The sequence below is a fragment of the Phaseolus vulgaris genome, chromosome 6 (genome assembly GCF_000499845.2).
Source record: "Phaseolus vulgaris cultivar G19833 chromosome 6, P. vulgaris v2.0, whole genome shotgun sequence".
NCBI classification, from domain to species: Eukaryota; Viridiplantae; Streptophyta; class Magnoliopsida; order Fabales; family Fabaceae; genus Phaseolus; species Phaseolus vulgaris.
The window spans coordinates 14,009,288-14,080,979 of record NC_023754.2 but is presented as its reverse complement, the minus strand read 5'-3'; the positions used below and the strand labels follow the sequence as shown (position 1 = coordinate 14,080,979).

The 71,692-nt window shown below is 32.8% G+C and overlaps 6 protein-coding genes and 1 long non-coding RNA gene across 8 annotated transcripts; 5 read left to right on the top strand and 2 right to left on the bottom strand.

Moving 5' to 3' along the window:
- Nucleotides 1-11,031: 11,031 nt before the first annotated feature.
- LOC137833426 (uncharacterized) lies at nucleotides 11,032-11,754 on the bottom strand. Its single transcript, XM_068641778.1, has one exon. The coding sequence runs from the start codon at nucleotides 11,752-11,754 to the stop codon at nucleotides 11,032-11,034; it is 723 nt and encodes a 240-aa protein (XP_068497879.1).
- A 5,227-nt stretch (nucleotides 11,755-16,981) lies between these two features.
- On the top strand, nucleotides 16,982-23,256 carry LOC137831200 (FHA domain-containing protein DDL). Its single transcript, XM_068638777.1, has 10 exons — nucleotides 16,982-17,743; nucleotides 18,984-19,012; nucleotides 19,704-19,770; nucleotides 20,573-20,630; nucleotides 20,706-20,798; nucleotides 21,487-21,601; nucleotides 21,708-21,755; nucleotides 21,849-21,894; nucleotides 22,019-22,089; nucleotides 22,940-23,256. The coding sequence occupies exons 1-10, from the start codon at nucleotides 17,231-17,233 to the stop codon at nucleotides 22,977-22,979; spliced, it is 1,080 nt and encodes a 359-aa protein (XP_068494878.1). The 5' UTR covers nucleotides 16,982-17,230; the 3' UTR covers nucleotides 22,980-23,256.
- An 11,914-nt stretch (nucleotides 23,257-35,170) lies between these two features.
- LOC137831197 (tryptophan synthase beta chain 1) lies at nucleotides 35,171-39,658 on the top strand. The gene is made up of 5 exons (XM_068638773.1): nucleotides 35,171-35,702; nucleotides 36,653-37,009; nucleotides 37,920-38,362; nucleotides 38,473-38,567; nucleotides 39,310-39,658. Exons 1-5 carry the CDS (start codon nucleotides 35,352-35,354, stop codon nucleotides 39,483-39,485), a joined length of 1,422 nt encoding a protein of 473 aa, XP_068494874.1. The 5' UTR covers nucleotides 35,171-35,351; the 3' UTR covers nucleotides 39,486-39,658.
- A 3,344-nt stretch (nucleotides 39,659-43,002) lies between these two features.
- Nucleotides 43,003-51,040, top strand: LOC137831194 (uncharacterized). The gene is made up of 17 exons (XM_068638769.1): nucleotides 43,003-43,225; nucleotides 43,337-43,426; nucleotides 43,533-43,644; nucleotides 44,487-44,514; nucleotides 45,228-45,326; nucleotides 45,424-45,493; nucleotides 45,597-45,631; nucleotides 45,732-45,806; nucleotides 45,908-46,003; nucleotides 48,457-48,520; nucleotides 48,767-48,820; nucleotides 48,957-49,042; nucleotides 49,126-49,186; nucleotides 49,275-49,339; nucleotides 49,784-49,889; nucleotides 50,417-50,505; nucleotides 50,636-51,040. Exons 1-17 carry the CDS (start codon nucleotides 43,160-43,162, stop codon nucleotides 50,796-50,798), a joined length of 1,359 nt encoding a protein of 452 aa, XP_068494870.1. The 5' UTR covers nucleotides 43,003-43,159; the 3' UTR covers nucleotides 50,799-51,040.
- Nucleotides 51,041-52,334: 1,294 nt separating this feature from the next.
- On the top strand, nucleotides 52,335-55,587 carry LOC137831196 (uncharacterized). The gene is made up of 4 exons (XR_011084361.1): nucleotides 52,335-52,478; nucleotides 53,711-53,837; nucleotides 54,102-54,277; nucleotides 54,404-55,587. It is a non-coding gene; the product is annotated as an uncharacterized lncRNA (long non-coding RNA).
- LOC137831195 (glucose-6-phosphate/phosphate translocator 1, chloroplastic-like) lies at nucleotides 53,909-58,463 on the bottom strand. Of its 2 annotated transcripts, XM_068638772.1 has the most exons (7): nucleotides 58,381-58,463; nucleotides 58,187-58,217; nucleotides 57,383-58,071; nucleotides 56,689-56,914; nucleotides 56,093-56,315; nucleotides 54,938-55,151; nucleotides 53,909-54,249 (listed from the first exon to the last, which is right to left on the bottom strand). In XM_068638772.1, exons 3-7 carry the CDS (start codon nucleotides 57,887-57,889, stop codon nucleotides 54,238-54,240), a joined length of 1,182 nt encoding a protein of 393 aa, XP_068494873.1. In that variant the 5' UTR covers nucleotides 57,890-58,071; nucleotides 58,187-58,217; nucleotides 58,381-58,463; the 3' UTR covers nucleotides 53,909-54,237. The 2 variants fall into 2 exon arrangements, with proteins under 2 accessions (XP_068494873.1, XP_068494871.1); XM_068638770.1 differs by lacking the exon at nucleotides 58,381-58,463 and having other exon boundaries at nucleotides 58,187-58,378.
- A 7,134-nt stretch (nucleotides 58,464-65,597) lies between these two features.
- LOC137833425 (cytochrome b561 and DOMON domain-containing protein At5g47530-like) lies at nucleotides 65,598-67,344 on the top strand. Its single transcript, XM_068641776.1, has 3 exons — nucleotides 65,598-65,686; nucleotides 66,203-66,683; nucleotides 66,799-67,344. Exons 1-3 carry the CDS (start codon nucleotides 65,598-65,600, stop codon nucleotides 67,342-67,344), a joined length of 1,116 nt encoding a protein of 371 aa, XP_068497877.1.
- The last annotated feature ends 4,348 nt before the right edge of the window (nucleotides 67,345-71,692 follow it).

Sequence of the window (71,692 nt, the reverse complement as noted above, 5' to 3'; positions counted from 1 at the left end):
TCTTCATGCCATATCACCGATAAGACTTCTTGAGATGTTGATACATCTTGATAAGAGAGAAGGAAGAGAATAGAACTTGAGAAAGACTGAGAGAGAAAGAAATTGGTAGAAGAACCAAGGAGGGTTCTCTGTTTTTTTTTTTTTTTTTTACGCATAGTGAGAGTGCATGTGTTTTTACTAAAATATAATGTGAATATTTAAAGATAGTTATTGATTATACATTTTAAATTCAAAAGAGTTGAACACATTTAAATATGAACTATACTTTAAACTCATACTTGATAAATAGTGATTTTAGTTTATTTGTTATCTATATATAGGATCTGGTTTATCTTTTGAATGTGAATCTTTGGGATTTATGTATCCTATGTTGATGTATAACACTTGCTTAATAACCACCATCTGCAGCTTCTATTTCTCCCTAACTGTTGCAATAAGTTTGGGCCCATTTTCATGCATTAGGTACACCATTTGGTGCTAATATTGAATAGGAGTTTGAATTGATGAATGGAAATTTGTTTTCCCACAGATTTGGCCCATGAAATAACATGAGTTACAAAAAAATGGGGTTCACGTGTGGGGCCCGTGACTTTTAAAATTATCCTTTATTTTGAATTTGAAAATCCAAAATTCAAAAAATATAATTTAAAAATTAAAATTTTACTATGGAAAAGAAAATCTGAAAAGCAAAAAATATATTTTGAAAAAAAATCGAAATACGAAGTTTTGAAAATACATTTTGAAAAAGAATTTTCAGTGTTTAAAAATGTATTCTGAAATTCAAAATCCAAAAATTATTTAAAAAAATAAAATCCAAAACAATATATGAAAATATATTTTGAAAGAGAATTTACAAAATTCAAAAATATATTTTAAAAATTCAAATAAAAAAATTTATTTTCAAAAATTAAAAAATATTTTTTAACCAACATCCTCCTTTTATTCCTTTTATTGTAAGTTATTTTCATCATTTCATACAAATATTTTTGTTATACTATTTGTTCTCATCGGTTGACTCGAACGACAGTCTTTGGTCTGCCTGTCTCTGCTTGAGAATCAAACTTCCATCGGTTGAAGAACCTCTCACCTGCAAAGACAAAGGGCGCCTTGGCAGCCGTTTGCACTCCGACGCTCAAGTCAGTACTGGGCAAAGAAACAGTAAGTGTATAAAGTAGTTGCAGTCTTAGAAACGGTGTACCTTGCTAGGGTTCTTAGCACCCTTTATATAGGTTGTAACTAGGGTTTACTTATGTTCCGTTACCCATGTTTAGGGTTCCTTGGAGAATGTCTTTGCGTCGCTATTACACAATCTTACCGTAATCTGGCACATAGGACTTTCCTTTACTGGAGTGCAATGACTAACAGAATGACCGTCAAGGTACCAACTCATGCACCAACCCTGCGGGGCCATCTGTTCTATGGGTGCCCTAAGTATTCACGTGCCATGCATGCAGTCTTCCCTTGGAAACCCTAACCCTAACGAGCTTTAGCGCCTCCAAGGGTTGTTTACTTGTGTCGTGCCCGAATGCGCTACACACCTTGCGTGCATGGATCCCTCGTGACTTAGCCTTTTTCTTAGTATTTGGGAGTTAATCTCATGTTAACTCATATTGCTTGTGAGACCCAGCTTATGTGGCCCATCTTTACTATCTGACACTGATGTCTGATGTCTGAGGTCTTCTCTGGAGTCGATGACCGAGGACTAGTCGATACACAAGCCCCCAATCTCGAATAGTAACTTGTTTCAGCGAAGAGACTAAGTGATCGCCCTCGGCGACCTACATGGCGCTGGGTGATAGGACGTGAACAGTGCACCGAGGTGACATCTCACCATACTTTTTTTATCAGCGTACATGTGGCAGGATCAACGACTAGGCCTCCTTGTCGCATGCGCTTCTTTTTGTACGTTTAAACCCTTAAACCTTTACGCTCCCTTCACTGTTTCATTAATTCACTTAAGCATTTCTCGAACCTTTCTCATTCTCGAAAACGCTCTCTCTTCCTCTTCGACAACTTATACCTTCGAACCTTATCTGATCAAAGGTGTGATTTTTACTCTCTGATTGCCTCTATTTTATGATTTCGATGCTCATAACATGCCATAACTGTTCTGGGACTGTTTATGTTTTCTGCATTTTTCGTTTCTCTGTTCTTCATCTTTGAGTCTTCTGTTTTCTGGGTTCCCTAAGTCACACCTATTTTCTTCTTCTAAGGTCTCGTTTTTCTTCTTCCTTTCTTTTCTCCCTCTTTAGCTTTCTTATCGAGATGGCCCGAACCAAAGTTACACTGAACCCTCTTCCTCCTGTCAACTACAAAGCCCTTTATCATTGGGCTCCTACTGAACTCCTGGCTAAAATTGTTAGAATGTATGGCTTTAAACTAGAGGGGGGTGAATGGTTTAAAGAAGGATTTCGAAAAATTTTAAGCCTTGAATGAAATTGCTTCGAGAATATCTTGATAAAGAAATCAGTTTTTCAAAACACAAAGCAAAAAGCACAGCACCAAAAAAACAATATGTTGTTTCGCAGAAACAATCAGTTGTTTATACCAGTTTACAAATATAAAAACTGAATTTAAAGAGTTAAGGGATAGAGAAAATGCACACAGAGATTTATATTGGTTCACTCTAAACCCAGAGCTACATCCAGTCTTCTCAGAAACCACTGAGGAATTCCACTAAGCAATCAAACCTAGATCACTTACATCACAACCAAATAAGTGACCTTGATCCCCTCAAGACACACACTTCTCTTGATCAACACACCAACGCTAAGAATGTTGATCTTGATCCCCTCAAGAACACACAACACTTTTCAACAAACACACAAAGGTTTCTTTCAACAGATACAAGGAAAAAATCTGAAATCAATACAAGAGAAAATCCTAGCTCACACTCTTTGATTAATCTTAATCTCTAAGCAATCTTAACTTTTCAAAAACACAAAATCTATGTAAAACTCAAATATGTTTTTCTGTATATATCAAAGTTATTGTTTGTTATCAAATCTTAACAAACTATTAATTTCCTTTAATGATTGGTCAAAGCATTAAAAACTAGAGCGTAAACAGTTAGAAAATCATTTAATGCTCAGTCAAAGCACAAACCATTTTTTTGTTATGGTACCAAAACAAACAATCGGTTATTTCCACGAATCAATCGGTTGTTTTGGTTTTGACAACTCAACCATTTGAAAAACAGTTTTCAACCTTTTCTAAAAATACCTAAGTATAAAACAATCGGTTGTTTCGAAAAAACAATCGGTTGTTTTTCACTTAGTTTGAAAAACACTTTTCTTTTAAAATGATTGAGAATGTCTATGCTTTGGATTCAATCAAGAGTGGATTACAATACTCAATCTACCCCAGATCCTATCTAAGACAACTCAGCAACAACAAGCACAGCCTAACCTTCAACATCCTTCAAAGGGTTTTGGATTCTTCAAAGCTTGAACACCACTTAGTTCAACAATTTCCCCCTATTTGATGAAGACAAATCCCTGGTGCTTGTGTTTGATCTGATTGAATCTAAAGCAGTACCTGCAAAAAAAAATAGCATATATACCATCTAATGCTTCTTACAGCAGCATGTTAGATTTTCACACATTTAAAGCATAAAACCTGATAAACAATCGGTTGTTTCTATCAGCAGCAGCAGAAAACAGTTTTATATCAGAGATTAAACAGTTTCAGATAAGGATACACATGACCAATTAATTCTCCCCCTATTTGTCTTCACAAATAGACTTTAACATGTAATTAAAATAGATTTAAGAGAGATTATTAAGATCAAGGATACCTAACTCATTTCTTAGAAAGAAGAACCTCTCTTTTGGTAGTGGTTTCGTGAAGATGTCAGCTAACTGCAGTTTGGTCTCCATAAACTTCACTTCACAGTTCCCATTGTTTACATGATCCCTGATGAAATGATGCCTTATCTCAATATGTTTGGTCCTAGAGTGCTGAATCTGATTTTTGGTAAGATTGATAACACTTGTGTTATCACACATCAAAGGGACTTTGCTGATCTTCAATCCAAAGTCTGCAAGTTGTTGTTTGAGCCACAGAATTTGTGCACAACAGCTTCCAGCAGCAATATACTCAGCCTCAGCAGTAGAGAGAGCAACACAAGCTTGCTTCTTGCTATGCCATGAGATTAGGCTTGAGCCAAGAAGGTGGCAAGTGTCACTTGTGCTCTTTCTATCTAGCTTGCAACCTGCAAAGTCAGAATCTGAATAACCAATTAAATGAATTGGAGAGTGAGAAGGATACCATAACCCAACAGATGATGTTCCTTTGAGATATTTCAGAATTCTTTTTGCAACTTTGAAGTGTAACTCTTTAGGATTTGCTTGATATCTAGCACATACACACACCGAAAACATGATGTCCAGCCTACTAGCTGTTAGATATAGCAAAGAGCCAATCAATCCTCTGTATTTGGTTTGATCTACACTCTTTCCAGCAGTATCAGCATCCATGTAGCAGCCTGATGGCATTGGAGTGCTTGCTTCTTTGCAGCTCTCCATTTCAAATTTCTTGAGAATCTCCTTGCAATACTTTGATTGACATAGAAAGATCTCATCCTTTGTTTGCTTAACCTGTAATCCAAGAAAGAAAGACAATTCTCCCATCATAGACATTTCAAACTCACCTTTCATTGCAGCCACAAATTCTTCACACAAACTATCTTGTGTAACACCAAAGATGATGTCATCAACATAGATTTGCACAAGAATTATTTCTGAATTTGACTTTTTGATGAAGAGAGTCTTGTCTACCATTCCTCTTTCATAACCATGAGATAGCAGAAAGTTGCTAAGTCTCTCATACCACTACCTTGGAGCTTGCTTCAGTCCATACAAAGTCTTCTTCAACTTGAAGATATGGTTGGGATGTTGATGATCTTCAAAGCCTGGTGGTTGATCCACATACACTTCCTCATTGATGTAGCCATTCAAGAAGGCACTCTTGACATCCATTTGGAAGAGTTTGAACTCATGCAGGCAAAAGCCAGCAGTAGCCTCACAGCTTCCAACCTTGCAACAGGGGCAAAGGTTTCACCATAATCTATGCCCTCCTCTTGATTGTAGCCTTTGGCAACTAACCTTGCTTTGTTCCTTGTGATCACGCCATCTTCATCCAACTTGTTCCTGAATACCCACTTTGAACCTATTATGTTCATCTCATTTGTTCTAGGGACAAGAAACCATACCTCATTCCTTGCAAACTGATTCAACTCTTCATGCATAGCTTCAACCCATTTCTCATCTTTGAGAGCTTCATCAATTGACTTTGGTTCAATTTGTGAGACGAAAGTTGTGGGCCTGCAGAAGTTTGAGATGGAGCTACGTGTGGAGACACCTTCCTTTATCTGCCCTATGATGTTTTCCACTGACAGATCTCTAGGAATCCTCCACTCTTTGGGCAGCTCACTCTGTAGCAGAATTTCAATTGGTTGTTTCTGCGAATCAACCGGTTGTTTTTCTACACAGATTTCCAGCTTCTCCAAACTGATGCTCTGTTCATCCTCTTCAGCATTGGTCTTTGGGATTTGGATTTTTCTGCGATCTACCTCATCAAAGACAACGTGAACTGACTCTTCTACAGTCATCAACCTCTTGTTGTAGATTCTGTATGCATGACTTGTGAGAGAATACCCTATGAAGATGCCAAGATCCGTTTTCTCATCAAACTTCCCCAAGTTTTCCTTTCCATTGTTGAGAACGAAACAACTGCAGCCAAAAACTCTGAGATGATTGATGTTAGGCTTCCTTCCATTGAAGAGTTCATATGGAGTCTTTTTCAGAATAGGCCTAATAAGCACTCTATTCATCACATAACAAGAAGTGTTCACTGCATCCGCCCAAAAGTACTTAGGAAGAGATGATTCACTAAGCATTGTCCTTGCTAGCTCTTCAAGAGACCTGTTATTCCTCTCTACCACACCATTCTGTTGTGGAGTTCTTGGTGCAGAGAAATTGTGCAGAATCCCCATCTTTTCACAGAACTTGCTAAACTTCTCATTTTGGAATTCTCCTCCATGATCACTTCTAATAGAGCCTATGTTGTTGTTCTTTGTATTTTTCAACCTTCTTGCTAGCTTCTTGAATGAAGAAAAGGCATCACTCTTTGATTCCAAGAAAAGAGTCCAAGTGAACCTTTTTTGTGTTGGGTAGACAGATTTCACATGTGTTTGACTTCAACATCACTTGATATCCCTTGTCACATAGTCGGCTAATGCTCAGCAGATTGTGCTTTATACCTTCTACATAGAGCACATCATGGATGACCAAGATGTCTTTGTCTCCTATGGATCCTCTCCCAAGAATCCTTCCCTTGTTGTTGTCCCTTGCCTAAAGGAGGTACTCAGGAAATTTGATTTGTCCCCTGTCATGTGCTTGGAACATCCACTGTCCAAGTACCATTGTTGCTTGCTCTCCTCCAAGATTTCCTACAAAGAAGATTTTCAAGTACAAAGATTTGGTCCCCTTATGAATGTAAGTCCATTTGGTTTACATTCATCAATTGAATCTTTATTGCACTTAGGAATCCACTTCATAAAGCCCCTAGGAACAGCATATTTTCTGATTTTACAGAACCTCACAGAATGACCTCTTTTCATGCAATAGAAGCATGTAACAATCGGTTGTTTCGATGGTCCAATCGGTTGTTTTTCTGGCATTTTCGAAAATGATTTTGAAAATCTATCTTGCTTGTTTTGTGGGTTAAAACCCAATCCAGCTTTTCCAAAAACACAGTTTTGAGATGCCAAGACATTCTCAAAGTTGGATTGACCTTTAGAAAGCTTATCCACAGTTTTAACAAGATAGTAGACCTTCTTTTCAAGATTTTCGCAATTTTCACAAACAAGAGTATCACACTTGCAAGAGCAGTTTTTGTAAACAATTTCAAGGTTTTCAAAATCTGTTTTTGAATTTTCTAATTCCTCTTCCAGTGTTTTGACTCTGTTTTCAAGCCAGCTATTCTTTTCCTTTAACCGATTGTTCAAGAGGGCCAATCTGTTGGCTTCTTCATGCGTTTCTTGAAAGGCTTGAAGCAATTGACCATAATTTTCAGAGTTAGATGAACATACACTACTTGAGTCATCTTCATTTCTGGCCATGAAGTAGGGGTTGAGGCTTTTCTTGTTTTGCCTTCTTTTCCTTCTTGCTTGACTATTTGACCTTACCTCCTTTGGTTCATTGTTTCCATAAGCAGCCTTGAGTGTGTCCCACATCTCTTTAGCAGTTTTGTAAGGATCATTCTCAATTGAATCCCAAATTCCTTGATCAATAGATACCACAAAGATTTTCATTCTGGCTTCCCAATACTTGTAATTCAATCCACAGAATAAAGGTGGTTTGTAGATTGAAGCACCTTCCTCAAAATATTGTTTTCCAGCCATAGAAAAAAGATTTATGGATCAACTTGAATAACTTTCAAGAACCAAGCTCTTGATGCCAATTGTTAAAATGTTTGGCTTTAAACTAGAGAGGGGGTGAATGGTTTAAAGAAGGATTTCGAAAACTTTTAAGCCTTGAATGAAATTGCTTCGAGAATATCTTGATAAAGAAATCAGTTTTTCAAAACACAAAGCAAAAAGCACAGCACCAGAAAAACAATCGGTTGTTTCGCATAAACAATCGGTTGTTTATACCAGTTTACAAATATAAAAACTGAATTTAAAGAGTTAAGGGATAGAGAAAATGCACACAGAGATTTATACTGGTTCACTCTAAACCCAGAGCTACATCCAGTCTTCTCAGAAACCACTGAGGAATTCCACTAAGCAATCAAACCTAGATCACTTACACCACAACCAAAGAAGTGACCTTGATCCCCTCAAGACACACACTTCTCTTGGTCAACACACCAACACTAAGAATGCTGATCTTGATCCCCTCAAGAACACAACACTTCTCAGCAAACACACAAAGGTTTCTTTCAACAGATACAAGGATTACACTTGTTTACAAAACAAATCTGAAATCAATACAAGAGAAAATCCTAGCTCACACTCTTTGACAATCTCAATCTCTAAGCAATCTCAACTTTTCAAAAACTCAAAATCTATATAAAACTCAAATCTGTTTTTCTGTATATATCAAAGTTGTTGTTTGTTATCAAATCTTAACAAACTATTAATTGCCTTTAAAGATTGGTCAAAGCATTAAAAACTGGAGCGTAAACAGTTAGAAAATCATTTAATACTCAGTCAAAGCACAAACCATTTTTTTGTTATGGTACCAAAACAAACAATGGGTTGTTTCCACGAATCAATCGGTTGTTTTGGTTTTGACAGCTCAACCATTTGAAAAACAATTTTCAACCTTTTCTAAAAACACCTAAGTATAAAACAATCGGTTGTTTCGACAAAACAATCGGTTGTTTTTCACTTAGTTTGAAAAACACTTTTCTTTTAAAAAGATTGAGAATGCCTATGCTTTGGATTCAATCAAGAGTGGATTACAATACTCAATCTACCCCAGATCCTATATAAGACAACTCAGCAACAGCAAGCACAACCTAGCCTTCAACATCCTTCAAAGAGTTTTGGATTCTTCAAAGCTTGAACACCACTTGGTTCAATAGAAACTTCCAAAATAACCTCCAACAAAGATGTAAAAAGACCTATAAGGAAAGCGAGTCCGATGAGAAGCTTTCTAACTCTCTTCTAGCAATCCTACAAGGGCTTCAGGAAGAAGTTCTTTAAGGTATGTTGTAGCGTGCACGACCCTACCTTTTTGGATGGGTTTCCCCTCTACTGGGTGGAGAAACCCGGGCTCAAGAAGCCAAGGAGTCTGGAAGACTAGAGCCCGCCCGATCGTGAGGTGCGTGGCTTTCTCACCCCGCTGACTTAATAAAAAATGAGTTCCATCCTAAATTTCTGAAAGCCCATATTGGTACTTGTCTCTACCTTTGCTTGTATACTTGTTATTAGTTGCATTCTGTGTGGATTTTAGCTTCTTATGCTTTGTTGCCTTCTTGTGCAGATATGGTGCTTGACGCAGAGAAAAGGAGGAAGTTGGGTGAGTTGGTCGCTCGTTGCAAGGTTGCTCTTGCTGACGCTGGTATCTCTACTCCTGCGGGCACTCCTCCTTCTGCTACCTCCACCCCAATCTCTCCTAAACCAGCCCCCATCGACCAAAGGCAAAAAGCGGTGGTGGAGGCCACTGCCTCCGAAGACGAGGATACCTGCATAGGCCTCGTCTTCAAGAGGAAAAGGGCGGCTGATGTGGTGGTTCCATCACTCTCAGCTTCAGATTGGCCACGTCCCCTCCTTCAGGGAGAATCCTCTCAGTGCCTCCTCCCCCCACGACCTCATGGTGCTTGAAGGCAGGGGGAAGATCACCCCTATGAGTGATCACGGCACACCCCCTATTGTTGATCTACCAGCCTTCCTCCAGCAGGCCCTCAAGTGCTTCCAAAATCGGGAGGTGGTAGAGAGCTTGAGTGAGGACCCCCTACAAGGTCGTGCAGCTCAAGGCCTTGGGGAGTTCCTCATCGCGTCCAGCCTCTCCATGACTAAGGTGCAAGACTTGCAGGCTAAGGTGTCGAAGTTGAGGGAGGAATCAGCCCTCGAGGCCAATACGTCCTCCCAACGCGAAGCTGCCTTGCATCAGGAGTTGGCAGATCTTTGCCAAATCGAGAAGGAGACCAAGAAGCTCCTCTTTGACAAATCTCAGAAGGCTCTTCTCGCTCATTCAAAGATTTTGCCCCTTCGGAATGAGGTTATCGAGCTAAAGGAAAAAGCTAAAGTGACACAGGCCAAGATGGCCAAATTGGAGGAAAGGGCCACTCAACAGGAGGTCCAACTTGGCCGACTAGAGGGGGAGTTAGCCCACAAGGTCGAGCTCTTCAAGCAGACTGAGGAAGAGCTCACCAACGATGTCGCTGATGCTTATGGTGTTGGGTTCGAAGATGCCATAGCCCAGGTTGCATGCGTGCATCCTGAGATGGATCTCTCCCCATTTGAGGTGACAAAACCGGTCGTTGATGGGCAACTAGTTGCCAAGGAGTAACCTTTTCTTTGTTGTAGTTTACTCGCTTGATGAACAATTTGTTAAGTTGTACATATTTATCTATGAAATCTTCTTTTCTCCAATCTGCTTTCTTGCCTTGATTGTTAACTGTCGCGTCTTGCACTAACTTTGCTAGCAATGCCTTTGACGCATATTCACACCTTAAGTAGCAACTTTTTCCCACTTGCTTTACCTTATTACGACCTTCATTGTCTTAAGGTATCGATGATGTGCGCACGACTCTTAGATGGCCTCACCTTCATTGTATGAAGATAAGAAAAACCCTCACTTGTTATTTTTGGCCTTTGTCTTGCAAGATAAAGGAAAGCTCTTCCTGCCGATTTCATCCTTGCCTCTGAGGACAAGGGAGATGTCTTACTGGTGATACTGGTGAACCATGTTTTTCTCGACCTTTACTTACAAACAAGGGAGAAGTTCATCTTTTTGACCTCGACCTTGCTCCATGAGGGCAAGAGAGGATTTAACTGTTGAACCATGTGGACTAGGGAGTACTGTGGTAAGCCCACACAATTCTAGGAACCTCCTCTTCCCAGGTCCCTTTGTCCTTCTCCAACCTTCTCTTCAGTCCTCTGAGCAGAACTCGGTTAGCGGACTCAACCTGCCCGTTTGTCTGCAGGTGTTCGACTGATGCGAACACCTGCTTTATTCCCAACTCCATACATAGTTTGTCCAATTGTTGGCTTGCAAACTAGGTATCATTGTCTGATACCAAACGCTTTGGGATTCCAAAGCGGCATACTATGTTCTTCCACACAAAATGTTGGATCTTGTGGGTTGTGATCTGTGCCACTAACTCAGCCTCTATCCACTTTGTGAAGTATTCTATGGCTACCACTAGGTACTTCATCTGCCGCACCGCTAAAGGGAAAAGCCCCAGAATGTCGATCCCCCAAGTATGAAATTGCCATGGGTTATATATCGATCTGAGTTCTTCTGGAGGGGTCTTGTGCCAGTCAGCATGTTGTTGGCACTGCTTCCACCGTTGTGCTTACCCTGTGCAATCTTCCCTCATGGTTGGACAATAATATCTTGCACGAATGGCCTTTGATGAGAGAGCTCGACCACCGATGTGGCTCCCGCATATCCCTTCATGAAGTTCTATCATAATGCGCGTACATTGCTCACCGCTTACACATACCAGGATAGGGTAAGTGAACCAATGTCTGAACAATTTTCCATCGATCAAGGTGTACTTGCTCAAATTTTTCTTGATTTTTCTAGCCTCCGTAGGCTCTAGCGGGAGTACCCCATCAGCCAAGTAGCGTTGGTAGGGTGTCATCCAGGTTTCTCCTACTTCAACTAGGCAAACCTGCAACGACTTCTCCCCAACAACTAGGTACGAGCTTATTCTGGGCGTTTTTAACGTCTCCTGAGTCAACGACCGATGACTCCTCTTCCCCTCTTCCAAAGTGTTGATTTGGTGGTCTCCTGTTGTACTATCAGTGGCAGTTCGAGGTGTCCTCAGGGTCTCTTGAATGACGATCCTCTGTCTGCCCCCCTTTTCCGAATTGGCGAGCTTTGCTAGCAAGTCAGCTCGGGCATTCTGTTCTTTGGGGACGTGTACTTGCTCGAACACCTCAAACGTCTCCCTCAAAATCTGAACGTACTCTAGGTATGCAGCCATATGTGGATATTTGGCCTGGTATTCTCCTATGACCTGACCTGTGACCAACAAGGAGTCACTCTTTGCCAGCAAACCCTTCGTACCCATCTCCTTAGCCAACAACATTCCAACGATCAGGGTCTCATACTCTGCCTAGTTGTTACTAGCCTTGAAAGCGAACCGCAGGGTCTGCTCAATCAGTAGCCCATTTGACCCTACCCTGTTGGTTGGAGGAACCGTCTACAGAGAGTGCCCATCTGAAACCTGCTCCTTCTTGGTGCGTGGCCACCGATGAGAGCTCTACCACGAAGTCAGCATAAACCTGGCCTTTAAAAGGGCCTTTGGGCTCATGCTGCATGTCAAACTCTGATAGCTCTACTGCCCAACGCACCATCCTTCCTGCAACATCCGACTTCTATAAGACCTTGTGAATGGGAAGGTTTGTCATCACTATCACTGTAAAGCTCTGGAAGTAGTGGCGAAGTCTTCGTGTTGAGAACACTATTGCCAGTCTTGCTTTCTCTATGGCTTAGTATCTCACTTTAGGCCCCTGCAATACTTTGCTAACAAAGTAGATTGACTTATGCACCTGGTTCTACTCTTGCACCAGGACCGAACTGATCGTCCGCTCTGTAACTACGAAGTACAAACGAAGTGGAGTACCCAGTTGTGGCTTACATAACACCAGTGGACTGGCCAGGTATTCCTTTAGCTTAAGGAACACCTTTTCGCACTCCCTGGTCCATACGAACCTGTTATTCCTCTTCAAACACTGGAAATAGGGATGCCCTTATCTCCCCCTTCTGACACGAACCTGGACAGAGCGGCCATGCGCCTTGTCAATTTTTGCACCTCCTTTACTGAGATCGGGCTCCTCATTGCTATGATCGCAACGCACTTCTCAGGATTCGCCTCTATCCCACGTTCGGTGAGTAGGAACCCTAAGAACTTGTTTGCTTCTACCCCGAATACACACTTCTCAGGGTTCAGCTTCAACTTGTACTTAACTATTGTGGTGAATAGCTCCTCTAAATCTGCTACATGTTGTTCCTCTGCTGGAAGGTGACCACCATGTCATATACATACGCTTGGACATTTTTCCCTATCATAGGCGCTAGTACCCTGTCCTTCAGTCTCTGGTAGGTCACGCCTGCATTCTTAAGCCCAAAAAGCATCACCTTATAACAATAACAAGACAGTCTGTCATGAACGTTGTCTTGCACTCGTCCCTGGGGTGCATCCTGATCTGATGTAACTAGAAAATGCGTCCAGGAATCTAAGTAGTCTGCAACCAGATGTGTTGTCTACCAAAGCATCGATACCGCGCAATGGGTAGGAATCCTTCGGACAAGTCTTGTTGAGGTCTGTGAAGTCGACGCACATTCTCCACTTCCCGCTAGCCTTCTTCACCAACACCACGTTCGCCAGCCACTCAGGGTATTGAATCTCTCTGACGTGACCAGCGCTGAGCAGCTTCCGTGTCTCTTCTCTGACGACTTGACGCCTCTCGTCATTGAACTTGCGTCTTCTCTGGCGAACAGGTCAGACCTGGGGTCCATGGTGAGACAATGACACAGGAAGTCAGGATCTATGTCAGGCATGTCTAAATCAGACCATGCAAAAGCATCCAGGTGTCGAGCTATGACTTCGGCAATCTGGTCCTGTGTCTTTTGGCCTAGTGATTTGCCAAGCTTGAACTTCTTCCCGCCGATCTCCCTCTCTAACACGTCTTCGGCAGGTTCAGGTCGTCTCTTCCGGGTGATCTCTGCGCGGGTGACCCCTTCTTCCCTCAGAGGTTGAGTGGTAACAGCGAACACTCCTCTCTTCATCTTGAGGCTATTCTCGTAGCACTTCTTAGCCTCCTTCTGATCAGACTTGATAGCGATCATCGTACCCTCGAGGGAAGGCAGCTTCATCTTCATGTGCCTCATAGAGGCCACTGCTCCAATCCTGTTCAAAGCAGGTCTACACAAAAGTATATTGTAGGCTAATGGAGCATTAACAACGAGGTACCTCATGTTTGCAGTGCGTGAAGTTGTGCCATCTGTGAAGGTCGTCCTCAGTTCTATTTTTCCACGCACCTCCACCTGGTCTCTAGTAAAACCATACAAGCAACCAGTATAAGGTCTCAATTGGTCTAGAGACAACTACAACTTGTTGAAGGTCGACCAAAACATCACATCGGTCGAACTTCCCTGATCTACGAGGACGCGATGCACCCTTCTTCCTGTTGTCACTACCAAAATCACCACCAGATCATTGTCATGTGGAAAGATGTTCTAGCGGTCGGGCTTGGTAAAGATGAGGTCGACATCGAGAGTTTGATCTGCCTCCTGTACCTCTACTGTCATCACCTCTCGTGTATACTTCTTCTGCTGGGAGGCGGTGCATCCTCCTCCTGAGAACCCTCCAGAGATGGTGTTGATCTCACCATGAATGGGCAACTCGTGCCCCTGATCTCCTCTCGTGGCAGAACGTCTTCGGGCAATATCTAAGCAGCGAGTCACTGAAGGGCCCTCGTAGCATTCCTTTGGTGAAGGCATGCACCGTCATGGCTTCATCCTTGGTGTTTAGCCTCACCACTTGGACCCCAAACCTGTTTAAGAACTCTCCCTGGTACTTTTTTATGTCAAAGACATCGTAAAAGATCGGAGGGGGATCCCTGTTGATAAGGTACTGCTCTCTTAACAACGTTGTGAATTGATCGAAGGTAGTAATGTGTGCGTCAGGGAGACTGACGAACCATTCCAACGCTGCGCTTGCCAATGTTCTCATAAACAGCTTGTAGTACACATCATCAGATCCTCCTGTAAGCATCATCTGGGTGTGGAATGTTGTGAGGTGAGCTTCTGGTTCCTCTAGATCTGTGAAGGTGACTTTCCGGCCCATGGATGTGGCTGGTAACACAACATCCATGATCGCCTGAGAGAACGACATGGGGCGTGCCCTAGGTGGTATGGGTGGGGCACGCTCATCCACTGCGTGCTCCCCTGCCTGTTGCAAACTCCTGCGCAGTTCCTCATTGGTTCTGCGTAGCTCTTCGTTGTTTGCCTGTGACACGGCTAGGTCAACTTGAAAATGCTCTTGGTCAACCCTAGATGCTGCTACCACCTCTTGGAGGGCGCGCATGGTCTCCATGATTTGTTGCTTGGTGACGTTGTCCCCTCCCGAGGGTGTAACATATCCTTGCCTCGTACTCCTCATATTGCTGGTAAGCTCTTAGCACGATTGTGAGTGGGACCTTGTTTTATCGGGCCCCACGGTGGGCGCCAATGTTCCCGCCTGTTGACTCGCTTGTCGGTTGACTTGAACGGCAGTCTTTGGCCCGCCTGTCTCCGCCTGAGAATCAAACTTCCCTCGGTTGAAGAACCTCTCACCTGCAAAGACAAAGGGCGCCTTGGCGGCCGTTTGCACTCCAACGCTCAAGTCAATACTGGGCAAAGAAAGAGTAAGTGTATAAAGTAGTTTCAATCTTAGAAACGGTGTACCTTGTTAGGGTTCTTAACACCCTTTATATAGGTTGTAACTAGGGTTTACTTTTGTTATGTTACCCATGTCTAGGGTTCCTTTGAGAATGTCCATGCACCGCTATTACACAATCTTAGTGTAATCTAGCACATAGGACTTTCCTTTACTAGAGTGCAACGACTAACAGAATGGTCGCCAAGGTACCAACTCATGCACCAACGCTGCGGGACCATCTATTCTATGGGTGTCCTAAGTATTCACGTGTCATGCATGCAGTCTTCCCTTGGAAACCCTAACCATAACGGGCCTTAGCCTCTAAGGGTTGTTTACTTGTGCCGCGCCCAAATGCGCTACACACCCTGCGTGCATGGATCCCTTGTGACTTAGGCTTTTTCTTAGTATCTGAGAGTTAATCTCATGTTAACTCATATTGCTTGTGGGACCCAACTTACGTGGCTCATCTTTACTATCTAACACTGATGTCCGATGTCTGAGGTCTTCTCTAGAGTCGATGACCGAGGACTGATCGGTACACTATTCGTCATATTTTCGTCATCACATTCGATCTGGGTTAAAATTGGCATAGTAGAGGTAGAATTTGACATTTTCTTCCTGCACCCCTACAATGTTGTGCAAAGACAAAGTCGTCCCTATATAAAAATTGTATATTTATTTTTTTCATTATGGATTACAAAATTCGGTAAATTTTTGGATTGACACTTCTGGTAAATTTTTTATTTGGCGGATCCGGTAACCTCTCGGATTGGTGCTTCCGGTAGTACATGAATGACAGTGTTAATCCAAAATAAAAAAAATACAAAACATCCATAATTAAAAAAACCATTCCTGATTTGCCAATCTATAATTCAAAATATGCATTCCGGATTCAAAAATCCATAATTGAAAAAAATCATTCTGGATCCACCAATCCGTAATAAAAATTAGACTTCTGGATTCAGCAATCTGAAAATCAATAATTTATGCAAACTTTATTTTCGGAACACCCCCTTATCAAAAAGTAACATGGTTGACTTTCGGATTGATGAATCTATAGCACACTCCCAAATCCCAATTTCAAATAAAAGGTGAATGTCAGATTCGGGATTTACAAAATTATAAAGGTGCACAAAGAAAAATGTAGGGATGCAGGAAGAAACTGCCTTACCCTTTCTTTCTTTCCAACATCAGTTTTTTTTTTCTCTTCTCTTTCCTTTTAAAAAATCTGGATCCATTTCGCTGGTCAACCTTTTTCTATTTATCACTCATTCTTTATATCCTCATCCCTACTTTAAAAAGAATACGAATATATCATGTATATCCACAATTTTAAAAATTATTATAAATTTATATTATAATATTATAATCTATATAAAAGCACAATGTAAAAAAATGGAACAATTAGAATTTAGTTACATCCATTTAATCAAATTAATATTATTTCATGAAAGCTAGATATTCATACATATAAAATCTCACCTCAGAAAAGTGATTGGAGTAGGATTTCTCATCTTAAAATTTAAGCCCTTAAGTTTTTCACCTCCTATCTTTACAACCTTTGTTATTACCAACAACTATGGGAACCCAAATTAGGGAGAAATAACCAACAAATAAGAAATATGGGCATAATTGGGTATTTATGTGATTTTATATTTGTATTTGTATTTATTAAATTGAAATATACTTTTATAATAAATATTTGAATAATAACATTGTTTAATCAATTTTCAATATTAAATATAACTATATATATAAATGATAAATTTCACTAACAATATATAATGAATTAAATTATAATTTATATTTTATATATTTACATGTATTTATCTATTATAAATTTTATTTATATAATAAATATTAATTCTATGTTAGTTTTCAGCAACAAAATGGCATTGTAGTGAGAATTGACAGAAGAAAATTTACAGAGAAAAGAAGAAATTGTTCTCTCACTGAAATGAAAATGATAAACCCTAAACCACCGAATTCTGAACTCACCACACAATAGAGAATCTGAATCACGATCACAGAACCTGTAAGCAATAACTAACGACAATGCTACAATTCTTAGCGCTGTTGTAGAACTTTGGATTTTGTGTCACTCAGGACCACAGTAGTAACCATGGGCCGTCACTCTTCTGGCAACCACTCTCCCTCCTCCCGCCGTCACCGGAGCCACCGCAGCATCTCTCCGCCGCCGAGAGAAAAGCATGAGCGTTCCGGCCGCGGCGTGGCTAAGCCGGTTCGGACCGATTCCGGTTCGCCGGATTCTCCGGCTCGCTCGCGCTCTCTGTCTCCGCGAACGAAGCGGTTGAAGAGAGCTCAGACGGAGCGCGAGACTCGTGAAGGTGAGAGGAGCCGTGGCAATAGCAGAGGAAGAGGTTCGGAGAGGGACGCAGTTGAGCGCAGGGAGAAGAGGAGAACGGAGAACGACGGAAGCGGCGGTGGTGGTGGAAAGAGTAGCAAATCGGAGAAGAGGACGGAGAACGAAGACTCTGGCGGAAGGAGTAACAAATCGTCGCGGTCGAAGCACGAGAGGTCGCCGGAGCGCGAGCGCAATGGAAGGGGCCGGCATAGGTCTCAGTCTCCGCCGCGTCATCACACCTCCTCCGGGAATGCAAAGCCTCGTGATGAGGTGTCCGGTGATATCCAACCCTAGTTCATACCAATTCTTCGAGTTCTACTCTTTTTTTTGTAATTTAAGTTGTTTTTGCTTATGTTTGGTATGTGTGTTGTTTTGCTGAATTGTAAAATCTGAAGTATTTTTTAATGCTGATGTTGGAATGAAAGGTTGGAGGATGTGGTTTGGGAGATGGTCTTATGGTTGGAATCCTGTTGAACGTTTGTTGTGACTTTTGCTAGATAGGGGTGGGTGGGAATTTAGGTGTTTCTGGATGTCCATTGAATTTGTGGAATGTAGAGTTTTGGATGTAATTTGAGAAAATTTGAAGCTTCTTTAGATGTATGAGGGGATCAGAGAGTTTGGCAAAATAAATGTTTGTGATTGGGAGATTTTAAGAATGAGGGTGAAAATTGAGTTAGGTGAGGTTGGAATTTTACTAAGGTGGGGTTTTGAGGATCTATCTGATGATTTTCTGAGGGTGGATTTAAGTTGAATACTAGTACTATGAAAATATGTGAAAAAAATGGACAAACATGCGATTGTTATTGTAATCAGGGTTTGTACTCAAGTTATGTGATTAAGGTAGTGACCGTAACTGTAGAAGTTGTGAGAGCTCTGATTCTGTTGTCTTGTGTGCTGACCACCTATTATAAGTTAATTTTTAGTTGAAGTGTAATTCTTCTATTTACAATTTACATCAAGAAAAAGGAAGCGTTAACAGAAATTATAATGGTACTTTGTATTTGAAATATATATTTCTTTAATTAGAGAAAATTGCCTCATCCAGTATTGGATTTTCTTTTTGAGTACCTGTTTATTTCATGTTGCTTACTAGTATTGTCTCGTAAGTTCTTTTAGACATTGTGGTATGGAAGATTAAACAAGGGAAAAGGTGAGGTCAGCTTGGAACTTATGGAGGTTTTTATAGAGTAAAACGTTGCCTTTCCTATGGGAGGCTTTTAGTTTTAGTTCTAATTAGCAGTTTCATTTGACAAGTCATAAGTGAGTGTGAGGATGAATATAAACATGATGCATGAGTAGTAATTTGTGGACTGGTAATGGTAATCTCTTGGTTTCAAAGTGCTGATTCATTTATAAAATTATTCTTTATTTTTGGCATTTATGTTTCATTTTCCCTTGTTTTCTCCCATCTTTGTGTTCTCTTTATTCCTGTTTTGAACTTCTTTCTATTTTAAGGTTTAACTATTTTCTAGAATTAATGCTTATCTGGATTGCTGTTTAACTTTTGAAGATGATAAACTCAAGCGGAGCTGAAGAAATGTAAGTTTCTGTTTGAACTCTGAAATTTATTTACCATAGTGTTTGATTGTTGGTTTTTGTTTGATTTAAGCCATATCTATTAATAGGAATGCTGCATTTTTTTTTTGTCTTAAACTGTTCAATCTTTAACATTCTTTGACTCTCTTCCCCCATCTTTGCTCATCTTGGTTGGATGAATAGTGGTGTGATCTCATTTATGTAATCTTACCAGGCCGTGGTGTGATCTCAATTGTGGTTAGATATGTGATCATCAAACTGATAAATTTTATTTTTGTAAAATAATGTTTTTAGGCAGCCTTGAGCTTGAACATATTATAGATTTTTTGTGCTGAACTGTAGGTTGAATATTAAAAATTTGAATATCATACAGTTCTACATATTACTTTCTATAAATTGAATGTAGTATGTTCCAAACAATTTTATGTCCATAGATTAAAAGAGATTATGTCTACTTTTTAAGAGGAAATTAACGGTCAAACCTCAGTTATGGAATATAAGGATCTCAGCATCCTCCTTTTAATAAAGTTGAATTGTCAAAATAGTGGTAATGAAACTGGATTATTAGCTCATTTGTTGTATTTTCTTCTCCTCTATCCTTAAAAGTGTGGAACTTTGGGTTCTACTTTTTGAATAATTTAGAATTAGTTGGTATTGCTTTTTGTTGATGACAGTCTGATTGCTGCTTTGGCAGGGATGTGGAGAATGATTCTATTAGGAAAATGAAGGCTGCTGCAGATGCTTTGGAAGAAAAACAGAAGGTAATAATGGGCTAATCTTGTGTCAGAATATTATGTAGTTCTCCATGTTCTTTTTATACTGGTTGGGTAGGAGTTGAGACCCCTTTCAGGTAAATTAGCTTGTTTACTCCTTATACTTTATTGCTAAGCTTCATGCTTTTGCATCTTGCTTTAATCTTTTGGAGGCTTCTATTGCTAATTGGTTGGGTTGGATACTGTACATGCGAAGACAATGTTTAATTGGCCACTTGTGTTGTTCAGTAGATGTTTGTGAAAGAGTCATATCTAACCTAGGTTATTGCTGCTCTATGGCATAGAGATTCTTCTTCTCAAAGAACATAAATAAAGATGTTGTATGAAGTACTTGCTAACTGCTTCTTTACTAGTTTCAATAGTATTCAATCAGGTGACCTTTTCTTTGTGGAGGCTATAATGAGGCATCCCCAAGCTCAAGATATTACTAAGTTATATGTTAGATAGACTTTACCATTCAAAAATGAAAAATTGAAAGACATTTGATTTAAGAATGAAGGGGCGGGGTGGCGGGGTCCGAGGGAAGGAGAGAATAAATATTTAAGCATTGTTAATATTGAAAACACTATGACAGCATTTATATTTATGTCAATTGAATTCGAAGTTAGTTGTGTGTCCAGAGTGCTTAATTTGTATCTATTAACTCAAGTTGAGTTGCAATCCAAGGAAAAATAGTGAAATAATATGGTTTAAAAATTAAAAGCTGATATTTCTATTTTGTATAAATAAGGATATTTCTTAGTGATTTACTCATTTTTTTTCTGAAATCATGTCATTTATACTTTTGCAGCAAAAACCTTCATTTGAGCTATCTGGGAATCTCGCAGCTGAAACAAATCGAGTCAGAGGTGACACTACTATTTTTTAGCATGTTTTTTTATCATTCACTATTAATTATATGCTGAGCAGTGTTTCTTTTTCAGGCATTACTTTGTTATTCAATGAACCACCAGAGGCTCGAAAACCAGATATTAAATGGAGGCTTTATGTTTTCAAGGGTGGTGAAGTGCTAAATGGTTAGTGTTTATGGCTTCTGCATATAAAATATGTTATAATAACAAACTGTCAAACTTGTATGTCCCATGTCAATATATTATGAAAGCTTTTCTCACACATGATAGACCTGTAGGTTTTTTTCCCTAGTTTCTGGTGTTGCAAAATAACAAACTGTTTTGTTTTGTCCTTTTCCATGCTTCATGTCTGTGAATTTTTCTGGTTTATATTGTTCACTTTTCCTTTTTGTTTCTTGTGTTATATCATTCCACTGAGCCCTGGACACTTCTACCTGTTGGGTACATAAGAAGTGTGCTTAACTGATAAGTGTAAGCTCTAGTTAATTGCTCAGTCCTCATCATTTGGTTTTTACTCTATTCACATGAATGCCGCCGATTTTTTTCCTTGCAATTTATTTGGTAAGTTTCCAACACCTTATGCATTTGGATGAGCCTCCCATAGTTAGATGAGCTTTATGTCTGAATTCCTTTTCTACTTCCACATTTGGTTATATGTTATCCTTGTCTCTACAATTTCCTTCCTTTTCTCATAAATTTTCATCAGTTAATTTAAAAAAAAAAAAATCTTTTTGCAGTTTAGTTGTTTAATTAAAAATCTTCTGTAATGTAATTTTCTGGGCTTCCAAAGAACACTTTATTTTTGCTTTCTACCTACTTTTGCTTAAAAAAATTCCATATGATTGATTGGCAGAGCCCCTTTATATACATCGCCAAAGTTGTTATCTTTTTGGAAGGGAAAGAAGGGTTGCTGATATCCCTACAGATCATCCATCTTGCAGCAAACAACATGCTGTTATTCAATTCCGGTATTTCATCAATTTAAGCTACCCCCGCAAGGGTTCCTTTGGATATCAGTATTTTAATTATGGTGATTGGATTTTATGAACTTCTTAAAATTCCTTATCTTATTAGGCAAGTTGAAAAAGAGCAAGCTGATGGTACATTATTAAAACAAATAAGGTAATGCCAGATTCGTACTTATAAGTTATATGCACTCATGTACCGCTAAAAGTTTCTCCATATGCTAACCTAATATGTACTTTTCTGCACTAGGCCTTACATTATGGACCTGGGAAGCACAAACAAAACTTTAATAAATGTGAGTGTTGGTTGAATGCTTTTGATAGTTTGATTAGTTTCTTTATGTTTATTTGTTTTGGTAGTAATGAATGGGCTGAAGTTAGATATATAATGAGTATGTGTGGTACTTTCTGCTTTTTCAGGATAGTCCCATTGAGCCTCAACGATATTACGAACTTAGGGAAAAGGACACCATTAAATTTGGTAATAGTAGGTAAGTGAGATGTAGATATTCATTGTTTTTCATGATGTTCAACATACATGTTTCTTTTGTCCAAGTGGAGAATTGTAGGCAAAAGTTGTATCTCTGCTTTCATCTGTGAATATATTTAGTGTTTTGGGTGACTGCAATTAAAGGTTACGGATGTTTTTCCAATCTATTAAAGCTATTGCTTCTCCATTTTGTAAATTGGAATGTGCAAACTGACCTTTGAAGTCCCTAAAACGGGAATCCAACACACACTTAGTAACTGCGCCACCTTCCGATGACATATTATATTTTGTAGCTTATTAATATGTAATATTTATCATTCATTTCTTTGAACCTAATTATTTTGGTAATAAGGTTTTTAACTGAAGAAAGAATCTGTACAAGAAAAAGATTTCATATATGGATTAGAGGGAAGTTAAGTTCTTTGACTGGAAAGGGAAGGGCACATTTTGTTAGTAACACTATTTGAATATAAGGAGTTAAGTCTTGTGTATTGTGCCCTCCAGTTGAGCTACGAGGCACGGTTAAATTGTTGTTAGTGGTGCCAAGGTCAGGCATTTATGTTCTGACGCAGAAGTCAAACACTTTGTTTAACTTTTCATGAAGGTGGAATTTTTTTTAGGATATTATGTGACCTAAAATTTTACTGGTTGAGGACTAGTTTGTCGGAGGCATCTGAATGCAATGAATTTTATTGTGTTTTCTTTTTCGTTGGTACAAATGCAAGTCTCTGACCACCAGTCAAAGTATGTCTATATACTTCTCATGCCTCTTCACGTCTTTAATTTCTTTGCAATGAATTTTGTACATGTTCTATATGATGATTATTATTAACACAATGTCCCTACTGCAGTCGAGAATATGTATTATTACATGAGAATTCCATGGGGTAATGAACTTCGGACTTTCTAGCTTGGCTCCAGTCTGCTCATCAGAACTGATTAAAGCGTTCCATCAAAAGTTCTTGTAATCAGAGTACTACTTTTGTGTATCTCTGCTTTCAGAAATTTCTAGTTCAGTTTGTGTACAAGTTTCTTGTTATTATTGCAAGATACATTGGATAAATTCAATCTTCAGTCCCCTACTTGAGCAAAACCTGACCTTTATAAGCTGGTAAATTTTCCCTGTGAACTTACTCTGCTTTATTGAAACATTTGCTTGTTAGTTTCTGATAGGGTTCAAACATTTCTCTTCCTCTCATCCCTTCTTAAGGTCACAAGGGAATCTATATTTTATTCGAGTGTCTGAACAAATTGAGTTTAATTTCTATGTTTATCATTGTAACAAATTTATTATATACCTCGTCAAGTGTTAACATATTATATAATAATGAAAGCTTAATTCATCAAGAAACTGCGGTTAACTGCAGTTTTAGAACTTAGTACAAATTTGTCATCCATGTTTGCAGCTTCAGCGAGTTTTAACTGACAAGAAATTGATGAGTTTTACATTAATTGTTAAACCCTCTTTCATTCTTCGATCCAAGACTTGTGATAGGTTGAATAGTAGTGAAAAATATTAAACTGTTTTGTGTAAATTAAATTAATAAAATATTTTTTCAAAAAAAATCAGAAAGTGTTAATTATGTGCGCTTCAGTGAGTTGCAGAGTTTGCCATAAAATTCAATAATTTAAATGGTATGATAAGAGAAAAATTAGACCTTCACGGAACCTTTTTTGTGTGCATCATATTATTTTTTAATATTTTTCATTTTAATTACTAAAGTAAGATGATGATAATAAATAAGGTATTTAATTATTAGAATTTTAACAAATATAATACAAAATTCTTTTCCAAAAGTATGTTTTTTCCGCTTCATAAAAAGTATCTCCAAATCAATAGTTGAATTTTAATTTAACTTGAAAAATAGAACTCCATTATCTGTCTCTTTGCAACGAACTTGCTAGTTCCAATATCTTAAGATTCGCCTTAAACAAATTAATTCATTTAAATTCTCAGAAGTCTAAATTGAAGTCATTCAAATTAAACATGTAGTTCATGAATCTATATAGATTTTAGAGTATAAATTAAATTTTTAAACAAAACATTTGAAAAGTTACGTAAAAAAATGTTACATTTTCTTGAACTATAACAAAAGGTTTAATGGTGTCTCTGATATTTCAAGAAATCAATTTCCTAGTAAAATTATTAAAAAATAGTTTTGAAATAATTGATAAAGGGGTGTATTGATCCCAAGTTAGTTTAGATGATATCGGTAAAAAAAAAATCATTATTTGAGATATTATCTATTCTTAAACTTTGAATTCGGTGATTTGAGATATTATCTATTCTTAAACTTTGAATTCGGGTTTTTTCCTTTAAAAAATGTTTCGATGAGTTAAGGAAGAAAAAGTAAAAATATATTTAAAGGACTCATAAGGTATGTGAGATAATTAGATATACGAGTAGTTATTAAATTTTCTAATGCTTTAATTTCTATAAACAAAAATATAAAAAAAAAACTTATAAATGAATATGAGAGAAAAAAGTATTCAAAATGTTCTCGTTTAATTTCAAATTAAAAAATTTAAATTCATGAAAGCAAACTTACTTTTTCGACAAAAAGTTTTATACTAATTTCAAGATGTATGTTATATTCATTTTCTTTTATAAACAAGTTATTTTGTATAATAAAAATGAAATTAAGAAAATAAATTATTCCAAACAAATGTATCTAACGATAACTAAAAGAACAATTTTCCACTACATTCACCCTTTTTTTTTTTGGTAGAAACTAATATATAATTCGAAATTGTAACAGGGTAAATTAAAACACAAAACCCCCCCAACAATACCTTCTCCTTTTTCTTTTCTCTCCCTCCATCTCTCTTCCTTCTCTCTTCATTTTTCATTCTATACATTATTTAAAGCAAACAATTAAGGTAAGAAAAACTAACTTTAATTTTTAATAGCATCCTGGGCTAGAAGATCTGGATGTGAGGGGGGACGGGGAAGTGGTCCCAATATTTAATTTATCTTGTAGAGAAGTTGTTTGTTTATATATTTTTTAAACTTGTAGAAATGTTAGATTTTAATAGTTTAGTATTTAATTGTTATGTTAAGTAGGACTTTTAATATTGTGGATTGCATTTTAAATGATATTGTATGATGAAAATTGTATGGAATTGAAGTCACACATTTGGGATAATGTATCGACTGATGTTTATTTGTGTATTGAGTATTGATGTCTATGTGGTAACAGAGATCTCTGAACTTGATTGATGATCTAAGTCACATAGACTAAGATATCAGGTGGTGAGAAGCTGATGGGGAAGTTCATGCACACTGTGACACGAGATGCACAACTTGGGTTGTATTGAACTTACTATGATCATTTCTCTTGGATTCGTTGGTAATCCAAGTCTTGAATATTGGATCATGTGTTAATCTTTGGTAGGACTTACTTAATACGGGTCTTTCGGAAGACGTCAGTTGTTATTTTATATGTTGAATATCCTGGATGTGTATATCCATGTGGGATCTATGTGATTTTTTTTATTTTTTTTTTAGATTTGAAGAAGATTGGATAATTGATAAATTGATCCATGTAATTTGGTTTGTCCTTTTGATTGAATTGTGGGTATATTATAAAATTGTATTTTCACGAGCAAAAAATCATAGAGGTGTCGGAGGTTTTGCAGGGTTTTAGGATATTGTTTTTAACCTTATATTGTAAATATTTGTATTTTTATAAGTCTTAATAATGTATTAAGAATGTTTTTGAAAAACTCTAAGCTTGTATATAAACATGTAGGATTTGTATTGTAATAGTTAAATGTATATCTAGGTGGTACAGAAATCACTACATATTTTCTGATTTTAACCATTTTTTAATTTATTAAAAAATTAATAAAACTCGTTTTCGTCTAATATACATATTAGTAGGCATTAAAATAGTTTCGGTTCATCCAATAATATATTTTCTTTTAAAGTTTATCTTGTGATAAAAAATAAAATGTAATAAAAATATAAAATTAATATATATATATATATAATATTTAGGAAACTACTTTCTAAAACCAAAACTTGAAAGCTTGAAAAAAGATCACATTTTATAATTTTATAGAAAGGGGAGTATTACCATTCTTACAATAAATTATATCATTCTTAAAAAAAACAGAGAGAGAAAAGTAATAGAAATAAATAAATAAATAAATACAAAAACTATACTATACAAATTATTATATGAATTGAAATACAAGCATTAAATAGTGTATTTAAAAAATGTAATATCCTGTTTGTAAATAAGTTGGACATTTTTTGTGAAAAAAAGTGGCAAATGATGTCAGAGATGTTGGGTTTAATAGTGTCAAAGTTAAGAGGGGGTGAATTGACCTTTTAAAAGTTTCTCACATAATCAGTATTTATCACAATTTACAAAAAATAAATCGATTTATTTGGAAATAAACAGATTTATTTTGGCACTGTTTGTGTTTGAAAACGTTTATACAGCCAAGTTAATCACGAGATTATGCAGATTGATTTTCCAGATACACACTGATATTAGGAAGAAAAACCGAGAATCACAAAACAGCAAGCTTCAATTTTAAGCAAGTGATTAAGGTTCAATTGATAGCTTGACAATTAATTGAGTAACCTATCACAGTCAATCTGTTCCAGTGGCTTTTAACAGATTATAGATGTTCTTTTCAGAATCAAACAGTTTTTCCAGAAATTAAGAACAGTATGAACCAAGCCCAAAAAGAACAGATTTATTATTAATTGAACAAATTTATTTCTTGACAGCTTAATAGATATGCAGAAATTTAAGTGCAGAGATTAAGGGAGAATGAACACAAGGCAATTATACTGGTTCACTCAACTGAGCTACATCCAGTCTTCACCTAAACCAAGGTGAAATTCACTAAATCACAATTCAAACAAACACAAACACCACTGTTCTTGAACCCTACAAGAACTTTGGTTCACTTGCTGAAAAACCCTATTTCAGCATAAACACTCATCAAGAAACTCTATCAAGAAGAGTTTACAACCACAATTTTACAAGAAATGAAATGTGAAATGAATACACCTGATAGAGGATGCAGAAATCTGCCTTAAACCAGTAGAACAGATCGCTAAAACTGTAGCAGCACCTCTCACCAAGCTTTGGAACCAAACAAGAACAAGCACATTTTTTATTTTCGAAATCTTTCAAGAACAAATGCTAATTCTTTGTAAATCCTTAATTCTCTGATGCAAAACTTGTTTTCTCAATTGTATGATCGATGATTAAACTCAGAAACAAGTTTTCTTTTTATAGAAAACCAACTTATAACAGATTTTTGAAAAACAGTTAAAGTTGTTATGAAAAGAACAGATTGAAAATAAAATGAACAGATTTATTTTCAAAAGCAGTTAGAGAATCTGTTATGTGAGGAGACTTAGTCAACCATTCTGGTGCAGGGACAAAACTGAAAACCGTTTAAGATAGACATGGCACCAGAGTCAAAAAGAATCTATTCATTTACAGATGAACAGATTTATTTTTCAAAACGATAACAGAAAAAGCTTAACTATTAGAACACAGTCGTTTCAAAAGGTAGAAGACTTAGTCAAAATACTTGATGGACAAAAACTAATTTTCACAAGACTTAGACAAAGCATCAGTTTAAAAAAGAATCTGTTTATTTAGAAAAGAACAGATTTATTTTTATGCAGTAAACATGTTTTTTGTAAAACATGTGAAAAACAGTTTAAGAAATTTTGTGCTTGCTCTTATCACATGGTCAGTGGTTAAGAGGAGAGTTAATCAGCAAAAAGCCTACTCTTAAACAACCTCTAATCACTACCTAAGACATTCTTAAAGCAAAAGGAAATATACATGAATTGTACATAAAAGTCTTCATCAAACACATGTCTTGAAGGGGCAGCAACCATCTTCAACAAGAGAGGGTATGAAATGCAAAAGAGATCTTTCAATAGACTAAAGAGCTATTTAGGAATTTGTAAATACTTCCTTTTTTAAAATAAATATTTATATTTATGTTAATTCAGTAAATTTCAACTTTGTCGAGTTCTTTTACATCAATTTATAAAGGTTTACCATCCTTTAAAAACTCTTAGAATGCTCAACTATTCTTTATCATTAAATTCCATTGCTTTAGAAAAGTTTATATTTATAAAATTGAATACAGAGAGCATGACATATAACAAGTCTTGGATTTCATGTTTACATTAAATTCCATTGCTTTAGAAAAGTTTATATTTATAAAATTGAATACAGAGAGCATGACATATAACAAGTCTTGAATTTCATGTTTACAAGAAGCAAGAAATGAATAGAATGGTGTGGGTGAAGAAGAAAGTGTTTTTTTGGAAAGAACTGAAACTTTATTTTTCATTTATTTTTTGATGTAGTAATCTTTACACTGATAAGGCTTTATACATACAAAAGAGAAAAAAAAACTTTGGGCTTAAGAACAGAGCCCGTAAGAAAGATATAGGCCCAATAACTTAAACTTAAAACCCTCCCTCAAGCTGGAGCATGTATGCAAAGAACTCCAAGCTTGCTGATAAGTTTCTGGAAAATGCTTCGCTCGAGGGCTTTTGTTAGAACATCTGCAGGTTGCTCTGCAGATCGAATGGGCAGAAGGTGGTACAAATTTTGTTGCAGCCTTTCACGAACAACATGACAGTCAATGTCAAATGTGTTTCGTACGCTCATGAAAGCTACTATTGAGAGCAATATGCCTGGCTGCTTGTGAATCGCAGTAAAGACATGCGATGTTGGAGGTGGTGACATGGAGATCTCTTAGAAGAAAGGTCAACCATTGCAGCTCACATGAAGTTGAAGCCAAGGCGCAATATTCTGCCTTTGAGGATGATCTAGAAACTGTGATTTGCTTCTTGTTTTTCCATGAAATCAATGATTCTTCCAGAAAAATGCAGAAACCAGTTGTTAAGCATCGAGTCATGGAACATGACGCCCAGTCAGAGTCACTAAAAGCTTTTAAATGCAAAGCATAATTCTTTGAATAGAACAAACCTTGTGCAGGTGCAGCTTTTATGTATCGCAACACATGTTGAACAACACGATGATGATGGATTGTAGGCTTTTGAACAAATTGAATCAGATGTTGAACAACAAAGCATATATCTGGTCTAGTGTTTACAAGATGCAAAAGACGTCCAATGAGTCTTCTATAACTTGAAGGTTCATGAATGTCAGCTTCTTCAAACATATTATCTGCCTTTTTCTGCATGGGTGTGGTTGCTGGTTTGGCACCTAGCATCCCTACATCATCAAGAATCTCAAGAGCATATTTTTTTTGACAAAGATGAATACCTTCATGTGTTCGTGCTATCTCTAAGCCAATAAAATATTTCAATTTACCTAGATCTTTGATTTTAAAAGTAGTATTCAACAAGTTCTTCATAGTATTTATCTCATGCATATCATCACCGGTTAGAATAATGTCATATACATAGACTAATAAAGCAATAAAAAAAATTTCTAATTTTTTTGATAAAGAGAGAATTATCAGCTTGAGATTGGATGAAACCTATGGTTAAAAGATATGAGGCAAGCTTTTCATACCACTGTCTACTGGCTTGTTTCAAGGCATATAAAGATTTGGTCAGATGACAAACTTGATTTGGTTTTGCATTGATGATTCCAGAAGGAACTTCCATATATACTTCTTCAGTGAGATTACCATGTAGGAACGTGTTATCCACATCTAGATGTTCAGGGTGCCAATCTTTGATAGCCGTAATAGCAAGAATCATGTGAATTGTTGTCAATTTTGCTACTGGGGAATATGTTTCGATGAAGTCAATCCCTTCTCGCTGGGTGTAGCCTTTTGCTACTAGCCGAGCTTTGTACCTCTCAATATTTCCATTTGCTCTTCTTTTAATTTTGTAGACCCACTTACATCCTATGAGAGTCTTACCCTCTGGAAGATCCACTAACATCCAAGTGTTGTTGATCTCAAGAGGTTTAATATCGTCGTTCATGGTTGCCTTCCATTTATCAGATTTAACAGCTTCCTCATAGGTATGTGGTTTAGTTTTCATAAAAAGGGAAACATAGTAGTTAAAATGTTCATCAGATAAATTTTTATATAATAAGACCAAATTGAGTGCATACCTTGTTGTGCCAGTGTTTATTACCTTCTCTGAAGAGGTTAGCAATTGATGATGATAATCTTCAAGGTATGTAGGGCTTCTTCGACTTCTTGTTGATCTTTTAAGATCTCCGACATCTTTGTTCTTAGTGTTTGCAACTTCATTCATGTTGCCTCTATGATAGCTGTCATGCGGACTTTCAAACATGTATTCCATAAAATTCTGATCATAGTTTAGCTTGTTTTGTTCACTTTTATCGGTGACTTGACAAAAGTTTTTCTCATAAAAGAGAACATTTCTGAAGACAAATATTTCTCTAGTTTGTGCATCAATGACTATATAATCTTTTGTTCCTACTTTAAACCCCAGAAAAATACATCTGTTGGCTCTAGGATCAAGTTTATTCCTGTTGTTTTCAAGAGTAGAGGCAAAACACAAACATCTAAAGATACGAAAATTACTTATATCAGGGGCAATTTTTTTTTATCAACAATAAATGAATAAAATTAAGGGGGATACTTAAGGGGTATCCCAACCCGTATACTACAGCCACAAAGTTACACTTTCACAAAAGAAAGTATAACCAAAATGCCTAAACCTACAAAAGGGAATGCCAAACCCAAACCAACACTTATGAAAGAACCAAAATGACAGTAACAATAAAAATAGCAGCACCCAAAACCCAACTGCACTCCAAAGAACAGCACAACAACACCTACAAAATCCTAACACTCTTCACCAGTTTTCCAAGTTGCTCCCCAACCGGCACCCTTCTAATCACACCCTCTCCACTTGAAACCTTCATTCCTTCACCGACCCTCCCCTACACATACGTATTATAGCAGTCTAACTAGCCAACCAGCCACCAGTCCACCTTTACACGTAACCCGGCTTAACGCCTTGGTTACTCATTACCACAACTTCACATTCCTCAACCAAGCTATCTCTACCCCCCTGAAATGCGTGGCTCAAACCCAACCTCAGCTCCCCTCCAAAGCATCCAACCTTGATTTAAGCACGCCCCGTGACTCCAGAAACTGCAGACTCCTTTATGAAGATGCTTCGTGTTCCTGCAAAAAATGATTGAAGACCAACCCCAATACAGGTAACAACTGCTAACCCCTAAGGGATTCACTCCTTCACCATCACAGGTTCCATCCGAACCATAACCTTCACATGATACCAACCAGAAATACCAGCTTCTTTAGAAGACACAAAACCAGGAAACATTAGCAGCTTTTAATACAGATAATTGGGTTAAAAACCCAATCTGTAAAAGAGTAAGAAAACGAACGGGCTTTATGCTTCAGCCACAACCAAGACTTAAGTTGGGCCCTCTGGAATACCTCCTTTGCATCTACAACCCCTTACTGAAAGGTAATCAGATTCCTCTAGTCCCATATACTTCTAATAACATTTACCCAGACCCCTTTCCAGATCTTATTCTGCTTGTTAATAACTTGAAACAAGTGGAAACTTAGGAATGTCGCTTAAGATCATGATGCTCAACAAAAGAAATGCCTACCCACTGAAGGCATTGGGACCATACCTGTTGAGCATATTTACAATCCATGAAAAGATGTTGACAGGCCTCTTCCTGTAGCAGACACAAGGGACACACTGTTGAATTCAACATCATCCCTCTCCGACTCAAACTCACTCTAGTGGGGATTCTCCCCTTAAACACCCTCTAGGCTGTTACCAAAACATTTGGAAAGGCCTTCACCTTCCACAGGAGCTTAAACACTTATATCAGGGGCAATGGTGTACAGTTTTTCATATGGACATTTATTTGAAATAACAGGAGAAGGCACTCTATTTATGAGATGAACAACATGCATTATGGCGTAAGACCAAAATATTTTAGGAAGATTAGATTGAAACATGAGACACCGGGTCACATTTAAGATGTGTTGATGCTTACATTCTACCATATAATTTTGTTGTGGTGTTTCAACACAAGTGGTTTGGTGAATGATATCGTACTTATCATAAAAATCCTTGCAGCAAAATTCTTGGCCATTGTCAGTTCTGATAATTTTAATTCCTTTATCAAATTGATTTTTAACCATGACAACAAAATTGGTTAAAAGACTACGTGTTTCATTTTTATTTTTCATCAGATATACCCAAGTAAATCTAGTGTAATCATCCACAACAGTGAGAAAATATTTGTGACCATGAATAGAAGGAATACTAAAGGGACCCCAAATATCAATATGAACAAGATCAAAAGAATTATCACATGTACTTTTGCTTAAAGGAAAAGGTAATTTATGTTGTTTAACAAGATGGCAAGGAGTACACATATTGTTCTTATCAAAGCATATGTATGGATAGGTCTTACTCATGCATTCTAACACCTTACTCGAGGGATGTCCCAATCTACAATGCCATGTATCAAGATTTTTTACATGCTGAAAAGGCTCATCAGTTTGAGTGAAGAGAGCAATATTCTTCTCGGATGAAAAATCAAGATTATAAAGTCCTGCACCAAGCCTAGCTCGTCCAATCATCTTGGATGTAGTTGTGTCTTGAATCTGACATTCATCACGAAAGAAAACAAATTTATAGTTAAGTGAAGTGTTGAGTTTCTGACAGATAATATATTCAGGGCAAATTAAGGAATAAATAAAACATTGTATATTATGAAATCTTCAGATAAGACAATAGTCCCAACATATTTTGCAATAACTTGGGTATTTTTAGGAAGTCTAACTTTCACAAGCTCAATTTCATAATAAGTCAATAACAAACATATCACAGGTTACATGATGAGTGGCTCCGATATCAAGAATCCAGAATTTTTTATGAGTTTTACATCAGTGGCAAGATTTCTGGTTTTTCCTTTGTCATTATTCATTTGAATAATATCAACAATTTTTTGCATCTGTTCAGTTGATAAAGTATTCAGAATTTGATGATTTAGAAACTTATCTTGTGGAGAATTTTTTTCAACCATCTACTCTTCAAGATTTTCTACCGCATTCGTAGCAGCGTGTGTGATTCTCTGTTTGATCCATGGTGGATAACCGTGTTTTGAGTAGCATTCATCCGCAGTATGGTTCATCTTGTTGCAGAAAGAGCATTGCTTTCCAAAATTCTTTCCTCTGCCTTTGTCATTTCCTTTCCATCCACTGATGTTCCGTTTTTTACTAGATTGGCTTGCGTTGTTAGTCAGAATTTTTTACTCTATGACAACGGCATCACTAAAAGTTCTTTCTTGTCTCTCTTGTTGTAGGACAAGAGAAAAAACTTTTTTTATACCTGGTAATGGTTCCATGAAAAGAATATGGGTCTTTATGTTGTTATAAGTGTCTCTAGGCCTTTCAGAAAAGACACAACTCTTTATGATTCTCTGTATTCGAGGATGATCTTGGACAATCTGCAGGTGCATTTGGAACTACAGATGCATGTAGGAATGGGGCGCAATGAATCCAGTTCTTCCCACAATATTCTGGAATCTGTGTAATACTCATAAATGCTTCTCTCTCCCTGCCTGATCGAATTTATTTCTTGAAGGAGACCAGAAGTGCGGAAATGGTTGCTTTTGGAAAATCTCTCCTTCAGATCTTTCCATAAATCCCTTGTGTTGTCAATGTAAATGGCGCTTTGAGCAATTTGTGTGATAAGGCACCAATTAATCCACAAAATCACAATGACATTGCAACGTTCCTATGCTTCGTATTTCTTGCTCTTGCGTGTCGGTTCTGGAATTTCTCCACTAACAAATTTAAATTTGTTCTTCGAGAGCAAAGCCCTTTTCATCGTGCGACTCCATGAATGATAATTACTACCATCAAGGGGAGGTGAAACTAAGACCGCTCTTGGATTCTCTCCGGGATGAAGATAGTAGGGACTCGCTGGGTCTTGTGAAGAGTTCTCGGAAACCATGGAAGGAACAAGATGAGAGGATACAAGGATGAGAAGAAAAGAGGGAGAAACAGAGTATCAGAGTGAGCGCAAGTCAAACCCGCTCTGATACCATCTTGAATTTCATGTTTACAAGAAGCAAGAAATGAACAAACAATGTGGGTGAAGAAGAAAGCGTTTACTGAAAAGAACTAAAATTGTATTTTTCATTTATTTTCTAATGCAGTAACCTTTACATTGATAAAACTTTATACACACAAAAGAGAAAAAAAAAACTTTGGGATCAGGAAGAGAGTACATAAGAAAAATATAGCCCAATAACTTAAACTTAAAATTGTGCATAAATGGAGTGAGACTTGTAAGATGAAGAGAAAGTTGAAGAAAGTGATATGTAGAAGGAGACTTTAATGAATTTAACCTTGCTTATTGGGTGTTTAACCCTCCTTTTTTTCATGGTGCAGTGTTATTTTTTTCACCTTTCACATAACAAAGATTCCTTTTGCATGCCATAATAAATTAATTTGAAATTCCATTATAAACTCCTCACGGATCCCATTTGCTTCACATATTACCTACCATCAAAATACTTTACTTACCACAAAATCCATTCATAAAATAACGATACATATAGACAAAACATTCGTAGCAAAATTAACGTAAGTAAACTTATCTATACATTTATTCATAAATAATTTACCTACGGATACTAAAATATTACTATTTTTATTTTTATTCATATTTTTAATCTTATTATTATTATTATTATTAAAGAGGAAACGACTTAACTTACATGATTATACATAAAATATTTAATAAGTGTACAAATTTTCTTTTATCAAATTATAATTATTATTATATTTTCTTATTATCCTTATGTACAAATTCACTGGAACTAAAAATAATAATATAATAAAACTAATAAGTTTTAGACGATTTTTTGAGTCCCCATACTCTTTTTTTTTCTCAATTTAGACACTCTTTTCACCGAATTAAAGTACCTTTTCCATTTTTGGTATCTATGTTGTAACAAACAGAGCAGATTCACCAGATCCAACTCAAATTGGGTATGAAAAAAAGTAAATAAATAATAAATAAATAAATAATCTAATATTAGTCCAAAACCATTTAGGGTGTGAAGTGTGATCCCCTTTCTGTTGTCATCAAATCATAGCTGTGAATCTTGTCTCTGCATACAGACAAAAACACCAAGGAAAAGAACCAAACAAAATCTCAGCAATCTTTCACCCTATAAATTAAACCCCCACCAACCCCAAATCAATTTCTTTCAGAACAATAGAAAAAACTCTCTCAATCACTTGAAAATGGCTGCTTCCATCCTATTCACAGGTCTCAACTCCTCAAGGGTGCTTCCCATTCCCAGCCAGCCATACCCATCTTCCTATTTCCCCTCAAATGTGCTAAAGCTTGCACCTTTCAGAACCCCTTCTACCTTTTCTTCTTCTGTGTCCTGCTCTGCCACCAGGGACCCTTCCTCTGTTGTGCCATTGGAGCAACATCACAATTTGGATAATGGGTCGGTTTTGCCCAATAGACCCGATTCATTTGGGAGGTTTGGCAAGTTTGGCGGGAAGTATGTCCCTGAGACTCTGATGCACGCACTCACTGAGCTTGAGGCTGCTTTTCATTCCCTCTCTGCAGATGAGCAGTTTCAGGTTTTGTGAGACAGGCTCAGGCTTTTCATCTTTAGTGTTGTGTTATGTGATTTGAATGGGGGAGTTTTTTTTTTTTGTTTTTTTTTTGGGTTTGGGTGTGTCTGGAGTGGTTTCAATGGGTTTTGGCGGAAATGGGTATCCGAGGCAATGTGGTGTTGTGCTGAAGGTTTTTTATTGTTATATGGGTTGGTCTTAATCGTTTTGCATAATGCTTGTTGGTATTGCTCACAAATTGGTTGTTGAAATGTGGCACTGATGGTGATTGTAACTGTTTTGATATTTTTGGTGTTTTGGAAGCTTAGGGTGTTGGGAATGCTTTTTTTGTTGAATTGAATCCTCTATCTATGGCATGATGGAAGTGGGGCATAGCCAGAAACTGAACTGAAGTTTAGTTTTTGCAAGGTTTCAAAAAATGATATGCAACTGCAATTACGATTGCAACGAGGAGGTTTTTGGGGTCTTTGCGATCACAGTTGGCCATATCAGCCGTATTTATCTTGCAAATTTGTGTTATATCAGGGATAGCCACTAAACCATGACATTTAAAACCCTTGAGTTTTTTCTGTAGAACGACCAAGGGTTACTTACTTACAATCAACCTTGTTTTTTTGAAGTACTATCCTTGATGTTTATTGCCTTTTCTTTATGCTGTACCTTCTATTTTGATGCTTGTGAAACATGCACTTGTTTGAAGTTTTGAATGTGTATCATTTTATTCTTCAGCACTTTTTTTGGTCTTTACCATTTCAATTTCATACGGAAGTGACAGAAGTAAACAATTTGGAACTCCATTCAGTTAGTTATACTGAGGAGAACTTTCTGTCTCTCTTTTACATACTATCCCCGTCTCTCATTCTCTTGTATGTTAACAACATTCAGAGGCCATGGAATGTAGTTTCTTGGAAGGAAAAATAATGTAAATTTTCTGAGATGGGTGTTTTAAATTGCAGAAAGAGCTGGCTGGGATCCTGAAAGATTATGTGGGTCGAGAGAGTCCTCTTTATTTTGCAGAAAGGTTGACAGAGCACTATAAGAGGCCTAATGGTGAAGGGCCTCACATTTATCTGAAGAGGGAAGATCTCAATCATACTGGTGCTCACAAAATTAACAATGCTGTTGCTCAAGCTTTGCTTGCGAAGAGTTTGGGAAAAAAGCGCATAATTGCTGAAACTGGAGCTGGTCAGCATGGAGTTGCCACTGCTACTGTATGTGCTCGATTTGGTTTGGAATGCATTATTTATATGGGCGCACAGGATATGGAAAGACAGTCTCTCAATGTTTTCAGAATGCGTCTCCTTGGTGCTGAGGTATATCATTTGTTATTGTTGTCATAGATGTCATTATTCGTTAATCCTTTTATCTACTGTGGTTCCAGAGATTATCTCCACGGATAAAACTTTAAATTAATGCAAATACTATCTTAGTGTGGATTTGCAGTGTTGTTTCGAGTATAAAAATGTCTTTTAATTTGTTGTTTGTTTTCTTTTCCTTTTAATATACATATAGGTGACAGGATCCTTCCATGAACAAGTTTTTCATTGTTTCTCTTTTGTTAGACCTGTGCCACAGTCTTTTGTGCACATCTTTTTTGGAGGTTAACTTATGGATAAAATAAATTGAATATTCTGCTTCGTTCTATTTTGCAATCATTACCTGAATTATGTTATTCACAGATTAATTTATGAATATTCTGAAAGTATATAGTTTGTTGTGAAAATCTAGGTTTTGTTTCTACATACCAATCTTTAAAAACCTTTTTGTTAACACTTTTTCTGATCCAATGGCTTACACTTCATAGTTGGGATATGCCATTTTCTGGAGATTGTTTTTTGTACTGTACATGTATGTATGCATCATACCAGAACACATGATAAAAGCGCAGGACTGTAAAGATTTGGGACAAGATAGTGACACTTACATAATTATAAATAAATTCAATATTGTATTATTGTAATTAGTTGCATGTGAATAATTGTAGATCCAAAAAGATTAACTGTTGATTGTTTTATATGGAAAAAAGACACTTGGATTGATTTATGACATTTTTAATGAGGGAAATTATATGCTCTTTGTCTGCATGGGAAAAAGTGTTGTGATGTGACCTCATGTGTGTCCAAATCTAGTTGCTATACATTGAATTCAAAAGATCTGTCTTTGTTTGGAAAAAAAGTGCACAATACATTGGTCTGTGTAATAGGATATATTCTTGTAATATAGGTGAGAGCAGTTCACTCTGGGACTGCTACTCTCAAGGATGCTACGTCAGAGGCTATAAGGGACTGGGTGACTAATGTAGAGACGACTCATTATATTTTGGGTTCTGTTGCTGGGCCGCATCCATATCCAATGATGGTTAGAGATTTTCATGCTGTGATTGGCAAGGAGACCAGAAAGCAAGCTTTGGAAAAATGGGGAGGGAAACCAGATGTTCTGATTGCATGTATTGGTGGGGGGTCAAATGCCATGGGACTTTTCACTGAATTTGTTGATGACAAAGATGTTACGCTAATTGGTGTGGAGGCTGCTGGATTTGGTCTAGACAGTGGCAAGCATGCTGCAACTTTAACAAAGGGAGAAGTTGGGGTTTTGCATGGAGCTATGAGCTATCTGTTGCAGGATGATGATGGACAAATAGTTGAGCCTCACTCTATTAGTGCAGGGTAATTCATCTTACTGATAATTTGTTATATCAGTTGTTCTGTGTCCCTTGCAATTCTGCTTGTTCTGATTGTGTAATTATCTTTTCATTAACAACAAAAATTTTGTGCAGCTTGGACTATCCTGGTGTGGGTCCGGAACATAGCTTTTTGAAAGATTTGGGACGTGCTGAATATCATAGCATCACTGACGAAGAAGCATTGGAAGGTAGGATTACCTTGAGCTTGCTACTTTATACAGCACAACGAATACAAATTTTTACATAAAAATTTAGTATAAAGTAGAAATTGCATAGGTTTTGAATTTCATTTATGATTTGTCTCTCTCCCTCCTTTGAATTGGCCAACACTATGGTAACTCATCTCAATCACTTGTTCACAAAACTTATGTTACTATATCATTCTGCTAATCTTGATCTGATCTTAAGTTTCCTTTGGCACTTATTCTGCATAAGTTTCACATAGAATGGTGTGTTCTACGGTCTAAGAAAATGGTGCCCCCCTGTTCTGTCAAATGTCATATATTCTTAATTTCTGTCTTTGTTTACTTACAATTGTTACAGCTTCAAATTTAAATGTCTGTGGTCTTTGAAAATATCATGATTTTTTGTTTAATTCCTAATTTCCTATAAAAAAAAAGAATCATTTTTAGTCCTTGCATTTAAATTTTTTATAGGGACTAAAACCAATCATTTTGAGTTGCTTTATGTCTGTACCGGTTGATTCCAATCAATGTCACAAACTCACAATTACTGTCCTTCATGTAATCTCACTGCTGATCCCTTATATCTCATGCATGCATCTATGGTTGCTGATATGAATTCTGCTATCATATAAAACATAGTCACTGATGGGAATATTTGAAGTGTGGAAGTAGGAAAGTGCTCATAAAACTATTGTATCATTTACTGTTTCTCTGTCTGAAACTTTGATTTTTTTTGTACGTGTAGCTTTCAAGAGAGTTTCACGACTTGAAGGCATAATTCCAGCTTTGGAAACATCTCATGCATTGGCCTATCTAGAGAAAGTGTGTCCAACCCTTCCCAATGGAACCAAGGTTGTGGTTAACTTCAGTGGTAGGGGTGACAAGGATGTTCAGACTGCCATCAAGTACTTGGATGTTTGAAAGGGTCATCATGTCATGTGGAATGGGTACTGAAGTGAGCTTACATAATAGAGAGACATAATTAATATAATTTATTTTTAGACCAAGTTTAAATAACAATGTATATTTGCATCAGAAAACTGTTGCTATTCAATCCTCAATAATAATCTTGGTTTATGTTATTATATAATAAATGTTGTGACTGAATGCAATCAAATCTTATAGACTATAGAGGTAAACAAGTTTGCATAATGGAAAAACTATGTGACATAATTTTAGTACATTTTTCAAATTGAGGTTAAAAAAGAAATGTTGATTTTAACATGGAAAATGCTTGATATACATACATGTTTGTTGATTCATGTTCTATTAATTTGACTAAGGTGAAAGTAGTTTAAATAGTATTGGAAACCACAATACTTTATAATATATATAAGTAGATGCAAATTTTAACTTTCATAGTAATAATTTTGAGATTTTCTTTAAAAAATTGATAGAATTGAATTTCATTACACTTCCCATTTAATCTATTATATCTGACAAGTTGCACTATAAAGGGTAATCTTGGAACACCAATTAACATAAAATGGACAAATAATTTATTTCGAAAGGATTATTGGGTGATAATTATTTAAATATTCATATAAAAAATTGTCAACTCTTTTTGTCTCCCCACCATTGTGTTACTTATCCGATATAGAATAAATTTATTTTTTTATAAAATTGACTAAGACTAGTCTATTCTTAATAAATAATAAAAATAAGATACCTAAATGAATTTGAAGTGGTGTTTATATGTGTAATATTTTTTTATTATTTCATTATTGTTACACTTTTTTCTTGAAATAATAAAAAACTTATTACACTCTTTTTTTGCTTAAAAAATTTACGATAGTGTAAATTTTGTTTTCTAATCTATAAAACTTCACGAACTTTGTTCTCACGTATTTAAATTGTCAAGAGATAGATAATGTGAGTTTTTCAAAATTGGTGATAAAATTTTAAAGAATAAATTTTATGAAAATTAAATTCACAAATTTGTTTAGTTTCGGAGGGAAAAAGAAAAGGATGACAAAATTCTTTTTATTACGGATACATATTATATATTAATTAAAATATCTATTTTATATCTATATATTATATTCTTATTTTATTCTTAATTATATTTTTAAATTAAAAAATGAAAATAAACTATCCAAATATTAAAACTATTTATACTCTTAAAAAATATAACATATTACAAATAACCATCTTTATTAATAATTTTTTTTTCTTTAAAACAGACAACCCATTCCCGTTTGTATAATATAGAACTAATTTATTATGCTACACCAAAATCTTAATGATTAGAAAAAATAATAATAAATTAATTATTAATCTATAACAAAATATATATATATATATATATATATATATAATTAATGAGGATTCTCTATTTTTATACACAAAATATTTCCTGATTTTATCTTGGAAGAAATAATAATTAATTTAGTATATTAGTTTAATAACTTCTTCTTTTTAAATTTTATCTTAAAAAAATAACAGTTATCAATTTAATAATTTTTATTTTCAGTATAATAACTTATTTTTCTCTTTAACTTATTTATTATGGTGTTTTTAGAATTTTTTATTTCTTTGTGTAGACTGAATGAAAAAAAAAATATCGAATAGAATAAAAATAAATTTAAGAACCAATAAAATAAAATAATTTTAAAAAACTTTTTTAAGTAAAAAATATTTTAAAAATTTAATTAAAAATGGGGAGAATAAATTTTAAATATTTATAAAATTGTAGTGAATTTAAATATTTATAAAATTGAAATAGAAAAAAATTTGAAATTTGAAAATTAAAAACTAAATATATAAAAATTTATGAAGAAATATCAATAGAAAGATAATGAAATAAAATATTTTATAGGTATTTTAATATAAGTAAATATTATTGATAAAATAAATGTAAAATTATAACATTATTTTGCTTTTTTTTTATCTTTATAGTAAATTTGAATTGTGGAGAATAAATTATAATAGATTTGTAAATATATTTTTATAATAAATTTGGATGAAAAAATTATAATAAATTATAATGTTGGTATTTGTTGTTTGTTAAAAAGATATAAATATAAGTAATAGTAAAAATTAAATAAAATTATTTGGATATTTTATAAAAAAAATTAACTGAATGGTTTAAAAAATTATAAATAAAAATTAAATTATTCACTTATGATATGTATGAAATAATAAAAAAATTAAATGAATAAATTTATTATTAGGTTTTAAAAAAAATGTGTAAATTATAGTTTTAAATAAAAATTAAGAAAAAAATTATATTTAAATTGAAAAATTATGTAAATAATGAGTTATATATAAATATATGTCATAAATTATAATAATATGTATGGTTATATAATATTTTTTATATTTTTAAGATTTAGACTAGTTTAGGGTTTAGGATTTATGATTCAAAGTTTACAATTTAGATTTATTTTACCCATAATATTTAATTTCATCAAAATATCTATAAATATTTTATTTTATTCTCTTTGTATTGATATTTTTTCATAAAATTTTATATTTTTAATTTTTAAATTTTAAATTATCTTCTATTTTAGTTTTATAAATATTTAAATTTACTATAATTTTATAAATATTTAAAAGTGGAAATATAAAAGGATACTGAATAAGGAAATAAAAAAAATAATAGATAAGAAAATAAAAGTGAAAATAATACTATTTGAGAAAAAAATTCAAACAAAATCATCTTTAAAGAGAAAGAAGATAAATGTAAGTATTTTTTTCTACGTAAAATTTATACGACTACAAGATGTTATTTCATCTTTAATATTTTGCTCGTTGTGTAACAAATACGTATAAACAATATATACATTTATAATTTTCCTACAGTTATTTAACCACAGTAATTCAAGCTCTATATATCTATTAACCTTTTTAAGAAACTTACCCAATATTAAACTGATTTATAAGTAAAATAGTAAAAACACATAGTATGCATGTTTACTTTTTTTTTTCTTGTTATAAGAAAATATTAATTAAAAACTAATTATTATGATAACTATTAAAATAAAATAAAAGCATGATTAATTTTATTTTAAAATAATAGAAAATTTATATGTAAAATAATTACATTTTACAATTTTTTATAATTTTTCATTATGATGACTGATATTTATGATGAGTAGTTTTTTAAAAATCATCAAATTAATAAAATTAATTATACTTATAAAGATAAAAATAATAAATGAACATGACTGCAAAATAGTAGTTGCAAAATAAATTTAGAAGATTAAAAATGATAAAAGAATGTATACACTAAAGAAAAATTACAAAACAAAAATTGTAAAAATTAAATATTATATATTTTAAATTAACTTAAAAAAATAAACATTATCAAATTAATTTTAATTTTTATATATACTAATTCTGTATATAAAATTTAATATCTGTATATATTTTAGTGAGATAAATTTGTTAAAATTATAGTAATTATTTTAAAATTTTCGGGTCGACCCGTATCCGTATGTCTGTGAACAAAAACAGCACTAAAACCCTTTGTTCCTCTTACCTTGGTTCCTTCCACCAATCATCCTAGGGTTTTTCTGCTCTCTAATTCGGAGGTGGAAGAACCAAAACACAGTCACTCATTCTTCTCACTTTCTCCACTGCTTCAACACGCTATGAAGGTCAAAGTTATATCACGCTCTGTCGATGAGTTCACTCGAGAACGAAGTCAAGACCTTCAGGTCATTCAATGCACACGACCCTTTACAACTGGCGTTCTTCTAATTCATCAGTTCAATCAAATTTGTAATCTTTTGCTTTTTCTAACGCTCTGCCCCTTTGACTTCGGACAGAGGGTGTTCCGGAATTACGATCCCAGCCTTCGTCCTCAAGAGAAGGCGGTGGAGTATGTGCGGGCTCTTAACGCGGTGAAGTTGGACAAGGTCGGCTTTTCCCTATTAGGTTTTAATGCTTCGTAATCAGTGTGTTTCTATTGCATGTGAAGTTTATCTGTTTCTTATTATGTGTTTTTAATCTTTGAGGGTTTAGATCTTTGCAAGACCATTTATTGGAGCATTGGATGGACATATAGATGCTATTTCATGTATGACGAAGAACCCTAGCCAGTTGAAAGGGTTATTCTCTGGTTCAATGGATGGAGGTAGTTCGTTTTACCTTATTTAGTTATGTCCCTGCAGCTTTATGTGTAGTTGTAGGAAATAATGGCTGAATTATACTCTTCGTTTGGAGATAGAGAAGAGGAAGAAATTTGTTTTGCTAATGATAGATTATGAATTTTGAATTCAGGAAGTGGTTAAATTTTGTTAGGACTGCTAAAAATGGAGAGAACATATAGATATATATATGTGCATGCATGTAGGAAATTTATGATCAATGAATCCAATACCAGATAAGCAGAATTCTTCTGCTACAATGAATTGGCAATCTGACTGTTGAAATCATTATTGACTATTGACTCTTGGATATGAGTTATCTGTCCAACAATCACCCAATCTTTAGTCAAATTTGGCTGATTTTCTCTTAATGTTTTTGTTTGCGGTGTTGTGTTACTATTTTAGTTGTCTTTATGTTGAAGTCTTCTTGTTAGGTTTGGCTTGAACCTGAGTAAATGTTTCATGTTTGCTTATTATGAAACATAGCTCTTTAAAGTAGTATGGTTCTTTTTGCATAATAGATTGTATGAATAATCAATTCATAAAATATTTCCTGGCTAGAGAGTTAAGAAATAATTGTGTGGGCATGTCTTCCACACACTTTTACTATTCATCCCTATCTTGTAACTTTATCCTTGTTTTTTTGGTTCTTTTTCATTGGTTGTCCTTCTACATGGTATTAGGTATTATATTATGCATTACTATAATGCCATTCTTTTGTAGATTAGGCTCAATCCAATGTACATTGTTATCTTTATAAAATGGTGGAGGAGTTGAGTTGAATACATATAAAAGAATCCTGTAACATTTGTTTTTGTTGTTTTTTCAGATATTCGTCTCTGGGATTTAGCTTCAAGGTAATAACTTTTTCAGTACTATGTTTTTTTCATAAAGAAAATATTTATATTTGGAATTTGAATCAAATTCATGGTATTTAGTAACCTTTTTGAAATGAAGAACATTTCAATGTATTACTCTGTACAATTCTTTCTATCTGTCCAATTAGGGGACAACACAAATATTAAGGAATGTAATTAATGTCCTTGTTTATATTAAAATTGTTGTTAACTCCCTAGTGATCTTTACAATTATTTCTGTCATCTATGATAAGTTTTCATGTATGAAGATTTAGTTAGAGCCTTAGAGGGCATATATGAAAAGAAATGGTTGCTGTAGTAATTAACAATACAGAGTCACTTCTTCTTTATTTCGTTTCAGTTTACATTGTATGGACTATCAATAGATAATAAACATATCTCAGAGGAAACTAATGTCTTATAGTTATGAATGAACTGCAGTTTACTGTATCAAATATGACTTGAGATTTTCTTATTATTTCTCTGGTTGAGGGGGTATGTATGTTGGCTTTCTGAAGAATGGGAGTTGTTATATGATAAAATTATTTAATATTGCTTGAAAACATATGGATAAGAAGAAAAACATTTGTCATTGGCTTAAGCACTAGCTCATTTGAAAAAAAAATTAAGCAAGGACAGGAGGTTGTTAATGCTACAATTTTTGGGACTACTATATGTATCTAATTTGGTGCCCATTGTGTTTGATAAAAAAGACAGACGGTTTGCCAGTTTCCTGGTCATCAAGGTGCTGTACGAGGTTTGACATCATCTACGGATGGACGCGTTCTTGTGTCCTGTGGAACTGATGCCTCGTAAGAATCAACCTTTTCAACATTTTCCCTACTACACCTATCTATCATATTTAGCCTTCAGCTATTTTTTCTGAAATAACCTGGAATTTGATTTCAGTATCAGACTCTGGAATGTTCCTATTACTTCTCTTATGGAGTCAGATGACTCAACCAAGAGCACAGTTGAGGTGAAATGTTGTGCTAGCATATTTTACTTTCACCTTTTCTTTTATTGTAAGTGGGTATACTACTAACTCACAATTTTATGAACCACTTTTTATTTTTGTGCAGCCAGCAAGTGTTTATGTTGGGAAGAATGCATTTTGGTAAGTTTTGGAACGAATTATCCCTGACGAAGATATTGAAGATTGTTATTTTACTATGTTTTATGTTTACTGAGCTTGGTTTTACTTTCTTAATTTTTAGGGGTGTTGATCACCAGTGGGATGGTGAGCATTTTGCCACAGTTGGTGCTCAAGTAGATATATGGAATCACAACAGGTGGTCAATTTATGTTTAGTTTACTTGTTTTACTAGAATCACAGTAGTTAACCATTTTAAATTTTATGTTAGTGCATGTTATAGTTACTTCCTTTCTGCAGGTCTCAGCCTATTAATAGTTTTGAATGGGGGACAGATACAGTAATTTCTGTCCGGTTTAATCCTGGAGAACCAAATCTGTTGGCCACCTCAGCTAGGTACGTGAGATTGCCTATAGGTCAAGAACTACAATATTGATCACAGTACAATTCAGTTTTTTCACCCTGTAGATATTTACTGATCTTTTTTTATTTGTTGCTTGTTTGCTCTTTGCTGATCTCATTGAATTTTTGTGTTTTTTTCTCCATTATTTAAATATCGTTCAAAATATAATTATTGTGTGTAATGATGTGGTAAATATAATCCAAAAGACAAAGTACTAAGTTTAATTTGTGCCCCTAATTAAATCCAGAAACAAATCAGGAATGATGAAATATAAGAATATGGAAACTAGTTCCAAGAGATCATAGATGCTCTAAACTATTTTAAATACAATCATAATGTTATAAGGTATCCTTTGAGATTTCAAAAGACAAAAAAATTGAACAGATAGAAAATTCTTTATTCTGATTTGTGTTTATAAGTGGGTCTGTGAGTGTTAGGTACTGTTATTTATATGTTACAAGGCAAGCTTCTCTGAGAAGCTTTCCAGCTAGCGGGCTGTTATAATTAGATGTACAGAAAATGGACTGATACAGAATCATTCTACATAAATAAGCTGGGGTGATTTAAATAATGCACAACAGAATATGATAGATTAAAACTCTTTACAACTATAGGAAAGAGAGACATTGAGCTGAAATTGTGTTTTTGAGACAACACAAATGTTTTATTTATATTGAGAAAGGAATCGATATAATATGTAGAGGCGATCGAATATCCTCTAATTATAAAGATATAATACAGGAATAAATAAAGATGTTCCTAATAATACCAATGGTATGCTCAATGTAGTGTTGATGTTTGCAATTTGGATGATTTTTAGAATTACCTATGCGAAAGTGTTTAAAATTATTACTTTTGTGATGCGAAGGTGGTATTTTCTCTTGTAGACAAATGACCATAGGTAATTAGGAAGTTGTAGTAGGGTTTATTGGCAAGCCTAAAATTTAATCACAGGTTGTAGCATACTTTAGTGAAATAAACTCATTAAATTAATGTAAGGCTGAATGAAGCTGCCCAAGGTAAGCAGACATATGGCCCTCAAATTGTCATGGAGCATGCTTTAAGTGTCAAGAGACACATCATATTAACGCTGCCTGTTGTTGGCATAAAGGGCTTCACTCCAAACTGATGCACACACGTCTCTTGGAAATACAAAATAGGCTTGAATGAGGTGTGAATGGTGGATTTCAGTACACTACATAGTTGAACATCAATCTTTATCCATTGTTCACGCTCTATAGGAACTGATTCAACTATTATAGTAAGATGGGATTTAAAGCCCTGCCTACTTAACCATAACTAGATTTTGGAAGCCTGTGTTGAATAGTTAGCCATGTTCATCTCCTCAATACTAGCAATATGGCTAGAAAAGATGGGAGAATCTATTTTGGGTGTTGACGGGGTGTTGGAAGACATTGTTTTCTTTAAATCTGAAAAAAATAATAAAATAATCTAAGGAGAGAGAAAAGTAGATTAGACCACCAAACAAACTTTTGATGGAGCCGCCACCATAGGGGTAGGAGTGTAGAGGAGTTGAGTTGGGCATATTTTGGTCGGCCATTAAGCGTCAACACATGTGCTAGTCTAGATACCATGTTAAACTATAGAAGAGAGAGACATTGAGCTGAAACTGTGTATTTCTGATACTGAACGAATGCTTTATTTATATTGAGAAAACGAAATTAATACAATAGGCAAAGGAGATTTGATATTCTCTAGTCATAAAAATGTGACTTAGGGTCTGCTCCTTATTTCTATAATTACAACAAAAACATGGCTTAAAAACGAGAAACTTGGAGCAAACAATGATTAACAAAACACAATAGTGGGGTCATCAATTTCCTTGAACACAGCTCAATGGAAGGGGAATGCATTCTCAAGGTGCATTACACTACTCAGATACCACGTTAGCATTACAGCATTTAAGTGGAGAAGGAGGAAATGAGGATGTGAGAGAAACTATTCTAAAGGTGCATTACATGCCTCCATTACTATATTGACATTATAGGGTTTTAAGTATTGGAGGAGGAAATGAGGATGTCATTCGAAAGACAATGCTAAGCATACTAACAGTAGAATTATAATCTTAGTTAAAAAAGGAAACAAATTAAGAAATATAAAGATATATGAAAATTTTCCTTAAGGGGTTATGTATAATATTTTCAATGTTAAGATATCTGCTATATATTCCAACTGTGGTCATTTATCTGGTGAAAAATGCATTTCATTCATTGAATGGAAAGGAATATCCAGTAAGGGGACTTGGTTATGTTTTCATTGAAAAATGCATTTCTTTTGGTATGCATTTTGTTTCAAGTTTTACTTATTTAGATTTTGAATGATTTTACATTAATCTATTTATAAGTCTTGACAATATTGGTTGGCTTACTGCACTTTACTCTTGTATGTAAATTACATGCTTTTTTAACCTGTTTTCTTATATTAGTGACCGGAGCATAATTCTGTATGATTTACGGATGGCTTCCCCTGTGAGGAAAATGATAATGATGGTAATTACATCTTTTCATTGCTTTAAATTATGACATATGGTTGCGGGTTTTTTCTTATGTTATTTCTAATCATCATATTTTGTTAACGGAGGTCCTATTATTTTGTGGTTCTTAAATTGCACACAATATTATATCATTGCAACATTTCTCAACAACATCATTTCTGCTGAGTGTCCCACCCCAAAATCATCTGGCTTTAATCCAAATATATTCGTGATTATACTAACTTTTACTTCATTGTGACAGACCAAAACCAATTCTATATGTTGGAATCCAATGGAACCCATAAATTTTACAGCTGTAAGTTGATCATATGAATTCATTCAATGGTTCTTAAGCTATTGTTTAGGTTTTTCGTTATGGCTAACATGAGATATTATTGGGTTTAGATATCTTTTCATGTAGTTGTCTCATTGTATCAACAAATTTTATGCAGGCAAATGAAGACGGAAACTGCTATAGCTATGATGCTAGGAAGTTGAATGAAGCTAAATGTGTTCATAAAGATCATGTTTCCGCTGTGTAAGATGATTTTTCTTTTTAAGTATTGTGTTGGTAATTCTAGAAATTTATCATACGCTCATTTTTCATATTTAATTCTACAGGATGGATATTGACTATTCACCAACTGGACGAGAATTTGTGACTGGATCTTATGATAGAACAGTTAGTTCCTTGACTTTTGTTTTCAATCATCTGATGTTTGTTCTTACTAAGAATGGTTTCCTATCTATTGATGATTTCTCATTTGTAGGTGAGACTCTTCCAGTATAACGGTGGTCACAGCAAAGAGATTTATCACACTAAGAGAATGCAAAGGTTCACTTAAGTTATATTATATTGCTTTATTACCCATGTCACTTTTCAATTAATGTAAACCTTGGATGTGTAACAAGATACTATTGCCGACAAAAGATGTTAGGAATCAAGAATTGAAAAGAGAAAGAAAAGAAAGATTTTTATTGAGTAGAATGAAAATAACAAGAAATAGGAGAGCACTTTCTCCTCCTAAGGTTTTCCCTTCACAAAGGCTTTCTCCTTTCACAGAGAGTTAATGCTCAATCTACGAAATGAAAATCCCCCTCTTTCCTCTAGTATCCTCTTATTTATAGATATAATCGGCCTGACCCATGATGTCCCTCTAATTAGTAACTACTATTCTTCCCTTTATTCTACATCCTAATAAAATGCGATTTGCCAATTTTTTCTGCTGAATGATTTTTATCATCTTATGGTAGGCTGATCTTTATCTTTGTTATGCAGGGTATTTTGTGTCAAGTTCAGTGGTGATGGAAGTTATGTGATTTCAGGAAGTGATGATACTAACCTTAGGATTTGGAAGGCAAAAGCATCTGAACAACTTGGAGTAGTAAGTTATCTCTACTTCTTGCATTGCATAGATTTGAGTGAAATAATTAATGTGTCAAAGCATATCCTCGGCATCTTGTGGCAATGTTTATTTCATAGAAAGATGAATCTCGATTTTGTTTCTTTATATAATTTTTTTTTTTACATTTATTGGAATTTGAACCTAGTTCTGTTATCACCCAACATGGCTGTCAATGTCATTTTATTAGTGAGATAGACACCATCTAGTACGAGGTAAGGGAAGGCCTACTTTATCTCTTGGTTCCAAATTCCTGCTGATGTATAGAAATGATAAGGTCATGCTTGGCCTAGAGTTGGGAGGATCCATACATTTTAGTTTAATTGTTGCCCTTTCATCTTTTTCTGTCATACATTAATAGTGTATGATCAATTATTAAGATCCTTAAATCATCATACTTTGGATGCTGGTTTGTTTTCCAATTTGTTACCTAGTGGTTATCCCTGGTTATTTCTATTCTTAGAAACCCTTCATCGACTGATTATTACTTCTTTGTGATCATGCTACAGATTCTTCCAAGAGAACGGAAGAAGCACGATTATCATGAGGCCGTAAAGAAACGCTATAAGCACCTCTCTGATGTTAACCGGATTGCAAGGTAAGATTTGATCAAGCATTTTTGTTATGAACCATACCTGATAAAAATTCTGTCATGAATTATATAATTCCACAAAACCTTTGCCCTGTGCATAATTGTCACCTTTTGCTTTTTCTGATTTGCTCAACAGACATAGGCACTTGCCAAGACCAATATTCAAAGCTTCTGCTTTAATGCGTGTTATGGCGGATGCGAAGAAGAGGAAGGAAGATAAGAGGAAAGCTCACAGTGCTCCAGGGAGCATTACAACACAACCCCTACGGCGACGAAGAATTATCAAAGAAGTTGAGTAAGGTTTTTCTGAACAAAATGAAGCAAGTATTTTGGCTCACAGTACTGATATCACCATTCTTCTTGTGGGACGGTCTACCTCTGCATGTGCCTCCATACTCTTAGCTTTAGCAGAGTGGCATGTTTAGTATGGCATCCTATATTTATATATGTACGTACAAGATTGGTGAAATGAAGTTATATTTTTGTTATTCTTCTTGGTTCAGTTCATTCCCAATGCAAGAAAATTTTGTTTATTCTTCAATTCAGTTCCTTTCCCTTAAAAGCATATTTTCAAGTTCTTGTTTCTTGAAGATGCTTCTTTTATGATTCAAAGCCACTCCAATTTGTCGTTGTTTTATGTATGATTCAAAGCAATTTCCACAAATAGCACACCTCCGGAAAACCAAAAGTGTTCTGATGAAACCATGAAAAAGATCAGAGTTTCTACATTCTTTCATTATAAATCTCATCGAAATTCTTCCAGTTTACTTGAAAAAGTAAATCCCTAATAAGATTCTAATTGTTTTTTGGATTTGATAATAAAAGTATTATGTTTTGCATTTAGATATATAATATTTTAAACTTAAGTTTCTGCTTAAATTTTCTATTTTTTACACCATAATCAAAATTTTACTTTTTATAACGCTATATTATTAACAAATGCAATGTAATAATAAAATTAAGTATTACTAAATGTCATTTGACACTGATATAAGATATATAAATTACAGTATTAAGATAAATTTTAAGAAGTGCCCAACTTAAAACAGTGATTTTGCGCAGTTGGTATTCCGGATTCGCATAAATTAAAAAACATTATGAAGTTTTTATAATGTTTTAATTCTAGTTTTAAGTATCTTATAAAACAAGATTTATTCTAAGTATAATTATTATATAAAAAAACATAAAAATTAATTATTTACTATCTATTATAAATAAATAAGGAAACATATATGAAGGAAAAAATGCAAAACCATGTCATAAAATCTAAATTTGTATTTATAAATATGATATTAATGAAATAACAGACGTAAAAGATTTAAAATTTTAATGTGCTCAAGTATATGATTTTTTTTTTAAATAAGTATAAATACAATGTAAAAAAAACTAATATTATATGTAAAATGTTTAGAAAAATTTGATTAGAAGGGTTCTTATATACTAATATAAGTGTAAAATAATATACTCAGAATAATGTTATAAAACAATAGTCTCTCCAAATTAGTTTAAACTAATTTAGTAGAAATATATTTTATATTTAAATAAAAGAAATATTCTAAATATATTTTAAAAATATTGATATAAAATATGTAATTTAGCAAATACAAGGGGAATTTCTTGAATCTTGTTGAAACACACATTAAGGTTATTGTTGTAAGATTGGGGGGGAGTGAGAATAGCCATTTCCAATACCCAATCCTAAAAATTCAAGGCCCAGTGAGTAATTTGTTGAATCCAAGTTTAATTCTGGTTTGTATCGAAGGAAAGCTTATCCACAAAATCCTTTTATCAGAGTCACAAAAAGTAGTTCACCATTTCTTTTTCTTCTTAACTACAATGGTTTCTAATAACAATATTAACAAAGCTTTTTCTGTTACTTCCTCTATCCTCTTCTCTTTGCCATTTCACCAATTCCATGGAAGCTCAACTGCAATAACTTCATCACTGAACTATTCTTACAGATTCTCTCCTTCAAACTGGTTCATCTCTCTCTCCCATTACTCTCCTTGCTTTTCTGCCATTATTCCTCTACAATTTCTCAATTTTACTTTTACTCTTACTTTGCTTTTCTAATATGGAAATTCCTTATTTGTTCTCAAAACGTTTATAATTAACATTTAATGACGGTTATAACTATTGAGTTAAGTAGGTAATTGAAGACTCTCCTAAAGAAGAGTACTCATTTATCAGATTAATTGATTATAAATGTAATATTACCTATAAGCAATACCAACGCTCATTTCACTTTCTTCTCGATATCTCGAAACTGAATCCCTAATTGATAAGTTAGTGTGAGCTTATCCACGCAGTTATATACCCTTTCAAATAGAAATCTATTTTCTCAAAGATTTTAGCTACCCTCACAAAATACACTCTAAGAACTCAAATTTACATAATTTTTGTAAAGTCAAAATAAGATAACACTTTTTTTTTTTGGAAACATTTTATCCGAATTCTATCTAAAGTCAGTGGGTTCATTAGATCCTCTCATGATTTCAATATTTATGCACAATCAATGTAAAAAACTAATAGTTTTCAATGATTTGAAAGTTATTGTATGAATTGTTTTTTAGTAATTTTCATTCTCATCGAATTACGGTGTAAAAAATATCTACACTATCAATGTTATTGAATTATTTTTTTATTAAACTAAAATTTTACTTATTGTTATATTAAATTGAAAAAAGACATTAACATTTAGACTCTGATTTCTATTTAACATTAGTTACTTCCTCTTTCAATGCCATACCATTTGTTTAAATAACATTTCATCCTTAATTAACCTCACGTTATTTATTTTAACTCTTACACTTTCTTTCAATTTTTAATAAAACTTGACTTTATACACGAATTTTGTAAAAGAAACTATAATTTTTTTTAAAAAAACTAATATACTTAAAATTATAATTACGTATGCATGAATAAATTTATATAAAAACCCATAAACATATTGTGACTTTTCATTTATTATCATTAACCACAACTAATTTTATCGAACATTCTAAAAATTTACTTCAAAACATTCAATTATATCATCATTAACTTCTACCAAACACCACTATAAAAGATAAACAAAAAAAAGTCATATACCATGTCATACATAATTGATGATGGAATAATGAACCATTCTATATCACTAGCTAGGCCTGAAACAACCCCACATCACGAATCAATGCTCGAATATTCTCTGATTAATTATTCTATGAATTAGGTTACAAATATCAACAATGAACACAGGCATGAAGAATGGGAACATGTCCTTTAGAAAAGTGAAGAGTCACTTTCTCACTACAGAAAGCAAACACTGTCACATGGGAAGGGTCAAAGGGCATAGAAATGTAAGGACCACATGCACCTCCAAAGTTGCATATTCACTAACATCAAACATTTACATATTGAGACATTCAAATTGATCATAGGCATCATCACATTATTGCAAGCTCCTTACACAATGTTCTGAGAAATTATTCTCAAAACATATGAACAAAAAACGTTTATTTCAAATCATAGATATTTCAGAAATTGAAAAAAGAAATCTACCTAATAATAATCTGTATTATAATGTTTCCTCAACAGCATCATTCTTATTACTATATCTACAGATGGACTGATAGCCAGATCATCCTAGTCTTACAAAAAATTCAGCAGTGGCACATTCCAAAATTAACTTTCTTGTCCCTGGTTGAGCATGAAGAACAGTAACAAACAAGTCCATAGAGGAATCTCAGTTCACCAAATCTATTGTTTTGCCTGCAGAAATCAGTACATAAAGAAATAAGTATACCTTCCAAACAAAATCATTAGTTCGGAAAGAAAACCACATGTTTGTTTAGCTTAAAGAAACTTGTAATCTAATTGTTATTCTATTTGTTTCAAACCCTTTTGTTCTTCTCAAATTTTCCAGATTCCCACCCACTTGACAGCTCAATGTGAAGATATGAACCAAAACATGTGCTAAAGTATATGGTGTGGACAACTTTGGAAAGTCTACAAGGTAAGCTAACTTATGTTGAAAATTGACTTGGAAAAGAAGTTGTATAGGTAGGTTCAATGTAAGAACCAAAGGAGTCAGGTGGCAATTTCAAGGCTACTCACCAATACACCTAACTTCAGCAGAATATCATTCATGAGATTGGAAGGTAAAACATAAGATACAATCATAACCAACTCCACCCTATGAACCACGTTTTTTCTCCATTGTAAACTCTCACCAAATGATAAGTCTTGAAGGTTACACAAAAACCCTTTTAAAATTTGACAGTTTGCAGATCAGACAAAATAAATGCAACCTCGGACCATTATGATAGGTAACACTGTGTGTTTGATGTTTCAAATATAAATAACATTTTTCTTTTGGTGGTAAATAATATGGCCCACCAAAGGACACGATAAACGATGATAAACATAACAAAATTAGAAAATGAAGAACAGAAAGTACCTGTGAATATAAGAAGGTTCCAAGGATGGCAATGGCAGCACCAAGAGCATTGACAGGTTGAACTGGTGTGTGGAAGATAATAATCGAAGACACTATGACAGATATACGTTTCATGGTGTTTCCAACGCTAAACGTCAAGGGAGAGATCTCATCCAGAGACATGTATGATACTTGATTGTATAAATGATAGAATATACTTTGAGCTGCTACCCACCTGTTGTGTACAATCACCAGCCAAAAATTTAGTCATAATATTGAGAGAGCAGAAGCTTAGAATCACAAGATGAAGGGTACCAACAACAGACAACTCAATCAGAATGAAGAAACTGAAGTCAGATAATGGGTTAAAATGTGAAAACTATACTACATAGAAGGTGTAAGCTTTTTTTCAGATTACAACACAAAAAAAAAACAGGTATTTGATAATTATTCCATTGCCCAGCACAGATGATCTATCAGCCCGCAAGTCTCAAATTAGCATAAGGACATGATCATCAATTAGTGGCAGAAAAGACTGAAGAAGTCGACATTGGTGTCTTCTAGCCAATAGTAAACGTTCTCATGCATTTTATATGTGTTGAATCTCTGAAGTTAGTTTATATTTTTCCCAATTTTATAAAGGATAAATAAGTAATCAACCAAGGTATAAATATGCAAGCCAACTGAATATAGCTTTTAATACAGAATCTCCAACACTAGGAGAGATGCAAATGCAAATGTCTCGATCACTTCAAAATAAGAAATTATCATGTTGACCCCTAACAACTAGAAAACATTCAACTTTATTAAACATAAAGATGATGAAAAGGCCAGTATTCTCAATAACTACCAACAATTTAAATCATCTTCAGATTGATGGTCAGGAATTGGAACCAGTACCACCACCTTCCCCCATACTGTTGTTAAATATGTCACTCAAAAACAAATGAACAGTAGTTTAGGAAATATAAAATATTTTTGCATTCCCACATAAGGATAAGAAAAAAGATTCGGATAAAAGATGTTTGAACTTTGAACACTAACCATATATTATGAAAAATTCAACATATCACCTTAGAGCATGAAAAATAGAGATACATACAAGTAGAGATGAGTGTGAACATTATAACAACACAATAGGGATATTGTTACAGTAAGCAGTCTTCTTGAAATTACCATATGAGTTGGTTTCCGATCTGAGAGACGGCTGTTTGCCATCCGGCAATCCACATCTGTGGTCCTTCCACGGCAATTGCAAAGGGTGTGAGAATTGCTAGGGACAAAATAGATAAACAAGCATAGTAATTCATTCCACTGACAGACTTTCCCTTCATGCCCTTTTTAGAAAAGATGTTACGGAATACAAATGCCAAATTCGATATCATAGCCCCCATAAAACCTGGAAAAGAATAATGAAAATAAAGTCAGGAGAGTGAAGAGCTACTTGCAGAAAACTTTACAAGAAATTCATTCCAGAACAAATAAATAACCTCTAATGACACCATTACTCAAGTTACTCATTAACAAATTACCCTTGTTCTTGAGAGATAAACTCAAGCAAGAATAGACAACAAAGTGCAGTAAAGGCCAGTTCCCTAACACTAAAAGAAAAATCATAACCAAATGTAATTTAACACGGACAGATTATATTTTTGTCTAGTCATATTCAAGATCCAAAAAAGTTTATCATCTTATCTCCAACTTACTTCTGTGCTTAACAACAATATCAATATTAAAGATAAACAAAATCCTTGAAAGGAAAAAATCATTACCAATCATGTTGAAATTGAGTTCAGTCACGGCTGCAAGTGCACATCCACCAATGATCGGAACTAAAGACAGATAGACTGGCACAGGGAAGGTATCACCCAAGATAAATCTTGAAACCAGAACACTAAAAGCAGGCTCACCACTCTTGATTATGTGCGTAAATGATACCGCAACTTTTGACATACTAACAGTTGCCGCTACATGTCCTATTGTATGTGCTACGGCAACCTGAAGGGGAAACAAAACAAAAACTAAGGTCTCCATCCATCCAAAATGATAAATAAATAAATAAAGGAGAATCACTAAATTGATCAATAATTTTTTTGAAACAATTACACAAGCATACCAAAAATTTCAAGGATTTTTTAGGGTGGAGGAAGAAACTTTGCTGATTGTCCAGCTAAAGTAAAATCACTATTTCTAAACTTGAAAATTGTAACAATTAGTAAACCAAAGATCTCAAAATTAATTCAGTCCAATTCAGCCACAAGGCTTGAAAGGAACATACTCAATTTTCTCTACTTTGTACGTTTCTGGACTTAACCAACATAGACATCCAGATATGCGTCCAAAATTGTCAAAAAGAAAAACATTTTTTTCCCAGAATAAAAAACACATGAGCAAACAAAACAAAGCTTTCATTTCCTTCCATCAATTTCTTTCGTCAAGAACAAATAAAACCAATTTGATACTTACAGGGAACAAAGACTTCCAAAACTCAGGATCAGTCTTGGGGGCTTCTGCAATCCCAGTGGCCCAAGAGATCAACATCATAAGAGACCCACATGCAAGTGAGAGAGTTGAAGTCAGCCAAGGGTAGGGGTAGGCATTCAACACCTTCTTGTTATAAATATTAAACACCACATTCAGAGCCCACCAGGTTGCAAAATATATGCCAATTTTCACCTTCTTTGCAGCCTCTGATGGTGTGTTTGTAGCCTCAACCTCTGATCTGTCTGCCTCATAGGCTTCACACTTCACCAAATCACCCCTTCCATCACTCTTCCCTGACACAAAATTTCCACCACCAAGAGAAGAAGCAATGTGCAGTGGCTTGTGCACTGAAACCAGAGATCCTTGCCCCTTTTCTCTTGACAAAGAAGGCAAAAACGACCGTGCCTTAACTGGGGTTGCATGTCTTTGCCTCAAAAGAAGATCAGAACCACTGATCCCCACAACAGGCTGTCTCAAGGAAGAAATCATTGTAAAGGGTAGGCTCAAAATTCAAACTTTTCTGACAGAACCCTGTGGGGTGCTGAAAATTTTCAAGGAGAAAAGAAACAAAGATCAAATCAGAGACACTCTTTATGTATGAGAGTGTGTCTAGGCTTTGATCTTCTGCCCCTCTGAGATCTTGAAAGGTTAATTTATGTCAAACCAAAACTCTGCAAAACAACAATAACAAGAATAATAATAATTACAATATAAAAAAAATTAACATAAAATTCAAGACAAAACTCAAAAGCATAGAAGAAAAATAGAAAGCGAAGGGAATGATGCCTTGGAATCTTAGCTTCGGATGAATTGAAAACTGCGAAAAAACAATGTGTTTTGGTCAAATGATGTTGGTGTTTGGTGTTGTATGATTATGTGAATATTGATATAAATAATGAAAAGTAAAAACAAGTTGAGAAGAATAGTGTGTTTGTGGGGTTTGGTGGCTGAAACGTGACCGTGAGGGACAGTGTTCTTACTTCTTTCTCTCTCGGGTTTGATGATGCCTTCAATCAAACTACGAAACATACAAAGGTAACATCTTAGAAATCTCAGTCACCATGATTATTTAAATATGTTCTACTCATGTAAATATCATATATCTTTAATTTATATCAAAATATTTTCTAACTTTAAATCTGTTAATATTTTCTTAATCTTTATCATTAATATATTAGTTTAAAATATAAATGTTAACTAATATAATTAAAATCACAAAACTTTTCAAATTAAGATTTTTTTTTTACACAAAATTTAATTAAGTAAAATATTTTTTATTTAATATAAACAGAATACTTTTATAGGTTATTTTTACTTTTTCACTCGATAATCTATTATAATTAAAAATAATAATTATATTTTACTTTTAATTTAATTTCTGTATGGATATAATGATGATTAAAATTACTTTTTAATATATTATACACAGAAATTTTATCAAAAGATAAAATAGTAACACGTGTTTTGATCTTTAGAATAAATAATTACAATATATTATAATTATATTTTTGAACTAATAATTATAATAGATAAACATTACATCTAATATAAAACAAATTATTATTATTGTTATTATTTTCTTCAAATATCCTTATAAAATTTAAAGTTAATGTAAAATAATTAGTTGAAATATGCTTTAAGTTCAAGTAAATATTTTTTAATTTTAGGTTCTATAAATTCTTTTGACATTTCTAAATCTTTGATATTTTATTATTGTTTTTTAACTTGTTATTAAATAAAATAAATTTAATACTAAATTTATAAAATATCAATCAAAACAATAAGAATGTTTTTAAGTACATTATTCAATTAATGAATATACTCAGAATGTGTTTATTTTATAAGCAAATTTAAATAACATGGTAAAATATATCAAATTTATTTATTTCAAAAAAAGTTCTAAGTTATAAACTACTTTAGGTTACTTGTCACTCATTTATTTTTTTATTGCCCCTTATATTTTGATATATATATTATTTTCAATTTTTTTTTATCTATTTTCAGTTTTACAGAGGTAATTTTTTTCTCGTATTATCTCTGAGCCTCTTTGGTTGATCGATTAAAATTACAAATAATATATTTTATCTAAAAAAACATAATTTTATTTATATAATAGAACTAATATAGTTATAATGTTTTATGTCATTTTATATTATGAAATATTTTATTAGTTACTTTTACTAAATATTTTAAGAGTGTGTTTAGTAAGATTAATATGTTTGTTATTAACTTATTTGACTATTTTATTAATATATCAAAATAATTTATTTTAAAACTAAGAAGCTACAAGTCACTTCAACTAGCTTGTATCATATAACTTATAACTTATTTAATCTTTTTTCTATTATTATCACTTATTTTAATATAGTTTTACTATTTTTATTCTATTTTTACTTATCATTACCTATTTTAATTTTATAGAGATAATTGATTAATGTATTATTTTTAGTAGTTGTTTGTATATTTTTTAACCTTTTATGTAGTTTAAATTAAAAAAAAAAAATCACAATGAAGTTACTAATTCTTTTCTTCAGGATGTAGAAAATATACTTTGTGAAAAATAAGTTCAATGTACCATTAGTTTAGATTGAGGAATAGAAAAACTTAAATTTATGAAGATAAATAAAATTTAAATTTGACTAATATCTATTATATTAATTCATTTAAATAAAATTACTTATTTAAATCAATAAAAGCTATGATAAATAATAAGTAGTAAAACAATTAATATGAATTTAATTATTTAAAAAAATTAAAAATTAAAAATTATAATTATTTAATAATATATTTTTATCTAACATAAAATAAAATTTATTTATATAATAAAAATATGTCGTTATATTATTTTATATTTATGAACTAATTTACCAAATACTTTAAATTTAATAAGTTAGTTTATTAGCGTGAAATTTAGAAGCTAATAAGGTAGTAGTAAATTTACTACTAGGATAGTTTATTAGTTACCAACTAATTAATCAACTAGTTTTGCCAAATAAAATTGAAGTTAATAAATTAGCTTATTATTTTATAACTTATAAGTTAAGAGTTTGTCAATTACTACTTAATCTAAAAGTCAACTAGATTATCAACTATTAGTTAACTTATAAGCTATATAGCTAGTTTTGCTACATAAATCCTTAATCCTTTTTTTTTTAATGGATAAAACAGTGGTACATAATTTTTTTTAACTTTAATATATTATGAACACTATTTTTATATTATTTTAAGAATAATAATTAATTTTTATTTATAAATATCACTTAAATAAAATTATTATTTTTCAAAATACTAGTAACAAAATATGTTATAAATAAAATTATCTTATAACAATTATAAATTTTCTTCAGATAAAAAATAATAATGGTTTTTATATTACATATAGTTTTATATAATATAAGTTGTTTTTAATATATAAATTATATTTATTATTTTTATCTTTATAGAATAAAATGCTTATTTATGAAATTTGAACATAAATTATTTTAAGTTTATTAAAAAATATAGTATCAAAATTAAGATATATATATATATGTATATATATATATATGTATATATATATATAATAAATTATAAACATCTAATAAATTGTAATTAGTTTTTAAATAGAAATACGATATTTAAAAGTAAATTCTTGAATAAGAAAAATATAAATAATATATTATTAATATCATTCATATTAAGTAAATAATATATTATTTAATTAAATTATATACCTATAAATTAAAACATCTAAGTATCTCAATTTAAGTTTTTTATTGCCTAATTTTTTAAATTTATATTTGTTATTTTTAGCGTTAAACTGTGATTTATAGTAAAGTCTAAAAAATAATGATTAAAAATATGAGATATTTAAAAGTAACACTTTTTTACAGAAACTAATTATATATATAGAGAGAGACTAAAGGTATTTAAAATTAAATAAAAATGGCACATGATTATATATATAAAAAAAAACTAATTTTACATGCCTCCGTTTATCCTCTCTCTCATGCTTTAAAAAATAAAATTGAAACAATAGCATAATAAAATATGAGATTAATTTTTACTTATTAAGCAGTACTTTTAGTTTGTTTATGGTATACAATAAATATTTTGATATGGTTAAAATTTATAATTAAAAATTTCAAATATATAATTATTTTGTAGTTACATTTTTAATAAATAAACATTTATTAATAAACTCTTCCTTATTATTAGAACTAGACTCAGCATAAAGACTTTTATAAAAATCCAAGATATGATCCTCAATGAGTTTAGGATCCTCAATGAGTTTAGATCCTCAATAACCTCATTCTCAATCCTTAGTATGTGAATCCCACTAGAACTATTTCGCCTCTTTACCACAACATGAAAAAGTAATATTTTTATCCCTATTTTAAAACATTTTTGCCCTCTCTCTCAAAAAACAAATATTGACAATAAAGCGCATGATCAATCTCCTCCTTAGCAATCTTTACTTAACAGATAAGCCCATCGATATCAAACAAACTAATAGTCTCTAAGTTTTGTTGAATATCAAGGAGGGAAGCTTGCTTAAGGCACTGCTTTATGAACATTACCAAAAGAATTTTTATTCCATCATCGGAGCTCAATTTTCAACCTTTTTAACTTATGTTTCAAAATAAACATAGGACAACCAACAACCAGATTAGCCCAAGAATCATGAATAACCTTCATACACGAACGATCTTGAAGTCATATAGAAAAGAAACAAAAATTGTTAACCTTCTGTAAACAATTACTAGCAAGACTAGCAAGAATAGGAGAGTGATCAAAACAATTTTTAACAAGAACCAGGTAATTACAAGAATCTCATTCATCCAAACACGCTCCAATACATAAAGCCCTATCCAAATTTCTATCAATTATGTGTAACCCGCTCCTCCCATTACACCAAGTATAACAAGGCATAGAAGTAAGATCATTATTATTAATCCAATCAATAAATTCAATATAAGAAACCTTATTAGGAGCAACCCTCCCTTTGCAATCGTCAACCGAGAGAACAGCATTAAAATCACCCAGAATACACGAAGGCCCTGTGAGGAAACTAAGATCCCTCCAAAAAATTCGTCTAACAACAAAATATGTGTTAGCACCATAAACACCTGCAAAGCTAAAGCCTTTATCATGCAAAAGGCAATTTACATAAATAAATTGATCATTAACCAAGAAAGTTTGGACAAGATTTGGGACCGACAAACACCAAAGCCTAACAGTTTTATTAACGATGGGAGACGTAACAACCAAATGCATATTAACAGATTTGAAAAGAACATCTAAAGCATTAGTGTATGACATCATGGGTTCAGTAAGAAAAACAAGAAAAGGTTTATGCAGTTAATATTAATATTATTAACAATATTAATATTAATAATTTTAATATTTATTTTATATATTATTATTATTATTTTATATTATTTTACTTATTGAGTCTTTGGGTAAGACAAATTTATATCTTAGGTTATAATTTGCTAATTATTTTGCAATTGAGGGATTGTGTATATATTATATTCTCCCTTCACACACTTTATCACATATTGATTGAGTCCTATATACAGGTCTCACTAAACCTAGATTAGATTGTGTAATAATGTCACTTAGCATGAGAATAAATTTCCAATCTGAGTTACATTAATGTATAAGAATGATCATCTTGATAGAGAAGAAAAAGATAATAAAAAAAATATAGATCAATTACTAACCACTAATTAAAATTAAAGTAAAGGGATCCCATGGTAAGAAAATATATTGATAAATAAAAGTATTTGAATGAATTTTTTAAAGGGTAGTGTACTTTTATAAATAATTTAAAATATGATATGATGAAATATGTTGTTTGGATAGATAATCTATTAAAAAATTATATATTTTTTAAGAAAATATCATGCTCATAATTTCAATTTTTTTAAAATATAAGAATTTAAGATCGGTTTTTGTACTATACTAAAATTTTATGTTTTAAATATATATTTAGTTTTGTATACATCAAAAAATAATTACTATTTTTAAAACTAAGAATCCAAAATGTAAAAATACATGATTTGATTTAAAAAAAAAGTATTTAAATAGTAATTCAAAATTCTAACATTTTAATTTTGAAAATTTAAATTCGTTTGTGTACAATGGTCTTTTTAAAAAAAAATAAACTATGAAAATAATTATTACTTTATAATTTATGGAATGAAATTAGAATTTTTTAAAAAAGAGATCAAAAAAAGTTAATTTACCCATAAATATACGTATGGAATATAGAGAGAAAAAAAAGTATGGTTTGCAAAATGAAAAAGGCTTCATTTCATTGTTATTCATATCTCATCAGAATGAGAATGAACCTAAAATATGCCCTTTTTAAAAATCATGACAAACAAAAGCCTTTTGCTATCCCAATTATTACTAACCACACCTTATACTATAACAAAAAATTAAAATACCCACTCCACCATGTCACCCTTCTTGTCATTGCACTCTTTGGGAGGAAGAATAAGAGGATAGGGCATTGGAAAAAATGATTAAATGTATTATGCATAATAATAATTTTATTTTTTATTACTTTGTGTTCTAATTTAAGTTTTAAATATTATGCAATTTCAATTTAATTTTATTGTTAATATGTAGACTTGAATTAAATTTTTTGATAAAGATTGTTTTTCTGAGTATATTTTTGTGAACAAATAATAAGACATGTATCTCATTCTTTTGCACGCATGTGCTATGTCTAAATTATAATTACTATTTTTATTTACATTCATGTTATGTCTAAGTTATTTTGATATGAATATAGAAAATTTAAAAAACTGTAAATGAAAATTATTTATATCTTAATATAAAATATAAAAGTGATAATATAACATTTTTTTCAAAAGAATGATATTAATAAAATCTAGCAAAAAAAATAGTGTTTTTATTTAGAGATTGATATATTACTAAGAACTTAAAAAAATAATGGAATATAGTATTTTAAAAAAATATATATAATGTTTAACGAATTAAACTTAATCCATAATTTTATTTATTTATAGATATATAGGTATAAACTCAAAATAGATATAGAATTTTCACACACAACCTAACATGTTTAGATATATTAATAAAATTATAACATGTTTAGATATATTAATAAAATTATTTCAACTATAATATTTTTTAACACACTCTAAAACACATATTACTACACCGCCATTATTATTAACTGTACCATTATACTAACATCAGAAAGACTAAAATATCACCCTCACTGCACCACGCTCTAAAATATTTAATATTGTTTTCAACTTTATATTTTAATATTTGTATTTCTATCAATTAGACGTATCTTATGGGGTGTTACTGTTTTTAAATACTAGACTTAAAAATAATTCAGTCCAATTTAAGAAAAATGTTTAATTATTTAAAAAAAAACAATTTTCAGTTTCATATATATATTTTTATTCTGGAAAAAATATATTTCTGTTACAGCTAAACCAAACTATTTATTTATTTTAAAAACACTTTATAACAAACATACTGAAATAAAAAAATATTTCTCACAATAAACCCGTCCATAAATTCAAAAGCTTCCAAAAATAGATAAATCGGATCTAAGGTGATCCTAAGTTAGATTAAAATTTTACTTTTTTTTTAAATTTTTCGTACACTCATTTAGACGGACTCTTTTTAAATTAAAAATTAAATAAAAAAATATTTAAAATATTAATACTTTTTATTATCATATTTAAAAATATAAAAAATATATAAAAATATTTTAATTTAAATTATTAATCCTTACAATTAAATTTTATTTATTTATTAGTTATAATTAAAAATTAACATAGAAATATTAATTAATAAACTAAAACTTTAAAAAATATTTACATAATTAATATTACTTTAATTTATATTTATATATATAACAATATTCAGTTATATTCCTACACAATTTACAGAATAATCTTTTAATTGAAAATACATTTTGTAGTAAAAATATTTTTTGGATTTTAAATTTTATCTTTAGCATATATAGAAAATAAAAGAAAAATATTTTAAAAATATAGAAAATAAAAACTGTTTTAAAAGATATTTGAAACGGTTAGATAAGATAAAGATATCTTGATTTACAAATGTTATTTAAAAAGATAAATAGATGTGTGTGAAATTGGTTTATTCCGTGCTAAAAATCAGAGCAATTGTTTTGTTATCATTTCCTTTCTCTTACTATATGACTTTCACTGCAAATATAGTGTTCTTCTTCACTTTTCTAATTGCCATTATTGTCCCTATCACTTCACAGCCATGCAACTCATACAGGTTTTCAAAACACATCATCTTTTTCTTTTTCTTTCTATTTTATATGCTTACTCACCTATTTTTTTTCTTATATCAAGTTTTCACAAAACATAAAATCATCATCGTTTCTTATATTTGCTTCAATATATATCAAAGGTTAATTTTATGAAGAAATGTAAATACAAAAACATTTATCATATAGTATAAAATAGTAAAGGTCATATTTTTAAAATCATAAAATCATCATCTTTTCTTATATTTGCTTCAATATATGTCGAAGGTTAATTTTGTGAAATATAATAACAAAACAATCTTAATTAATTTTTTATAAAAATATTCTTCTTTATTTTTTAAATTTCTGGTTTTCTAAATACAAAATAAATATGCTATTTTTAATGGATGGGTTTGAAAATATATACGGATGACTTAACAAATTAGTGTTTTATTTATATTAGGTGAAATGGTATTTTGATAAAAATATTTATCATATAAATTATATATAATGAAGCTCATATTTCTAATTTTAAAATCATACAGGTTTTCAAATAACATTAAGTATGCGGCTTGTGAAGATTTGCCCGTTCTTGAATCCTCGTTGCATTGGAATTACCATCCATCATCAGGTGTAGTTGATGTTGCATTCAACAAGGCCAACGCAAAGGATTCAAGTTGGGTTGCATGGGCCATAAACCCTATCTCAAAGGGCATGGTGGGTTCACAATCATTCGTGGCAGTTCATAAATCAAATGGGACCATCAAAACATATACATCATCGATAACAAGTTATGCGACGATGCTACAAGAGGGAAATCTCAGTTTTTCGGTTTATAGTCTTTCTACGTCATACACAAATGGTGGCATCATCATCTTTGCAACTTTTCAACTTCCCCCCAACAAGACTGTGGTAAACCATGCTTGGCAAGAGGGTTTGGTTTCTGAAGATGGCACTTTCAAGGCTCACTCCTTTTCACGCTCTAATCTTCAATCCTATGGAACCATCAATTTCATATCCGGCAAGGTTTCTAAATCTGATGGAGATGTGAACTCACGAACCATGTTAAAAAATGTAAGAAAGTTGGACTTTATGATATTTTTTAGAGGAATTATATATTTTGACCTTGTGAATTATGTAGGTTTATGGAATTTTGAATACTGTGAGTTGGGGAATAATGATGCCGATTGGAGTGATGATGGGTCGTTACTTGAAGGTGGTGGATGGTTTGGGAAGCACTTGGTTTCACTTGCATAGAGCATGCCAATCACTGGCCTTCTTGATCGGCATTGTTGGCTTTGGGACTGGTTTGTATATTGGAAACCACTCTGGGGTTCATCATGCTCCTCATCGATGCGTTGGAATCACTCTAATGTGTCTTGCATCTGCACAAGTTATTGTTGCTGTGTGTTTGAGGCCTAAGAAGGATCACAAATACAGAATATTTTGGAACATTTTTCATTACATAGTTGGTTATGCAACTATTGCATTGGCCATATGGAACGTCTTGAAAGGTTTTGACATTTTGAATGCTCACAATGTGTGGAAGAATAGCTATGCGGGCATAATAATATCTTTAGCTGCAATTGCTATCATTTTGGAGGTCACAACATGGATTTGGGTTTGCAACAAAAAGAGGGTCAAGAACTCTGAGGACCATGTTGCCATTGGTGAACAACTGACATAGACTATAGCAATCAACAGACATAGACTATAACCATCTTTACTTTTTCATGTAATTGATTCTTTTCTTTAAAGTTTCATCATGTTGTACAATAATTAATAATTTTTTCAATGTTATAAGATCCAAACTTTGTATGTCTTTTCATAAAGTGATTTTCTTATGCTATTGTTATCAAACACCTATTTTTATTTTATCTTATGATCACAGTTTAACTTTATTCATTAAATTTATTTGTATATCAAGACCAACTTAATATAATTTTTTTTTTTAAACTATTAGGAAAAATATTTTTATGTTATGTTAACATAGTCATTAATCTATATATAAAACAATATATTGATAGGTATAAAATTTGTCCTAGCAGTGATTAGATAAGAATAAATAAGACTATTGAATTGGTAATAGTATCATGTACTGGTATTTAATATAATATTTGTATAACTAAAAGTTGAATGAAAAAAAAAAAAAAAAATATATATATATATATATATATATATATATATATAATTCATCTAGCTGACATACATAAACATCTAAAAATAGTTTTTAATATACATAACAAACGAAAGGTAAAACTATTGAAAATAAAATAATAATGTTTACAAATTCACTTCTATAAATTCATTAGATTATAATTATAAATAATCTATTTCTTTCGATCCTTCAATAATTATAAATCTAAGACATGAATATATATATATATATATATTTATATATATATATATTTATATATATATAAATATATATATATATATATATAAATATATATATATATATAAATATTAAACATAAAATATTTATTAAAATGAATTTTGAAATTTATATATATTATTTAAACTATAACTACTATAAAGGAAATTCTTCTCTTAAAAACTATTTTATTTTATTTCAATTTTATCCTTATATTTATATTTTATTTTATTATTTAAAAATATATAAAATGAGATATTTGTTATTTTGTGAGCAGTTTTAATTTTATATCTTAAAGGATAACAAAAGAGATAACACTATTTGTAAATTCAAAACTAAACATTATACAATTACATATTTTCTCCTATCAAACACATTTTTCGTTTTTTATTTTTATATTCAAAAAATTTCAAAATATGAAAAGTCACGGTTTTTTCAATTATAAAGTAGAAGATAAAAATGCAATGTCTGAATTTACTTCTTTTTTTTATTCATTTATGCATGCCTTTAGCATTGTATGATGATAATATTATTATTATTGTACTGACGTCATAAAACGCACGAGACAACAATTTATATAACAAAAAATCGTACAATTTTATTCATTAAATAAAAAATTGAAAGAAAAAAAATGTACGGTCGCAGTTGTCAAGGCTGAGTGTTATGGTGGTGATTGACTCAGAGTCAGCATTGAGGGTGGAACGGACGGCGACGGTGATGGAGTCGACGATTTTGATTGAGTCGTGTAGGCACAGAAGATGAAGGAGTTGTCCGATGAGACAACAATTGGGCCATCAATATGGAACTGATGCAGAGTGGGGACGAAGCGGTAGTTGGTTTTCAATATGAAGAATTCAATTTAGAAACTGTCAACACTGTGTTGAAATTTTAACACAACATCAAATTATTAAATTTTAATTTTTTATTTATTCCAAAATTAAAAAATAAATAAAATTCGTTCCAGTTTCAATTTTTGTTAGAAGAATTTTGTTTTCTTTAATAAAAATGGAACCACTCATAACTCCATGACACAAGGATGACACAGTTAATATTCTAAAAACATAATTAAATTATTCTTAAAAAAATTTAACAGTAGCGGCTCCATATTTTTTTCATCTATATAAATAATATATAAATAAAAATATATTTTTTAAATATTATCATATTTTATATATTTATTTTTTAAGATATTTTTTATTTACACTATCTATTTTAAGTCACATAATTGTGTTGAACTTTATATATTTATCATTAATTATTTTGAAAATAAAATTTATTTTAAAATAATATTTTTCTTTTACTTGACTGTTTTCATTAGGTTTATCATAAAAAAATAAACATAAAAATTAGTGTTATGGTTGGAATTCCACAAATGGTGAGTTTGAGTAAGAAGATTTTCCGTCAATAATAATTAAACAAAAGAAACTTAACTATAATTTGTGATTATTTTCGTTCACCACTCATAGAAAGGAGATTGGTCGTAATTCTTGTTGTATGTATGTTTGCCATTTAAATTAGTAAGATTTGGTTTTGATGTGTATTATAAATTATAAATAATAATGATTTGTAATTACTGTAGTAGCTTCTTTCTAATTTGAATGATTTTGAAAAATGTAACTAAGTTTTGTTATCCTCAATTTATCAACATTTTTCATAATGGTTAAATTTGATGTGTAGTGTAATACTACTATTTGGTGTTTCAATAATTTGTTTTGCTTTTAGTTTTGATTTATATTTTAAATTTTTTTAAATATTTAATATTTTTTTACACTTTAATAGATTACATAACAAAATGGAAAATATAAGTGTAAAAGATCAACACTAAAACGAGAAAGCCAAACTTGAAGCTAAATATTGCAAATATAAGACGAAGAATGATCATTGAACAAAGGACAAATGTATCTACACAAAGCAAAACTTATAGAGAAAGGAGATTCAAATTTATTCGAAATTTGGCTCGATCAATCAATAATGCAGGTAACAAAAATATTATATAACACAACAAATATTATTTTTGAATAATTTTTTTATATTATTTTATTCATTCATTCATTTAACTTGATATTCGAAGGATCTAACGATAACGAAGCATCACCAAGTAACACACATGTTACTCAACCTGGTTATTACACTTTTATGCATAAGATGTTAATTTCCAAAAAATAATTTAAAAGACAAATGAAATATCTATACGAAGAAAAACTTATAGACAAAGGAGAAACACTACTATTCATTTTACAAATATTGTTTCAGGAAGGGGATTGACATCTATTCGACATTTGGCTCGATCAATAAATAATGGAGGTAAAAAAATGTTATATAACACAACAAATATCATTTTTTAAATTTTTTATATAGTTTTATTCATTCATTCATTCATTTAACTTGACATTTGAAGAATCTAACGATAACGAAGCAACACCAAGTAACATACATGTTATTGAACCTTTTTAGTACACTTTTATGCATAAGATGTCAATTTCCAAAAAATATTTTAAAAGGCTGATGAAATATCTATACGAAGAAAAACTTATAGAGAAAGGAGAAACAACACTATCCACATGGCAATTACGGTTTCAGGAAGGAGATTGTCATTTATTCGACATTTGGCTCGGTCAATAAATAATGCAGGTAACACATTATTGCTTTAAATTTTTCTATATAACTTTATTCATTTATTTAACTTGACAGGTTATACTTTTACACCACAAAACTTTCAAAGATCAAATGATAATGAGCAGAACCAAGTAATACAAATCTCATTGACATTGAACATGGTTAGTATACTTTTATCACAATATTTACGTAATGGAAGTTCAATGACATACTTTACTGTTTTTAGAAAGTATTATGCATGTAGGAATACTACATATATTTTGACAGACGCATAACTGTGCTCGTAATTTTAGAAATACTATTGCGACGGTAATGTTTCAATTGTCTACTCTGACTACATGTGCACGTTGTCATGCACGATTACTTTACCATGAATCTCGTGATATGTGTTGCTCGGGTGGAAAAGTCTTACTTCCACATGTTACTGCTCCGGATGAGTTGGTTCAAATATGTTTTGGTTGTTCTTCTGAAAGTAGACATTATAGAAAACATATTAGAAGTTACAATCATGTGCTTTCATTCACTTCACTTGGTGTTCACATGGATGAAAATATAGTTGCAACTGGTCGTGGTATATATACTTTTTGTGCTCAAGGTGCAATATATCACAGGATTTGAGGGTCTTTTTTTTTCAAATGAGGGGTCTAGGCCACATTTCTTGCAATTGTACATTTATGACACTGCACATGAACTACAAAATAGGATGTTGGAAACTTCTCATCTTCATCAAACCATTGATAATAAGCTGCAACAAGTACTACATGTGTGCAATCCTTTTATGCATGTATTTAGACAAATTGCTCAAGATCAAAATATTCATGAATGTACTTTACTCATGAAAGAGCATCCTGCCAATCAACCACAATACAATCTTTCAACTGCATCTCAAGTAGCAACAATTATTGTTACTGGGGACATAGAATCAATGGCACGTGGACGAAACATTAAAATTGTAAGTCATGATGGGAACTTAATAAACATTTAAGAATCTTTGAGATATTATAACCCTTTACAATATCCATTATTATTTCCTTTTGGAACATAT

Excerpts from the sequence above, each read along its gene's own strand:
- LOC137833426 (XM_068641778.1), bottom strand. The coding sequence starts at position 11,754 with ATGGGTACGAAGGGTTTGCTGGCAAAGAGTGACTCCTTGTTGGTCACA.
- LOC137831200 (XM_068638777.1), top strand. The coding sequence starts at position 17,231 with ATGGGCCGTCACTCTTCTGGCAACCACTCTCCCTCCTCCCGCCGTCAC. Across the intron at positions 19,771-20,572 it reads CTTTGGAAGAAAAACAGAAG|CAAAAACCTTCATTTGAGCT; the intron begins GTAATAATGGGC and ends ATACTTTTGCAG. Across the intron at positions 20,631-20,705 it reads TGAAACAAATCGAGTCAGAG|GCATTACTTTGTTATTCAAT; the intron begins GTGACACTACTA and ends TTTCTTTTTCAG.
- LOC137831197 (XM_068638773.1), top strand. The coding sequence starts at position 35,352 with ATGGCTGCTTCCATCCTATTCACAGGTCTCAACTCCTCAAGGGTGCTT. Across the intron at positions 35,703-36,652 it reads CTGCAGATGAGCAGTTTCAG|AAAGAGCTGGCTGGGATCCT; the intron begins GTTTTGTGAGAC and ends TTTAAATTGCAG. Across the intron at positions 37,010-37,919 it reads TGCGTCTCCTTGGTGCTGAG|GTGAGAGCAGTTCACTCTGG; the intron begins GTATATCATTTG and ends CTTGTAATATAG.
- LOC137831194 (XM_068638769.1), top strand. The coding sequence starts at position 43,160 with ATGAAGGTCAAAGTTATATCACGCTCTGTCGATGAGTTCACTCGAGAA. Across the intron at positions 43,645-44,486 it reads CTCTGGTTCAATGGATGGAG|ATATTCGTCTCTGGGATTTA; the intron begins GTAGTTCGTTTT and ends TTGTTTTTTCAG. Across the intron at positions 44,515-45,227 it reads CTCTGGGATTTAGCTTCAAG|ACAGACGGTTTGCCAGTTTC; the intron begins GTAATAACTTTT and ends TTGATAAAAAAG.
- LOC137831195 (XM_068638772.1), bottom strand. The coding sequence starts at position 57,889 with ATGATTTCTTCCTTGAGACAGCCTGTTGTGGGGATCAGTGGTTCTGAT. Across the intron at positions 56,915-57,382 it reads TTTGGAAGTCTTTGTTCCCT|GTTGCCGTAGCACATACAAT; the intron begins GTAAGTATCAAA and ends TTTCCCCTTCAG. Across the intron at positions 56,316-56,688 it reads ACTCAATTTCAACATGATTG|GTTTTATGGGGGCTATGATA; the intron begins GTAATGATTTTT and ends ATTCTTTTCCAG.
- LOC137833425 (XM_068641776.1), top strand. The coding sequence starts at position 65,598 with ATGACTTTCACTGCAAATATAGTGTTCTTCTTCACTTTTCTAATTGCC. Across the intron at positions 65,687-66,202 it reads CAGCCATGCAACTCATACAG|GTTTTCAAATAACATTAAGT; the intron begins GTTTTCAAAACA and ends AAAATCATACAG. Across the intron at positions 66,684-66,798 it reads TCAATTTCATATCCGGCAAG|GTTTATGGAATTTTGAATAC; the intron begins GTTTCTAAATCT and ends TGAATTATGTAG.